Here is a 72089-nt window from a genome sequence, read left to right on the forward strand (position 1 = left end):
GATCATTTTAGAAATCAACTGCCATATACCAACAGGACTTTTTCCCCATGAAGCTTGACAAGCTAAACCTATTTATATAGAAAAGCAGACCAAGAAAGATGAAGATACTTTTGAAGACTCTAAATATTGGATACAGTGATAATTTATAGTATATTATAAAGTGTGATACTTGCACAATGATTTAAAGAAATAATAAACCAACAGAATAGAAAGAAGTGCCCAACACAGGCCCATGCATGTACTGAAATTTGATATATAGAAGATAGGACATTACAAACCAGAGGGAAAGAATATCCTGCATAGTAAATGGTACCTGATGATAGGTTTCCAATACAGAGGTGGGGATGACTAAATTCCTAAATGGAGATTTCTTCCATTTTCTTCCATTTCATTTAACTACCAAACAATGGAGAGAGAAGTAAAAAAGGTACAAGCCAATATTTTTAAACTGTAACACAGAAAATAGTTACATAAATCATGTTACTTCACTGTATTTTGCAACCATTTCATTATTATCTTAAAATAATCTAAGATTCAGTGGGGCTGACTGACCTTTTAAAAAATATATTAATTACTGCCTATGATTCAGCTCTTAACACATGTGCTAAATTTGTGATTGAGAAAGGGGATTTGTTTTCTTAAAAAACAGTTTTAACATGCCTTTGGCTTAACAAAAGCCAAACATAGGAATATATTTCAAAATCGCAGGATTATGAAGATTCGACAGGAGTATGAATGCAACAAAATTGGTCATAAATTGTTAAGTATTGAAGCAAAATAATGGGCATCTAGGGCTTTATTACACATGTATTTTTAAACTTTTCCATAACTCTTTTTTTTAAAGGAAAGAAAGAGTATTTGATAAAGCATCTCAAGAAAGTAAGCTATACAGAACTTGTGTGCTATGATTTTAATAAAATATACATGTATATGTGTGCATATATATAATATGGATATATAGGCATACTAAAATATATGTGCGTAGAAGTTATGCTATATATACACATACATATATACATAAGTAACATAACTTTGGGGAGTAGGCAAGTCTGCATTCTTATGCCTTTATGTTACAGGTAAGGATCCTAAACCTTCCTGGGTGGTTATCTTCTGTTTGCCCTCCAGATCCCCTCTCCACCCTTCTCTGGTGACCTGCAAGGGTGAGGCTTACAGGACCCCAGCCCCTCTAACTGGGTATGGGCTACGAAGAGCATTAGAGAGACATAGGGCTTCCCTGGTGGATCAGCTGCTAAAGAATCTGTCCACAATGCAGGAGACCTGGGTTCAATCCCTGGGTTAGAAAGATACCCTGGAGAAGGGAAAGGCTACCCACTCCAGTATTCCAGCCTGGAGAATTCAATGGACTGTATAGTCCATGGGATCGCAGAAAGTCAGACATCTCTGAGCAACTTTCACTTTCAGTGAGACATATGAGAGGGAGGTGGAAGGTAAAGTCACAAGATTTGTTACCCTGACTCTCTCCCCACCAGACAGCCTCGACGTGGGCTATAACCTTCCACTGAGGGTTACCATACCTCTCAAGAAGACCAGTTCTATAAGACCACTTTCTGCTGGGTTCCTGAAACTGATCTTTTCTCCTCTGGACATAGAATTTGCTTCAGCTCAGCTGCCACTATCCCCAGATTCCTGTACAATCCCTTGTATGGGGCTATTCTCACACCTTCATAACAGTTTTGTGCGCCATCTGTTTTCTTTAAGGACCCTAATTACCATACTCTTCATTAAACAATAGATGGCACACAGTTATGATGAATAGAGACGGGGAGATTTTATTCTCTACATGTGCAAGTATTTCCAATACTGCAGTTATATTCTAGGTGATTTCCAGGCTGAACACAGCATAGGTAGGAGTAAATTTTAAAAGTTGTAGAATTGGGGGTATCGACTAGATACTTACTGGTTCACAAACTGTTCCCTTTGCTAACAGACATGAAAGGAACTAGAGAACAGTCCTTTCTCTGAAAAGCCCAAATTGTGAGAGTAACTCAGCTCTTCTAACTTTCCCCATATTCAAACCTAGACTCAGTGCTATAACATTATTAGAGCACAAATATCACACTATAATTACCTGAGTACACGTATGTATCTCCTCCAGTAGGCTGTAAGCAATTCAAGGAAAAGAGTCTATTCATTCAACTTTATATCCTCACCATCTAGCATAGTGTCTGGCACATAACAGACATACAGTAAATGTTAATTGAATGAATAAATGTCTGCTTGAATAAATGAACGCCAGTGGGGCCAGTGTGTTCCATAGCAGGGCTCTAAACAGGGGCTCTTCTCACCTTCTAGTTGCCATCTGGCTTCCAAAAGCAGCAGCAAATCCAAATGTGACCTTCATACCATGGAATAAAGAATCTTTCTCATCTGAATCACTCCCATCTGCCTGGCTACAGTCCATGTAAGGTCTTGAGGCTGAGACACACCTTCATTCGTTAAAGGGGGATGGGGGAGCAGATGGCAAATGAAGGTACTAAAGCTCATTAATTCCTAATGGAGGCTTCCTCCTGGATGTAATTAGAACAAAAAGAAGGAAGAGCCAAAGGAGGAGTGTTTGGGAGATCAAGTGGGCAGCTGGAAGAGGTTTATGAAAGGTATAAACCCTCAGGGAGCTTTCCATTAGTGAGGATAATAATACCCACACTTCACAATGGCATAGTTTTCCATAACCAGCAAAACATGTCTGCATACATTATTTCATCACAGTCTCAGGAAAGGATTATGAGACATCAAGGAGAGTTTTATTTTTCCAATTGCATAGATTTAAAAACTGGTACTCAGAGAAGTTAGGCCACCTGCCCTGAGTAACATGGCTAGAAAGTGATAGAATAAGGATGGATTTAAAACATTCTGACGCTGAATTTGGTCTCCATCCATTCCATGGCTATAAATGGAAAGAGACCCCCAGACCAGTTCTGAAAAGCAAGTGACACTCCACCCAGTTCAGCTATTGCATACCATGGTCTTTTCTTCCATGCCCATTACCAATCACTTAAAGACATCCAATTGCCTTCTATTTATGATTGACAAGTGAAACACAGGAGTTCTTATGGGCCCACAGTTTTTATTTCTTGATGTCCCCATGGAAGACCAAGCCAAGAGAGAAAGGAACTCTTCCTATTAGACCTAGTTAACTGACTCCATTTATTCCCATTGTTCCCAACACAAAATAAAAGGTATTCAAATATACAGTTGAATAGAAATTAAGAATTACATATTGTACTTTGATCTTATGGAAAGTGTACAGCATAGGTCTGAGATATCAGCATTAAATGCAGAGACTTTATTATCAAGGGTTTGCTAATCATACTCAACATCAGTTTATCCAAAAAAGGATTACATTACTCGAAAACTGACTCTTTGCATTAAAGTAAACTTGCCCCTTGAAGTCTTTTTCTTCCTCTCTCAAAGGCACACAGCTGACAGTTCAAAAGCAAGCGGAAGCGGAAAAGAAAAAGGAAGATGTTCTATTTAACCAGCATCAATTGCTTATAGCTATCCTGTTCTCAATATCCTTTCCCCTCAAGGAAGCATTCAGCCAACATTTTTATTGGACTGATGCCCAGATAGCTCCATTAATTCACGCAACTACCTTTGTTGGAGCGCTCCAGGCATTATTACTCATGAATCCTACAGAGCACAAATATATCTCTAGAAAAACTGTCATTTGTATTACATATGACCTTAAAGCATCTTCATAAATTATACCTTCAAAGCAAACTAGAGAGCACTGCAATCTTTTGCTACGTTAGTCATCTTAATTTCACCAGACCTACTGTCTTTTATTTACATATACAATGTAATTAAATTGGTTTCAGTGAGCTAGGTCTTTTGGCTTCATCAATATCATAAGGTACTTTTGATGATGTATGATCTTTAAATCTGTAATGGTATTTTTCTACTCTGTGGGTTTCATTGGTTCATACTTGTCCTCTAATTATGCCGTCCTGTGATGTATTCTAGCTATGACGCGGACTTATAGGCTGTGGTTTACTTCTGATACTACATCTAGCATGTAACTGAACAAGAAAAATCATACTTTGACTTCATATACATTGGACCATTTAGCATGAAACCTGTCCATTTTCAAAGATATTTGGCAACAGAAATATAGTCAATTATTCTATTAGTTACCTTATCCTAAAGTGTCAGTAGACCACCATGGTAATAAGAAAATTCTTTCCCAAAATAAGTACCATTTTATTTCTAACTGATTATAAAATGAGCACTGTTTTTTACCCAAAATTTACATGAAATCTTTTAATAAATATTCTTGTTTCACATTAGGAGTTTAAATAAATAAAGCATTATTCACATAAAGGGAAGATGTACTTTGACCTACTACACTCTTTTTTTTTTTTAATTTTTAATTTTATTTTATTTTTAAACTTTACATAATTGTATTAGTTTTGCCAAATATCAAAATGAATCCGCCACAGGTATACATGTGTTCCCCATCCTAAACCCTCCTCCCTCCTCCCTCCCCATTCCATCCCTCTGGGTCATCCCAGTGCACCAGCCCCAAGCATCCAGTATCGTGCATCAAACCTGGACTGGCAACTCGTTTCATACATGATATTTTACATGTTTCAATGCCATTCTCCCAAATCTTCCCACCCTCTCCCTCTCTCACAGAGTCCATAAGACTGTTCTATACATCAGTGTCTCTTTTGCTGTCTCGTACACAGGGTTTTTGTTACCATCTTTCTAAATTCCATATATATGCATTAGTATACTGTATTGGTGTTTTTCTTTCTGGCTTACTTCACTCTGTATAATAGGCTCCAGTTTCATCCACCTCATTAGAACTGATTCAAATGTATTCTTTTTAATGGCTGAGTAATACTCCATTGTGTATATGTACCTTTGCTTTCTTATCCATTCATCTGCTGATGGACATCTAGGTTGCTTCCATGTCCTGGCTATTAGAAACAGTGCTGCGATGAACATTGGGGTACACGTGTCTCTTTCCCTTCTGGTTTCCTCAGTGTGTATGCCCAGCAGTGGGATTGCTGGATCATAAGGCAGGTCTATTTCCAGTTTTTTAAGGAATCTCCACACTGTTCTCCATAGTGGCTGTACTAGTTTGCATTCCCACCAACAGTGTAAGAGGGTTCCCTTTTCTCCACACCCTCTCCAGCATTTCTTACTTGTAGACTTTTGGATCGCAGCCATTCTGACTGGTGTGAAATGGTACCTCAAAGTGGTTTTGATTTGCATTTCTCTGATAATGAGTGATGTTGAGCACCTTTTCATGTGTTTGTTAGCCATCTGTATGTCTTCTTTGGAGAAATGTCTATTTAGTTCTTTGGCCCATTTTTTGATTGGGTCATTTATTTTTCTGAAGTTGAGCTGTAGGAGTTGCTTGTATATTCTCAAGATTAGTTGTTTGTCAGTTGCTTCATTTGCTATTATCTTCTCCCATTCTGAAGGCTGTCTTTTCACCTTGCTAATAGTTTCCTTTGATGTGCAGAAGCTTTTAAGGTTAATTAGGTCCCATTTGTTTATTTTTGCTTTTATTTCCAATATTCTGGGAGGTGGGTCATAGAGGATCCTGCTGTGATGTATGTCAGAGAGTGCTTTGCCTATGTTCTCCTCTAGGAGCTTTATAGTTTCTGGTCTTATGTTTAGATCTTTAATCCATTTTGAGTTTATTTTTGTGTATGGTGTTAGAAAGTGTTCTAGTTTCATTCTTTTACAAGTGGTTGACCAGATTTCCCAGCACCACTTGTTAAAGAGATTGTCTTTAATCCATTGTATATTCTTGCCTCCTTTGTCAAAGATAAGGTGTCCATATGTGCATGGATTTATCTCTGGGCTTTCTATTTTGTTCCATTGATCTATATTTCTGTCTTTGTGCCAGTACCATACTGTCTTGATAACTGTGGCTTTGTAGTAGAGCCTGAAGTCAGGTAGGTTGATTCCTCCAGTTCCATTCTTCTTTCTCAAGATCGCTTTGGCTATTCGAGGTTTTTTGTATTTCCATACAAATTGTGAAATTATTTGTTCTAGCTCTATGAAGAATGCTGTTGGTAGCTTGATAGGGATTGCATTGAATCTATAGATTGCTTTGGGTAGTATACTCATTTTCACTATATTGATTCTTCCAATCTATGAACATGGTATATTTTTCCATCTGTTAGTGTCCTCTTTGATTTCTTTCACCAGTGTTTTATAGTTTTCTATATATAGGTCTTTAGTTTCTTTAGGTAGATATATTCCTAAGTATTTTATTCTTTCCATTGCAATGGTGAATGGAATTGTTTCCTTAATTTCTCTTTCTGTTTTCTCATTATTAGTGTATAGGAATGCAAGGGATTTCTGTGTGTTGATTTTATATCCTGCAACTTTACTATAGTCATTGATTAGTTCTAGTAATTTTCTGGTGGAGTCTTTAGGGTTTTCTATGTAGAGGATCATGTCATCTGCAAACAGTGAGAGCTTTACTTCTTCTTTTCCAATTTGGATTCCTTTTATTTCTTTTTCTGCTCTGATTGCTGTGGCCAAAACTTCCAAAACTATTTTGAATAGTAATGGTGAAAGTGGGCACCCTTGTCTTGTTCCTGACTTTAGAGGAAATGCTTTCAATTTTTCACCATTGAGGATAATGTTTGCTGTGGGTTTGTCATATATAGCTTTTATGTTTTAATGTGTTGTTGGATTCTGATTGCTAGAATTTTGTTAAGGATTTTTGCATCTATGTTCATCAGTGATATTGGCCTGTAGTTTTCTTTTTTTGTGGGATCTTTGTCAGGTTTTGGTATTAGGGTGACGGTGGCCTCATAGAATGAGTTTGGAAGTTTACCATCCTCTGCAATTTTCTGGAAGAGTTTGAGCAGGATAGGTGTTAGCTCTTCTCTAAATTTTTGGTAGAATTCAGCTGTGAAACCGTCTGGACCTGGGCTTTTGTTTGCTGGAAGATTTTTGATTACAGTTTCAATTTCCATGCTTGTGATGGGTCTGTTAAGATTTTCTATTTCTTCCTGGTCGAGTTTTGGAAAGTTGTACTTTTCTAAGAATTTGTCCATTTCTTCCACGTTGTCCATTTTATTGGCATATAATTGTTGATAGTAGTCTCTTATGATCCTTTGTATTTCTGTGTTGTCTGTTGTGATCTCTCCATTTTCATTTCTAATTTTATTGATTTGATTTTTCTCCCTTTGTTTCTTGATGAGTCTGGCTAATGGTTTGTCAATTTTATTTATCCTTTCAAAAAAACAGCTTTTGGTTTTGTTGATTTTGGCTATGATCTCTTTTATTTCTTTTGCATTTATTTCTGCTCTAAGTTTTAAGATTTCTTTCCTTCTACTAACCCTGGGGTTCTTCATGTCTTCCTTTTCTAGTTGCTTTAGGTGTAGAGTTAGGTTATTTATTTGACTTTTTTCTTGTTTCTTGAGGTGTGCCTGTATTGCTATGAACTTTCCCCTTAGGACTGCTTTTACCGTGTCCCACAGGTTTTGGGTTGTTGTGTTTTCATTTTCATTCGTTTCTATGCAAATTTTGATTTCTTTTTTGATTTCTTCTGTGATTTGTTGGTTATTCAGCAGCGTGTTGTTCAGCCTCCATATGTTGGAATTTTTAATAGTTTTTCTCCTGTAATTGAGATCTAATCTTACTGCATTGTGGTCAGAAAAGATGCTTGGAATGATTTCTATTTTTTTGAATTTACCAAGGCTAGCTTTATGGCCCAGGATGTGATCTATCCTGGAGAAGGTTCCATGTGCACTTTAGAAAAAGGTGAAATTCATTGTTTTGGGATGAAATGTCCTATAGATATCAATTAGGTCTAACTGGTCTATTGTATCGTTTAAAGTTTGTGTTTCCTTGTTAATTTTCTGTTTAGTTGATCTATCCATAGGTGTGAGTGGGGTATTAAAGTCTCCCACTATTATTGTGTTATTGTTAATTTCTCCTTTCATACTTGTTAGCATTTGTCTTACATACTGCGGTGCTCCCGTGTTGGGTGCATATATATTTATAATTGTTATATCTTCTTCTTGGATTGATCTTTTGATCATTATGTAGTGACCATCTTTGTCTCTTTTCACAGTCTTTGTTTTAAAGTCTATTTTATCTGATATGAGTATTGCTACTCCTGCTTTTTTTTTGGTCCCTATTTGCATGGAAAATCTTTTTCCAGCCCTTCATTTTCAGTCTGTATGTGTCCCCTGTTTTGAGGTGGGTCTCTTGTAGACAACATATGTAGGGGTCTTGTTTTTGTATCCATTCAGCCAGTCTTTGTCTTTTGGTTGGGGCATTCAACCCATTTACGTTTAAGGTAATTACTGATAAGTATGATCCTGTTGCCATTTACTTTATTGTTTTGGGTTCGAATTTATACACCGTTTTTGTGTTTCCTGTCTAGAGAATATCCTTTAGTATTTGTTGGAGAGCTGGTTTGGTGGTGCTGAATTCTCTCAGCTTTTGCTTGTCTGAAAAGCTTTTGATTTCTCCTTCATACTTGAATGAGATCCTTGTTGGGTACAATAATCTGGGCTGTAGGTTATTTTCTTTCATCATTTTAAGTATGTCTTGCCATTCCCTCCTGGCTTGAAGAGTTTCTATTGAAAGATCAGCTGTTATCCTTATGGGTATTCCCTTGTGTGTTATTTGTTGTTTTTCCCTTGCTGCTTTTAATATTTGTTCTTTGTGTTTGATCTTTGTTAATTTGATTAATATGTGTCTTGGGGTGTTTCGCCTTGGGTTTATCCTGTTTGGGACTCTCTGGGTTTCTTGGACTTGGGTGATTATTTCCTTCCCCATTTTAGGGAAGTTTTCAACTATTATCTCCTCAAGTATTTTCTCATGGTCTTTCTTTTTGTCTTATTCTTCTGGGACCCCTATGATTTGAATGTTGTAGCGTTTAATATTATCCTGGAGGTCTCTGAGATTGCCCTCATTTCTTTTCATTCGTTTTTCTTTTATCCTCTCTGATTCATTTATTTCTAACGTTCTATCTTCTAATTCACTAATCCTATCTTCTGCCTCTGTTATTCTACTATTTGTTGCCTCCAGAGTGTTTTTAATTTCACTTATTGCATTATTCATTATATATTGACTCTTTTTTATTCTTCTAAGTCCTTGTTAAACCTTTCTTGCATCTTCTCAATCCTTGCCTCCAGGCTATTTATCTGTGATTCCATTTTAATTTCAAGATTTTGGATCAATTTCACTATCATTATTTGGAATTCTTTATCAGGTAGATTCCCTATCTCTTCCTCTTTTGTGTGGTTTGGTGGGCATTTATCCTGTTCCTTTATCTGCTGGCTATTCCTCTGTCTCTTCATCTTGTTTAAATTGCTGAGTTTGGGGTGTCCTTTCTGTATTCTGGCAGTTTGTGGAGTTCTCTTTATTGTGGCGTTTCCTCACTGTGTGTGGGTTTGTACAGGTGGCTTGTCACGGTTTCCTGGTTAGGGAAGCTTGTGTCGATGTTCTGGTGGATGGAGCTGTATTTCTTCTCTCTGGAGTGTAATGAAATGTCCAGTAATGAGTTATGAGATGTCTATGGTTTTGGGGTGACTTTGGGCAGCCTGTATCTTGAAGCTCAGGGCTGTGTTCCTTTGTTGCTGGAGAATTTGCTTGGTATGTCTTGCCCTGGAACTTGTTGGCCCTTGTGTGGTGCTTGGTTTCAGTGTCGGTATGGAGGCGTTTGATGAGCTCCTGTCAATTAATGTTCCTTGCAGTCAGGAGTTCCCTGGAGTCAGGGTTTGGACTTAAGCCTCCTACTTCCAGTTATCGGTCTTATTTTTACAGTAGTTTCAAAACTTCTCCTTCTATACAGCACCATTGATAAAACATCTACGTTAAAGATGAGAAGTTTCTCTGCTGTGAGGGTCACTCAGAGAGGTTCACAAGCGTTACATGGAGAAGAGAAGTGGGAGGAGGGAGTTAGAGGTGACCCAAATGAGATGAGGTGGAATCAATAGTGGAGAGAGTGGGCTAGCCAGTAGTCACTTCCTTATGTGCACTCCACAACTGGACCGCTCAGAGATGTTCACGGAGTTATACAGAGAAGAGAAGAAGGAGGCAGGAGACAGAGGTGGCCAGAAGGATAAAAGGGGGAATGAAAAGGAGGGAGACAGATCCAGCCAGTAATCAGTTCCCTAAGTGTTCTCCACCATCTGGAACACACAGAGATTCACAGAGTTGGGTAGAGTAGAGAGGGGTTAGGGAGGAGATACAGGAGACCTGGTGGAGAAAACGGAGAGTCCAAAGGGAGAGAGAGCAGTCAAGCCAGTAATCTCGTTCCCTAGTGAAAAATGGGTCCTGAAGATTGAGTTCTTAAAGGTACAAAATTGGTAACAAATACATAAAAGCAAAAATTAAAAATCTAGAGTAGAGTTTGGAATTTCAAAAATGTGATGTTAATGAAAAGAAGAAGGAAAAGAAAGAGAGAAAAAACGAACAAAGAAAAACAAACAAGGTTGCAAAAATTATAAAGAAACTACAGGTACAAAATTGATAACTAATACCAAAAAGCAAAAATAAAAAATCTAGAGTAGAGTTTGGAATTTCAAAAATACAATGTTTAAAAAAAAAAGAAGAAGAAAAATAAAGAGAGAAAACAAACAAACCAACAAAACAATGTCGCAAAAATTATAAAGAAGATAGAGGTACAAAATTGATATCAAATACCAAAAAGCATAAATTAAAATCTTGAGTAGAGTTTGGAATTGCAGATATACGATGTTATACAAAAGAAGAAGAGAAAGAAACAGAGGGGAAAAAAAAAGAAAAAAAAAGTCACAGAAATTATAAAAAAAAAAACTATAGGTACAAAATTGATAACATATACCAAAAGGCTAAAATTAAAAATCTAGAGTAGAGTTTGGAATTTCAAAAATACGATGTTAAAGAAAAGAAGAAGGAAAAGAAAGAGAGAAAAAATGAACAAAGAAAAACAAACAAGGTCGTGAAAATTATAAAGAAACTACAGGTACAAAATTGATAACTAATACCAAAAGCAAAAGTTAAAAATCTAGAGTTTGGAATTTCAAAAATACAATGTTAAAAAAAAGAAGAAGAAAAATAAAGAGAGAAAACAAACAAATCAACAAAAACAATGTCGCAAAAATTATAAAGAAGATACAGGTACAAAATTGATATCAAATACCAAAAAGCATAAATTAAAAATCTTGAGTAGAGTTTGGAATTGCAGATATACGATGTTATACAAAAGAAGAAGAGAAAGAAACAGAGGGGAAAAAAAGTCACCGAAATTATGAAAAAAACTATAGGTACAAAATTGATAACATATACCAAAAGGCTAAAATTAAAAATCTAGAGTAGAGTTTGGAATTTCAAAAATACAATGTTAAAGAAAAGAAGAAAAAGAAACAAAACAAAACAAAACACGGTCAAAAAATTATAAAATATATATATGAAGTTTGCTGAAGAAGAAAAAAAATAGGGTCTTTTTTTTTTTTTTTGCAAAGTAATAGTTATAAAAGTGAAAATTAAAGGACAATAGAGGACTTAAATTTTTTTTTAATTAAAAAAAAAGAAAAAAAAGAAAGAAAGATTGATCGTAAAAATAGTAAAAATATATCTAGGTCTTTCTCTGGTTTTGTTGTGAGTATTGTGGGTGCAGTTCATTTTTGGCTAGTTCCTTGGTCTGACTTATATTTCTCAAGATCTAGAGGGCCCTTCCTATGTAGTTCGTAGTAACCACAGGGTTTTAATCTATGGCCTGTAGCTTCCAAGGCATTTCCCTCTGTCATAGCTTCTTCTGTTTGCTGGTCTCTTCAGTGTCTGGTTCCCGCCCTGACACAAAGGGGACGGTGGAGGACACTATTTTTTTATTTTATTTAGGCTCACTTGTTCAGCCACGCTGTGGGGAGGGAGGGATGCTGCAAACAGATAACACTGGCGTGCGCTCGCAGTGCCTCAGCCACACTGGGTCTGCCCCCGCTCACGGCGCGTGTAGCCTCCCTGCCCACACTGCTCGGGCTCTAGGTTGTTCCGCCGGGAACAATCAGAGGCCGGCCCTGGGCTGAGCTCCCAGGTCCAAGCCGCTCAGGTTCAGGCACTCGGGTAGTCCTCAGAGGCGCAGACTCGGTTGGGCCTGCGTTTTGTGCTCTTCCCAGATCCGAGCAGCTCAGGTGATGCGTTTGGCGGGCGCCAATGCTGCGACTTATCACCTCCCCGCCACTCGGTTATCTGGGTGTAAAACCGGCGCACCTTCTCAGGCAGATGTTGACCATCCAGATCCCCAAGAAGTTTTAGTTAGCAAAGAAGCCTGCTTACAGTTTTATAGATAGTGTCTCTCTGGGGCTGCGATTGCCCCCTTACGGCTCTGGCTGCCTGTCACCGGAGGGGGAAGGTCTGCAGCCGGCTACCTCTGTTCAGTCCTTTGTTCTGTGCGCGGGCCTGGCGGTGTCTTAGGTTAGGGCTGGCTTTTCGCGTGGTAGATATCCCACAGTCTGGTTTGCTAGCCCAAATTATTTCGCTCAGATAGCGCTCAGGACATTCGGGCCAATTCTTACTCTAAGGGACACAGCCCGCGCCGCGCTTCCCTGCCCAGCCTCCGCTTGCTAATGCCGTGTGCAGGCGTCTGCGCTGCTTCTCCGCTGGGGGAGTTACCGTAGGGCTCACAATCTGCGATTTTTAATTGTTTATTTTTTTTTTTTCCTCCCTTTTATGTTGCCCTCTGTGCTTCCAAAGCTCGGCACAGATTCGGCAGTGAGAAGGTTTCCTGGTGTTTGGAAACTTCTCTCTTTTTAAGACTCCCTTCCCAGGACGGAGCTCCGTCCCTCCCTCTTTTGTCTCTTTTTTTGTCTTTTATATTTTTTCCTACCTCCTTTCGAAGAGTTGGGTTGCTTTTCTGGGTGCCTGATGTCCTCTGCCGGCATTCAGAAGTTGTTTTGTGGAATTTACTCGACTTTTAAATGCTCTTTTGATGAATTTGTGGGGGAGAAATTGTTCTCCCCGTCCTACTCCTCCGCCATCTTGGCTCCTCCCGTCTACACTATTTTCTAAAAGAAACTGGAATCACAGTTCATGTTAATATCCTGAAGATGATCTAGGACATACAAAAATTCAGTATTATCTGTGAACACTTTAGCAAAACTTTGTCTGCAGACAGAAAGCGATGATGTCATTCAGCTATTTACATATGGCCCAGATATTAAAAAGGAACTGTTTCCTGCTCTCTGTGAAGGAAAATTATGAATAAATATCACTGGGGTCATTATCAACTGCACACAAGGTAACAGGTAGCTTGCAACAAAGTAGTGTCAGAAAAAAAAAAAAATGGATGTGGAGCAAGAAAATCTGTCTTAAGGCATGATGGGGGGAAAATATTAACTAAGGATAAATATTTGTATTGCCTGGCAAAGTTCTCCAAGTTCCCAGATGAGGAAAGTTCCTTCACACAGATATGGATTTTTCCAGGACAGTTCTAGAACCTTTCAACCTCAGAATATATCTGGCTGTCCTCTTTTCAAAAGTTAAACTGGTGTGATCTTGGAGAAATGGGAGTTGAACCAACTCTTAGAGCTCTTCAGAGAACAGGAATTTCAGCTTCCTGACTTAACCATGTTGCTTCTATCTATTTTATATGGCCACATTTACCACACTTACAATGCAGCCCAAATCCACCTGTTCTTTTTTTTTAAGCAGCATTCACTCATTTATTCAATAATTATATATTGAGCACCTCTTACATTCCAGGTACAACTGTAGGAGCTGGGATTAAAAAAGAAACCAAATTCTTCCTTTTGTGGTCTTTATTATTCTAGCAATAAACTATTCAGTTCCAGTAACAGCCATATTTCTTGTATGACATTGGGTCAACTACTTTGATCAAAACTAGTTTTGTTAGAATTCCTTTAACAAAAAAAACTCAGCTACATGAAAACCAACATTAGGTTTATACTCACAATTTGACCACATTTGGGGCTGGTTCTTTTCTATTATTTGTCATCCTCGTGTTTCCTAGAGGTGTACCCTGAACTGAAGAGCTGTTTTCCCTCATTCTGGAAGGACACCCAGTTCAATCCTATATGCCTCTCTGAAGGAACACAGGTGGATGGAATGTGAAGAAAGAGGGTGCCTCGCCAGCTACAGGCCCATTCAACCTTGGGAAAAATGGGATTGTCCTCACACCAAGTTTCCCAGGAAGGATACAAGGAAAAGCTGTACTGTAATTACTACTCCAGCTAATGTGTAACAACTACTACGACTACTACCACTGTGCTTTGACCTCACAAACATTAGAATACTTACACAACTTAAGTACTTAGCAACTCCTTGAGGAACAGATGAGGAAACAGGCCAGAAAAAGATAAGTGACTTGTCTACAATTAAGAACTCTGGTAAAGGGTGGTGCTGGGATTCAAACTTGGGCCTGTCTGATTTCAGGGGTCCCTCTCTTATGAAAAACTTGTTTTGTTATTTATCTAATAAAACCACAGAAAGGAATTATCAAACTTTAACCATCACTATTTCACATCCTATAGAATGACATAACCCAAGATGAAAATACAGAGTTTAAACATCAGTCATGTATTTTCAGTTCCTTCTCTGAATCTTAGCTATGAATCTATGCTTATTTTGAACATTGTTTTGTATGCAATCTCATAAGAAGACCATCTATGTCTGTATCAATTAAAATATAAAAGAAACAAATATTGTGCAGATATCTGGTTCACTTACCTTGAACAAAGGAGCTTCCAGTGCTTCCACTTTTGAAGATGGGGAAAGATCAGACAGGAATGACGTTCACTTTAGTTTGGTCCAGGAAAAACAAAGATTCACAGTTCTGGAAATAAAGAAAGAATCAGACCTTGTCAGGACATTTGGTTCTAATTACTAGGGACAAAATATTTCTACAACGCAACTACATAAAAATAGTTGAGTCATTTGAGCTACAGAAGGTCAAAAACAATGATTACGATCAAGATATGATTATTATTGCATATACTTTTGATTCTTGGGAATGAGTCTTCCTTTCTCTTCTTATTAAAATTAAGATTTTATGGTTTATCAGTGTAAAGTTGATAAGTAAACAAGATAGTTTAATATTATGTTGATAATGAAGCATATTCTTTGTAAAACATAAATTCTCTGGAGTCTTAGTCTCTCAATTCCCCTTGCTCTATCCCAACAAAGCTTCCTCTGTCTAGTATCTAGCCATAGCTTTGCTCAATAAAGCAAAACAAAACACAAATCATCTAATGCTAGCCATTAGAATGAAGGCCTGGCTCAGAAGACAAAAAAATGCCATTTGACATAAAACAATAGCATGTCATGGTCTAAACTACTCATCTGGCATGTACCATAAATCCCCGAGCACCATTAGTTAGTTGTCTTTTCGGATAAACTCAATGAAAGCTTATTGAATAATTTTCCATGTGTAAGCACTGTGCTAGATATTAAGAGCAAGGAGGCAAATAGAAGATTTATCATTGAAGAAAGGGATATATGCAAACAATCCTGACATCAAGTGATAATTTCAGGGATAGACAGAAATATAGCATACTTTTGAAGAATAATGCTAACTTGATATGATATTTTTTCTGATTTATTATAAATCCTTGCAAGCCATAAATTTGTATTTTCCAGGATCTTTGCATTCATGAGCGTAAGGACAGAAATGCGATATATTCTAAAGTACATGTGTAACCTGATATCAGCTTCAGACACAGGTAGATCAGGCTTTATAAAGAGGACATAAGAATTTCTTTATCTACTCCTTGGCTCTGGTTTTCTTTATATTGGCTTCATTCTTCAAAGATCCTCTAATAGTGGGATTAAAGATAGCCCCAGAAATACTGCACCTGGTTAGTAATCTTGGGAGAAAGAGCTTCTCTTCCCCATAGTTTAAGTCAAAAGTCATGGAATTCATTCCTAGTAGACTGTTTTATGTTGTATGTCCATCACCATACAAGCCACTGGGGCCAGAGGGATGGGATACACTGACTGGCCAATCTGAGTCATGTGCCCCCTGCCGGAGCTCCTGAAAAACCCAAAGCACATGACTGAGAGCTGTAGGGGGAGGTTCACCTAAGGGAAACCTAAGTGTAGTTATCATACTAAAGGGAAACGTCTCCTGAGCAAGGCAAACACCATGCACCCACCACAAAAGGTACTCAGCAAATATTTGTTAATTGATGTATTGATTAGTAAGCCTGGGATAAGTGAGATGATGGTAAATACTATGTGTGAAAGGAAACAGAGCCTAGATAAACTGTGAAATGAAGCTACAGAGGTGGGCAGTATCCTGCAAGGCCTTTTGGAAATAAATCAGCAAAAAGGAGCCGATCTTGACTGTTTTGCACCCTTTGAGAATTAGCTGAGTCTGTAATCAAAAAACAATCCTGAGGGCTTGCTAAGGTGAGTGCTGCCTTCCGTGATATGAAAAACATGTCATAGGTTTCAGAAGGTGAGCATGGCTAACTATGATTGTCACAAAACAAGAAAAATAAATAGATATCTTAAATGAGTCCTTGAATCACAACAGATACAATTATGAAAACTAGACTATACGTTTACCAGACTTTCATGTTATTACTTTAAAAGACTTCCCTAAAAAGCCACAAGGAAAAGATATCTCTTATTTGAATCATGGAATGATCTGAAATGGCAACAAACCATTGCTTCAAAAGAAAATCAATTAGTCCTATAAAAACAGTGTCTATAAAAATGCACATAACTTTGATAATGCATTATATTTGCAAGGTAGAGGAACCTTTAAAAATGCATCAGTGACTTAAATGACTTTTCATTGTTATACTACCTTAAACAAATCTTACTTAATGCATTAAAAGCTTTGTGCAGTTCTTACTTTATCCAACCAGGAACTAGAACATGTTTCAAGAGGTCTTCAAGTCCAGCCACCTGCCTCCAAGAAAAACTACACATACAGTATCATAGACAATGGCCTCACATGTCCATGCTGGCATCTCATAATTCATGCCACTTGCCCAGGTCTTTGCAAAAGCCCATTTTTACATGGAAATAATTCATTTAGTATAATTAGAAAGCCATAAGTTTTCACGTATTCATTCAGAAACGATTTTTAGCTCCTATAAACACTGTGCTAGGAAATAGCATGCAAAAATGAATGAAATATGTCTCTTGCTCCTAAGGAACTTACAGGCTAAAGACACCAAGGTGAGCCAAAAATTACCATACAGTATGATGAGCACGGTGCAGAAGGAAATGGCAGCCCGCTCCACTATTCTTGCCTGGAGAATCCTGTGGACAGAGGAGCCTGGTGGGCTGCTGTCCATGGGGTTGCACAGAGTAGGACATGACTGAAGCAACTTAGCATGCATGCATGCATTGGAGAAGGAAATGACAACCCACTCCAGTATTCTTGCCTGGAGAATCCCAGGGACAGAGGAGCCTGGTGGGCTGCCGTCTATGGGTCACACAAAGTCGGACACGACGTAAGAGACTTAGCAGCAGCAGCACCATGATGAGCACGGAGACAGGGAGACACATGCAAGGTAAGAGGGGCTACAAGCCCTCTCTGTACCTGGTCACACTATTTAAAAAGTTGGAGGAAAAAGTTGGCCACTCTGAAATAATTCTGAGTATGTTATCTCCAAAGATTTATATGTTCCTAATTTCTCCATCATTTCCACACTAAGGAATTCCCTAACTGTCCCAAAACTAGAGTGTTTTATATGGAAAAACCGCTACAGGGCAATCATTATTAACAGCATTTACTAATATAATACCCAACCAGAGAAACCACTCTTGCCATGATAAGTTTTTCAAACTATGAGGAGCAGTAGGGCTGAAATGAATCTAGTCATGAGTGAAAACAAAATGATTGAATGAAAGCAGTTTGTTTAAAAATATACACTTGACATTTCCACTCCAGACACACAGATTAAGAGGCTGTCTATCAAGGTAAATCAATTTGAAAGTTGAGCCTGACTCTCTCCACCCTCAAGAAGTGATTTGCAGGTATCTGTGGCCTTTCTTTTTGGTTTGACTGTTATTTCATGTTTTACTGGTAATTCTTCTTATGGAACACTAAGAACATTTATTTGTTCTTCGGTCAGGTTTATTGAGGTATAATTTACAGTCAGTAAAATGCACCCTTTCTAGCATCCAGTTCTGAGTTTTGACAAATGTATATAGTCATGCAACCACCACCACAGCGAAGATAGAGAATAGTTCCAACATCCTGAAAATTTTTCCCTGCCCCTTGGAAGTCAGCTTCTACCCCTCGACAACCATGGTAAATAAATAGAAGCCCCTGTTTGGCAACTTTTAGCTATTCAAGTGCCACCTTTCATAATTGCACCTCTACCTGCACATCACTCATATCATTATTTATTTAACAATTATATGGCTTGCAGTTTTATTGAGAAATTTATTTTCAAATGGAAATTTATTCTTTACTATTTTAAATGAGAATCCCTTGCCATAAATAAAACTATGAACAATATCCAACAAATAAAACTCTATATGAGTAGAGGTACCTCCCCAGATCCTGAGTTCTTGAGTGTCCCTGGTGGGGCCAGTATACACACCTACGCATGCTTTTGGAAACACCAGTGATGGTAGCTATCCCATGCTCTAAATGCTTTCTCCTTGACTGTGTATTCTGTGTATCTTCAAAGAGTCAGATTAGAGCTCAAGTAAAGCATTAAAACCTATTTAAAATTACAAAATTAAAATCTATTTAAAATTTTAAAAACTATTAAAATTGCAACGTCTTTCTATCTACATCAGGCCTTGGATGCCTACTGCTTATTTGCCAAACAGGTTGCTGCTGCTGCTGCTAAGTCACTTCAGTCGTGTCCAATTCTGTGCCACCCCATAGATGGCAGCCCACCAGGCTCCGCCGTCCCTAGGATTCTCCAGGAAAGAACACTGGAGTAGGTTGCCATTTCCTTCTCCAATGCATGAAAGTGAAAAGTGAAAGTGAAGTCGCTCAGTCCCATTCGACTCTTAGCGACCCCATGGACTGCAGCCCATCAGGCTCCTCCGTCCATGGAATTTTCCAGGCTGGAAAATCTGGAGTGGGGTGCCATTGCCTTCTCTGCCAAACAGGTTACCAAGGCTGATTTTTATGGAAATACAGACCAGATGGACCTTCTTCCTCATCTCTTCAAAATGGTCCTTTCTGAGCAAGACCAAGGCCAGTGTGATTCAGCAACACCTATTTTTGTTACAGTTGACATATGGTATCTCCTTACTCTAGATGAAAAAATGGAATAGAACCTTGGCCCCCAAAACACTTAAACAATTTATTCACCAATTCTTATCTTCGTGTGAGTATTATCTTATATACCTGGTGATTGCTATAGGAATCTATGTAGATAATCACATTTTTAAGGGAAATACACTATTGAAATTTCTTCTAACCCATGGTCACTATGCTCCTTGACAACAATCGTTGACCTTCATGATATTAACCATCTCTTCTGTTTGAAAGGGACTAAAATGTTTGTTCTGCTTCCTGTTTAATAGAGCCATAAGAAGGATTAATGAGGGAAAACCTCTAGAATACTCCAAGCACTTTCCAAAAAGGCAGCAGTAAAACAGCAGGTGCCTCTTGTGAACACACATTTGTCTTCTTCCTGTAAACTCATCCTGAAGGACATCAGGCTTCCAGCTTATATTTAATTGGCTGATTATGTTGTCACTCTTGAGCTCCTTGCCAAGTTACAGGGAAGAGTTTTCTTGGAAACCGTAGCTCCCCAACTTTCTCCAGCTATGCAGTTTAATTACATCTAGCAAAATGACAACAGAGCTCCTAATTAGCCTGGAGATTAATTACTGCTGAATCAGTCCAAACACCACAGCTACCAAATTCAACACAGGTGCTTAGATGAAGGGAAAGAGTTTTCTCAATACCCAACAGAAGGTGGACATGGAAGGTGTGCTTTATGACTCTCTTCCTGCAAGCTTAAACACACAACCTGTGCAAAATACCTTGTGTCTTTAGAGCCAGGATACCCTGAAGTATTTGAAAAAGAACTAGACTCAAAAACATTTCAAATACTGATATCACATATTCTGAAATATGCATACTTTCTTGCTATACAAATTTATGCAAACTAGAGCTCCATTTCCCCTTCTCATTTTACTGAGGAGTCTAAAAATCCTACATAATTCATCTACTTCTTCAAAACTATAAATGAAAAAGTGATATAGAGAAAATAAAAAGCAAGCAAAAAATTGTGCTGTATCTCGTGTTCATCTTGTGACTTCTAAGAGTGTCTATAAGCCTGGAGGGTGGATACTACAATACCAGGGTGATAAATGCATTGTCATATCAAAGTCTTGAAAGCCAACCACCACACAGTGGAAACTCCTATTTTCAATCGGAGAATGCCTGAAAGAGGAAAAGGCTAGATTAGCTAGGTAGAGAAAGGAAGGAGGTGATTCCATGTACAAATGCTATCCATTTCTTACTTCTCTTTATGTACAAGTCACTTGAGGTATGTTTAAATATATATACATCTAGAATCCAACAAACATGAATTAAACCCCCAAGTCATTCTATATCTGGCCAGAGTTGAGACCAGCTGGTCTGGAGTAACCAAAAGGTTGCCCAGAGGGTGTAACTGTATAAGACTTAGGAAAGTGACAAAACCAGAAAATGGAGAAGTAGACCAGAAAGAATGAAGCTACAAATCAGAATTCCAAAAGCTCAGGGACTTCCCTAGGGGTACAGTGGCTAAGACTCTGAGCTCCCAATGCAGGAGGCCCAGGTTTGATCCCTGCTCAGGGAACTAGATCCCACAGGCCAAAACTAAGACCCTGTGCAGCCAAATAAAAAATTTTTAAGTTAGAAAAAAAAATTCCAGAATCTCATATTCAAAAGAAATTCAAGGCATGTGGAAATAGACTCATGCTTGATTCTTAAACCATGTAAGAAACAAGCAAACTATCCCCTAATTAGAAGTTGATGTGATAGTGCTGAAGAAGCACTTTTCATGCATTGGTAGGAGGCAAGTCTTTGTTGGTTTGAATTCCTGTTTGCTTCTTTGTGTGTTCAGAGGAGTTGTGGGATTTTGTTGGGAATTTAAAAAAAATAAATAATCCTGACATTGACTAAAAAGAAAAACTACTCAAACAACCCAAAGGGAAATCCATGGGAGGGAAGGAGGAAATGAAGTCTGAAAAAGACTTTGTGGAAAGATTCAAGTAAGAGAAATGTACACAAATGCATAGGCCTGATGCGTGGGCCTCACTTACACGGGGACTGGGCAAAGCTGCTGCAAAGCCATTTGCTTGCACAGGACTGGAGGAGAGAGTACATGGCTGCCAGGAGAGGAATGTTGTCAGAGCGACTTCAGAATGAGCTCAGCCACGCTCTCCAGCACTGGGAGGCCCGACCACTGTGCAAGCAGCCGCCCCACCATCTGTACAGGGTAGCTCCTCGGTGCTGGGCCAACCCAAGCTGGGCCACAAGGCCACCTCCTGGGACAGCTTCTGTGTGTGGACACATGCCCACATCCACACGTGGTAGGAAATGGCACTGAGAGAGAGGTGTCCCCGTCATTCTCAGCTTCTGAAGTGGCACTGCTCAGGGTGAAGTGACTTGAAATCCAAAGATATATGTTCAAGACTCAAGCCTACATTTTACTTCCTGGATGACCGCCGGCAAATCATTTGATTTCTGTGAGCCACAGTGTCATCATTTTGTAAATGGACATAACATAGAATTTTAGAGTTCATCCAGTTTAAAGGTTATCATTTCACAGCTGAAGAAATTAAGAACCAGAGAATATAAAGTGAATGCCCACCTTCAGCCAGCTAATGGATGGGTAAGCAGAATTCACGCTCAAATTTTCCAGCTTGAGTTTCCTTTCTTCCCTAACCATTGGAATCTTCTGCCTCAGTACTTCCCCTGACTTGCAGGATGGTTTAAGAAAGGAGGTTAGCAGGGTAAGAGCTTCTGGTTCGTGATGGTGAACTGAAACCACATCTCACTCCCAATGCCTCCCCAAAAGCCCACAGAACTTATGGAAAAGATTTTTTAAAGGAGAAAGAGGAATAAACGGATGGGAAGGGAGGAAAGGGCACCAGCAATGAACTCTGAATAAATCCTAGGAGATTGCAACCACACTGGGATCAGATTGGTGGAGAAAAGTTTTTTAAAGTAATAAACCAGTTGCAGTTAAAAAAAGAGTGCCTTCATCAGTGAAAATATTATTTCCCTCTCCAGGGTATCTTCCCAACTCAGGTATCCTAACTGGGTCTCCCACATCATAGGCAGATTCTTTACTGTCCGAGCCACCACGGAAGCCCTTAAAAAGAATATATAACTTTAAACCTAATATTAATGCATTAAATATATTTATAAATATGCAATATTAAATATATGTTAATTCATACATATGATAGACTACTACTGTGCAGCATTTGGCATTCATAGAAGTAGGGAAGACCTTCACATACTGACATGGAAAGGTGGTAATGTAATTTCACATGAACAAGAGAGGCATCAAAATGATACAAATAACACAAACCTATGAGTGCATGCTTTTCACTTTCATGCATTGGAGAAGGAAATGGCAACCCACTCCAGTGTTCTTGCCTGGAGAATCTCAGGGACGGGGGAGCCTGGTGGGCTGCCGTCTATGGGGTCGCACAGAGTCGGACACGACTGAAGTGACTTAGCGTAGCATGAGTGCATGTCACATGTTCCTACAGTAAAAATAGAAAATGCCTAAGTGCTTGTCATGTAAATGCCTACCAGATTGTGATAAGCACCATTTTGTACATAAGGAAAATGAGAAACAGAGAGGTTAAGTAATTTGCTCAAGGTCACAAAGCAACAGTTGAGTAAATGAAGGGGCTGGGACACAAATCAAGGTCATGTGGCTCCTGAGGTGACGTACTTCCCAGCAGCTCTCAGCCTGCAGAATTGCAGAGAGGGCTCTAAAAAGAGCTCTGGATTGAGTTAGGGAGGTAAGGAGTGAAGACTCCCCATTTTACTTTCACATTTCCCTATCGTTTAATAGTCTTCAATAAGAATGTGTTTTTCACTTTAAAACTGGCTCTTTTTTGAGTTACAGTTTTATGAATTGTAGCACATGCATGGGTTCATGTAACCACCAGCACAATCAGGATACAGAACAGTTTCATTACACCCAAAACCTCCCCATTGCTCTCCCCGCCTCAAACCCCTGGCAACCACTGACCTACTCTCCATTACTCTACAGCTGACCCCACAGCAGTTACAGTTTGAACTACACAGGTTCAGATTATACATGCGGTCCACTTACAGATGAATTATTTTATAGTAAATACTGGAGCACTACACAAGTTTGCTTGAATCTGCAGATGCAAAACCACGGGTGAGAAGGGCTGACTATAGTTATATTCTGATTTCAACTGGGAGGGGGTGGTTGGCACCCCTAATCCCATATTGTTCAAGGGTTAACTGTAGTTCTGACTCCTTGAGAACATCATGCTGTATGTAGCCTTCTGATGTTGGCTTCTTTCATTCTACAGAGTGCCTTTGCAATTGCACAATTAATTACATGCATCAAAAATATGTTCCTTTATATTACTGAGTAGTATTCTATTCCATGAATGCAGCAGTTAAAGCACATTTAGGCTGTTTCTAGTTTGGGGCGATTATGAATACAGCTACTGTAAACATTTGTGTAGAGTTTTTGTATGAACACAAATTTTCATTCCTCTTGGGCAAACACCTAGGAGTACACTTGCTGAGTCTTGTAAGTGTGTATCCTTCATAGAAAAATGCCAGGCCATTTTCTAGAGTTGCTAGACAATTCCCCATTTTCATCAATAATGGATTACAGTCCCTATTGCTCTACATTCTCATCAGCATTTGGTACTTTCAATATTTTAATTTTAGCCATTCTGATAGGTGTGCAGTAAGAATATATTACTTAAACTTTTTAAAAATGGAACAGAATTGAACGGCATAAGTATAAAACAGATTATCTCCTAAGCTGTTGGTAGGTAGAAACACAAATAAGAACTGTTTGGGGACATTCCTTTCATCCATTAAATATTTCTTGAGCACCTAATATATATGTCCACTAGGCTTTTCATACACATGTTTCAAAGGCTTAGGAATTCTCAAGTACTTTATGATTTTATTTTGTCATCACTATCTATTTACTTATAATACCCATAGTCTGTGTCATATAACACTAAAATGTAGCTTTTAAAAAGCAGTAGAGCTCAAAAAAGATAACATATTAAACTATTGTTTACATTAATAATTTGTAATTTTGGAAGACACTGTACTCTACAGATACACAAAAGGAAGTTCAGCTATACAATTTTACCTGTTTTTTCCACCCTGAATCTCTTTGTTTTGTCAAAACAGGTAGAAGAGTTAGTTTATTTCCTGCCAAGGCCCTGTGAGTGCTTGACAATGAGAAATTAATTAGAGAAGATATAAGCGCCAATTGATTTTCTGCTTGCCAACTGTGGACACTCTGCAGATTATTTATGGAAGCCAGAAAGAAAATAGGAAAAAAGACAAAGATGTGTGCCTGGGTCAGAAAGCAGCAAGGGGCTGCCCAGGAATTCAGTTACAGTAATCCCTGCTGGCTCAGGACTTCCCTGCAACTTTGCCACATCCTTCTTGCCAAACCTAGGGCACCTGGGCCAAAGTACTCCAAGTGTAATGCTTTAGCATCTCAAAGACCTCTTTCTCCTGGTTTGTATAGACTGTCAACAGCATCTTCAATGGTAGAGAGAGAATAGATGCAAGAAAGTCAGTTTGAAATATAAAAATACATTACTACAAAGAGGCCAAACAACATGGCCCTGGACTGAAGGAAAATCAGGAAAAGAAATTATTCTCAGAAATTACTTTTAGCCAAGGAAAGTATTATATTCAGGGAAAAACCTGCATTTCTCCCCAGGGTAGTCTCATGTTGGTTCCTGACCCCAAATCTCCTGTGTGTGCTTAGTCGCTCAGTCATGTCCAACTCTTGGACACTATAGCCCTCCAGGTTTCTCTGTCCATGGGGATTCTCCAGGCAAGAATACTAGAGTGGGTTGCCATGCCCTCCTCCAGGGGATCTTCCCAACCCAAGGATCAAACCCAGGTCTCCCACATTGTGGTCCAGGAAGCCCCAACTTTCCTAAACCAGGTTAAATTTAACTAATTGGCTAGAAATGCTTTTCATAATTCTTTTGTGTAGGGTCCTAATCATGGAGACCTAGAATTTTAAGTTGGTTGAATATGTGATTCAAATTTTAGTTCAGATTCCACAGATGGGACCCCGAGCCATGGAGGAGCAAGAGGACAGCAGTGTCAGAGCAGAGCCATGACCAGAAGGAAAGTTTTCAGATACCAAGTCTAGAACACAGGTTAAACTTACTTTACATAATTGTTCTGCCTCTTCAAGGAGAGCTATTCATATGCATTGCTTTTGGATATTACTGTTATCGCCTACCAAAAATGGTGTTCATATTGACATTCCTCGCAGAAATGCCCCTCAAGAAAGGAAAAGGGGAAACAGAGGAGGAAAATCTTCAGAAAGAAACTGTTGCAAAGTAATGAGAATAACTTTTTCATTAAAGCTGGTTTTAAGCACAAATAGCTCATTCTTAATGAGATTCAGTTGATCCTAAATATTGTACAACTTTACCTCATCATAATCGTATTCTAGTCTTCCTGTCATTCCGATCAAGATGCATGATACAGCTTCAAATTAAGTTCAATTCCTCAATTTTTAAGGACTGTGAAATTCAACCCCAATACTTCAACTATCACTATCCAAGAACTACTAGTGTGGACTTGGCCTTCAAAGAGAACAAGAATAAAAGGGACCCAAGAAAATGGATGAGATTTCTGGAAGCAAAGATAAGTAATGGATTTTCCATTTCCAGGGAGTTCATTTCTCAGGTATATAAAAATACATTTAAGTTATGCCTACTCAAAATTCTATCTAACTTTTATGTTCTTAGGAGCCTGGTAGGCTCCAGTCCATGAGGTCGCTAAGAGTTGGACATGACTGAGTGACTTCACTTTCACTTTTCACTTTCATGCATTGGAGAAGGAAATGGCAACTCACTCCAGTGTTCTTGCCTGGAGAATCCCAGGGACGGGGGAGCCTGGTGGGCTGCCGTCTATGGGGTCGCATAGAGTCAGACACGACTGAAGCAACTTAGCAGCAGCAGCAGCATGTGGTAAAAAAAACTTGCCTGCCAATGCAGGAGACGTAAGAGACCCAATCCCTGGGTCGGGAAGATCCTCTGGAGCAGGAAATGGTAAACTACTCCAGTATTCTTGCCTGGAGAATCCCATGGACCGAGCAGCCTGGTGGGCTACAGTCCATTGGGTTGCAAAAAGTCAGACGTGACTGAAGCAACTTAGAACAGACAGACCCATATTTAAGGTCTAGAGCACCTAATATATCTGATGATGTGATCTGTCCTAGCAGAGTGATTGCCAATGCTGGTTAATCATCCTGGTTTATCTATCTCTGCTTAAACTACCTGAATGGATACTTTTATTTCAAGACTTAACAAATAATTATTAAGCCCTAACTATGTGTCAGGTGCTCTTTTTAGCAAATAACATGTACTAATTCATTTAAATCTCAAACAAACCTATGAGATGAGCATTACTGTTATCCTCACTTTACAGCTGAAGAAACGGAGGCAATTGAGGCTAAGATACTGTGATCCAAGTCACAGTGTATAAAAGCTGGAAAATAAGCCCATGCTTAAAAGAAGCAAAACCCATTAATGAACAAATTATGTAGAGTTTGAGAGTTAATTTAAGTATATGTGGGAATAGATAAGGATATATAGTAAATTATTAAGAATTAACATCAATGACCATGGTCTAGGTTTATTGTTAACTCCACCTCACTATATAAGCTATTAGCGACAAGTGATAAGAATCAGATCTTTATCCTGGACTACACACATCTCGCTGAGCGTCTTGCCAGTTATATTACCTGATGCTGAGTGTCTCTTCTGTTTCCGGTAGCTCCACACCTCACACTCTTCCATACTGCCCTTGCTTGGATCACCCAGTGCCTTTTTTTCATAACAAGTAAACATACTGCCAAGAGCCTTAACTCCTTTCCTACTATTATGCCATTTCTTCCTTAAAGCAGAGAGCTTTCTTGGCTTAACTATAAAAATTTCATGTCTACAACACAAATGAACATATCTATGAGACAGAAACAGAGAGATAGACAGAGGAGGTGGGTGAGGGAGGAAAGGATTGGGAGTTTGGAATTAGCAGATGCAAACTATTATTTATTAAACAACAAGTTCCTATTGTATAGCATGGGGAACGCTACCCAATCTCCTGGGACAAACAATAATGGAAGATTTTTTTTAATGAATGTATGTACATGTATAACTGATTCATTTTGCTGTACAGCAAAAGTTAACACATTATCAACTATACTTCAATAAAATTTTTAAAAATAAAAGTTTCCTGTGACTGTCTACTGCTCCAGCTATTTGTTGCTCTCTTCACCAGCACTGAATGCGTAATTCCTTCCACTGGCATGCCCTCTTTAAATGCCTTCTTAGAACCTGTTAATATCCCCTGGGTTGTATAGGTCTCCCTGGCTTTGACAGCACCCAGTTCAAGGACTGTGCATAGACTAGAGCTTCTTAAACCCAAATGTTCATATGAATCAGCTGCTGATATTAAAATACAGATTCCATCTTAGTATCTCTGGGGTAAAGCCTCAGATGCTACATTTCTAACAAGCTTCTAGGTGATACTTACCCTGTTTCAAAGACCACAATACAATCAGCAAGAACCTCACAGACTCGTCACCTTTTCCTTACCAGTTTCTTTTATCCCACCATTCAGTTCAGTTCAGTCACTAAGTCGTGTCCGACTCTTTGCGACCCCATGGACTGCAGCATGCCAGGCTTCCCTGTCCTTCACCATCTCCTGGAGCTTGCTCAAACTCATGTCCATTGAGTCGGTGATGCCATCCAACTATCTCATCCTCTGTTGACCCCTTTTCCTCCGACCTTCAATCTTTCCCAGCATCAGGGTCTTTTCAAATGAGTCAGTTCTTCACATCAGGTGGCCAAATTATTGGAGTTTCAGCTACAGCATCAGTCCTTCCAATGAATATTCAGGACTGATTTCCTTTAGGATGGACTGGTTGGACCTCCTTGCAGTCCAAGGGACTCTCAAGAGTCTTCTCCAACACCACAGTTCAAAGGCATCAGTGCTTCGGTGCTCAGCTCTCTTTATAGTCCAACTCTCACATCCATACATGACTACTGGAAAAACCATAGCTTTGACTAGACGGACCTTTGCAACTACCTAGTCACACAGCCTTTGGCATAAGCCCTCTTGGACCTTTAACCCCACCGTACAGCCTCTAAGCAGACAACCCACAAACTGCAGAACAATTATACCAAAGAAGTTCTTGCACTGTTAAGAAAGTTCTAGGACCCACAACAAATTTCCCAACCTGGGGATCTAGCAAAGGGACTGAGAACTCTCAGAGAATTTGACTTTGGAGGCCTGTGGGACTTAATTACAGAATTTACACAGACCTGGGGAAACAGTCTCTTGGAGGACACAAACAAAACCTTGTGCACACCAGGACCCAGGAAAAAGGAGTAGTGACCCCACAAGAGACTGGCCCAGACTTGCCTGTGAGTGTCCAGGAGTCTCCAGTGGAGGTGTGAGTCGGCGGCGGCCTATTGCAGGGTCGGGGCACTGAATGCAGCAGTGAGTGCATGGGACCTTTGGAAGGAAGTCACTATTATCTTCATTACCTCCACCATAGTTTGGTCTCAGGTCAAACAACAGAGAGGGAACAGGGCCCTGCCCATCAACAGAATCCCACCATTAATGGCCCGGTATCTTCCTTCCATCTCCTGTCTGAGCTGCAGCACCTGGGTTACACATAACAAGTGTCTGAGGTTTTTTCCTCCTGTTTCTATGGTCACTAAACATGTATGTTTCTCAGTTCTCCCAAGAATATAATTGACCAAATAATCTAGAGATTTTCTCATTCAGGGCAACTGAAAGAATGAGAAAAACATCACCAGCAGTACCCTTAAAATTTTAATTCATAAATAGATAGGCTGCAAAGCTGCCCTCTTCTTAGCTCATATTTATTCTCCTCTAGCAGCTGGAAGTCTAACTTATGAGGAAATGGAAAATAGATGAGAGGAGGGCTTTGCCCAAGAGAGCTTTCATCAGTAAAGTACCAAAGTAATTACTGCACCTGACAAATTCCTACTCCTTGTTTTAGCCCAGTTTTAATAAAAGAAAGATTCAACAATGGTTTATATTACCTGGCATTGCCTTTAATTTCATCAAGCTCCAGCATGAAGACTTGCCACATTTACACTAAACTTCTTTTTACTCCTGAAGTTCATTTGTGAAGGCAGCTGCTGGGGCTTTAATCATCTTTTCTTCAATCTTTCATTTCTAACACACTGTGAGTGATAATGGCTCTCCCAGGCCCCCCTGCAAACTAGGCAAATTCTCCTTCATGTCACTCCCAGGTAGTCAGTGGTACAGAAAGCATCTACTAATTAAGAACTGAAAGGCCATTTCAAATGCTCTGGCTATAAAGACTTACCATTTCACATTCACAGTGGGCCCCGTGCAAAGGTAAGGTCCTCCGACCTGCTGGACCAGGCAGTATTTCTCCTAACTTAGAACAGCAGGCAAACTCTTGGCATTTCAGAGGTTCTGCAGAAATCTAGGGTAATGAAATGCTGCTCATGTTTGAGAGCACAAAGCCCTTAGAATAACCTTGTCAGTATTAAGTAGATCACAGGAGTTCAAATCTCAATCACTGAGGCCCCAATGTCTCAAGGAGTACTTAGAAAAACCTCGACAATGTTTTATGCCTCCAGGGTCATTCTTTTCACACTGATGCTACTTAAAAAGTTTATTTCCTATGATTTTCTCTAAAAACCTGTACACTGCAAGCTGTTGCATGATTTGAAGAGTGTTTAAAATTCCATCTGGCTCAGACTGTAAAGCGTCTGTCTACAATGAGAGAGACCTGGGTTCGATCGCTAGGTCGGGAAGATCCCCTGGAGAAGGAAATGGCAATCCACTTCAGTACTATTGCCTGGAAAATCCCATGGACAGAGGAGCCTGGTAGGCTACAGTCCATGGGGTCGCAAAGAGCCAGACACGACTGAGCGACTTCACTTTTTCACTTTAAAATTCCATCTAGAAAAGTTACTGTTCAAGATGGCAACACAGGAAGATCCCAAACTGACCTCCTCCCATAGACACACTGAGTTTAGAGCCACATACGGACAAGTTTTTCTCTTAAGAAAACCTAAGGTTAGGCTAAGTGGCAAACAAGAAACCACATGGAAACAGACATACAGTCTTAATATAAACCCCGCTCCCCGCACAGCATACCACAACCAGAAGAAAACTCAAAACCCAGAATTTCTCCCCAAGAGGAAAAACTTTGAGCCCCACATTGGACACCTTACCTTTCAGTACCTGCACCTGAGAGATGAGCCCCCAAAAGCTCCAACTTTGAAAGCAAACAGGGCTCACATCCTGGGACCCACAGGACTATAGCATCCTGAGAGCATGCTTTTAAAGGGCACATGTGCTCAGCTCTACCCACTCCAGGACCCAGCTAGGAGGCAGCCAATCAAGCCCTGAATTAACTGAAGGAGACTCACCAGCTGATAAGAGTGTTGTCCTGAGGGGCGGGCATCTAATTAACACCCACCTCTAGGAGCCTGCTGGAACTCTACAGCGAGGGAGGTGGGGGAGGGGGCCATTTTCACACTCTCCCTTTGCTCTGGAGCACCAGCATCATCAAGGGAGCTTTTACCTGCGTCTGGTGCCCAGATCTCTGTGACTGCCACCAGGGGCAGTGGGTACCTCTTGACTACCTGGCTCTGGAGGCAAACCGAGCTTGCATTCCTGGTCCTGTGGGGCTGTAATAATCAGTATTACCCAGAAAAGAGCTCATACCCTAATTTTTGCAGCTGCTACCAGAGGACACATCTATAACACCAGCCTCTGGCAGCCAGTGGGGCTTTCACCTGTAGGTCTCACAAGACTGTAACCAAAGGAGAAAGAGTTCTTAAGTAGCTACCACTCCTCAGGGCACAGCAAGAGGTAGCAGACCCAGAAGCCTGTCTCTGGGAAGAAGTGCTTAGTCATTCAGTCATGTCTGACTCTTTGCAACCCCGTGGACTGTAGCCCTCCAGGCTCCTCTGTCCATAGGGATTCTCCAAACAAGAATACTGGAATGGGTTGCCATGCCATCCTCCAGGGGAATCTTCCCAACCATGGAACCCAGATTTGCTGCATTGCAGGTGGATTCTTTACCATCTGAGCCACAAAGGAAGCCCAAGAATACTGGAATGGGTAGCTTATCCCTTCTTCAGGGGATTTTCCCAACCCAGGAATCAAACTAGAGTCTCCTGCATTGCAGGTAGATTCTTTACCAGCTGAGCTACCAGGGAAGTCCCCTGGGAAGAAGGCCTATTAGCTTATCATCATGGATGTGGCCTGAGGGGCAGGCTTCTAATTAAACACACATCCAGGGGCTGACTGTAACCCTACGACTGTAACCTTGGAGGACAGGCACTACCTCCAGGCTTTCCTGCTACTGTGCTCCAGGGAGCCAGTGTCTCCTGGAGGGGAGCTTTCCACTTGGCCCCAGCCTTGGCTTTTGCATCCAGTGCCCCCAGGTTTGCAGTTGTTGCCTAGGGGATGCTCTTTGATCACCTGGCTCTGGTGGACAGGGGACGGTGTGCTTGCATTCATGGATCCTAATTGTGACAAAGCAAAGAGCCAGTTCTTGGAAGGCAGCCAACCCGGGGACTGTGCGGACAGCAGACTGACGCCACCCTGCCCCCACCCACCAGTCTCAGGTTTCTTGGCTTGTTCTGGAGCTCTGGCCTGAGGGGCAGGTGTGAGATCCCCCACACATCTAGCAGACTCTGGAGCGGCTCTCAAGCAATGCAGGCTGTGGGTACCATCTTGGCAATCTCCTTCTGCCTGTTCCAGCTCCCCAGTATCTCCCAGAAGGATCTTATACAGTTGTTTGGAGCTCCAATTGTTGTGACTGCCAGATCACCTGGCTAGCAGAGTACACACTTATGATCCCAAAAAAAAAAAAAAAAGTATGTATTTTCATATTTTAAAAAGCCACTGCCTGAGGGGTCTGGCTTCTAAACAGTCTGAATCTAGATGCTGAGATCTTCCCCCTAGAAACACTGACAGGTCTTGCCGCATCCTCAATTACGGAGAGTTACTAAAATTATAATAGGCTGCTTGGATAAGCACAAAGGTTTGAGAGACAACAAAGCATTGGGGCAGGGTTGAACAACAAGGTTCATCTCCTACACGAGGCCACTCCTTCAGGGCTGGGAGAAGTGGTTGTTTCATCGACTGTATAGAAGCCAACACGGAGTGTCGCGCAAAATGAGGAAACAAATGCAAGAACAAGGTAAAATCTCAGGGGGGCAAAAAAACCTTAATGAAATGGAGTTAATAGGAAAAGAGCAACAGGATAAGCATCTCCAAATAAGGGGTGAAGATGACAGGGCCAGCTGACAAGAACCATCTTTCTTGACAATTTCCTCATCATCCCCATCTGGAATGTGGGTAGTCAGTATCCTGGGATAGAACTGATCCTGGGACAATGAAAAGCCCTGATCAGACTTCTACTTCTTTGAGATTAGCTTGAGGCATCATCTGGTCTGCTTTCCTGGGAGCTCTCTGGTTTTCACAAAGGAGAGCCAAGTGTATTGTAGAGGGAGTGGACGGGAATTTTATAATGATAAGAGTCAATCCAACAAAAGGACATAACATATGTAAATATATATGCAGTCAACATAGAAGCACTTAAATATATAAAGCAAGCACTAACAGATCTAAATGGAGAAACAAACAGCAATATGATGGTAGGGTATTTTAAAATCCCACTTACATCAATAGATAGATGATCCACATGGAAAATCAATAAGGAAACATCAGCCTCAAATGACACATGAGATCAAATGAGATTAACATACAGAACACTCCATCCAAAAGCAACAGAATACACATCCTTCTCAAGTACACATGAAGCATTTTCTAGGATAGGTAATATGTTAGGTCAAAAAACAAGTCTTAATAAATTTAAGAGGGCTAAATTCATATCAAGGATCTTTTCCAGCACAATGGTATGAAACTAGGAATTAATTACCTGAAGAAAGCTGGAAAAAATATGTGGAGATTAAACCACATAGCACTAAAAAACCATGGGTCAAAGAAGAAATAAAGAGAAAAATGTGAAAATACCTTCAGACATCAAAAATGGAAATATACCAAAATCTGGGGGATGTTGCAAATGCAGTTCTAAGAGGGAATTTCATAGCAATAAATATCTACTTCAAGAAACAAGTCTCAAATAAACAACCAAACTTTGCTCCTCAAGGGAGCAGAAAAAGAACAAAGGAAAGTCAAAGTTAGTAGAAGGAAGGAAATAACAAAGGTTACAGTAGAAATACAGATCAAAATGACAGTACAGAAGTTCAAACTTAGAGCTGGTTCTTTGAAAAGATAAATGAAATTGACAAGTCTTTAGCTAGACTTAACCAAGAAAAAGAGGACTCAAATAATATCAGAAATAAAAAGGAAATATTACAAATGATACAGCATAAATATGAAGGATCATAAGAGGCTGCTATGAAAAATTATACATCAACAAACTGAACAACCTAGGAGAAATGGATAAATTCACAGAAATATACAACCTACCAAGACAGAATCATGATTAAATAGAAAATGTGAATAGACCAGTTACTAGTAAGAAGATTGAATCAGTAATCTAGAAGGACATCAACATCGTTAATCATCAGTTCAGTTCAGTTCAGTCGCTCAGTCATGTCCCACTCTTTGCAACCGCGTGAATTGCAGCACGCCAGGCCTCCCTGTCCATCACCAACTCCCGGAGGTCACTCAGACTCATGTCCATCGAGTCAGTGATACCATCCAGCCATCTCATCCTCTGTCGTCCCCTTCTCCTCCTGCCCCCAATCCCTCCCAGCATCAGAGTCTTTTCCAATGAGTCAACTCTTCACATGAGGTGGCCAAAGTACTGGAGTTTCAGCTTTAGCATCATTCCTTCCAAAGAAATCCCAGGGCCTATCTCCTTCAGAATGGACTGGTTGGATCTCCATGCAGTCCAAGGCACTCTCAAGAGTCTTCTCCAACACCACAGTTCAAAAACATCAATTCTTTGGTGCTCAGCTTTCTTCACAGTCCAACTCTCACATCCATACAAGACCACTGGAAAAACCATAGCAGAATGTGGTCCACTGGAGAAGAGAATGGCAAACCACTTCAGTATTCTTGCCTTGAGAACCCCATGAACAGTATGAAAAGGCAAAATGATAGGATACTGAAAGAGGAACTCCCCAGGTCAGTAGGTGCCCAATATGCTACTGGAGATCAGTGGAGAAATAACTCCAGAAAGAATGAAGGGATGGAGCCAAAGCAAAAACAATACCCAGTTGTGGATGTGACTGGTGATAGAAGCAAGGTCCGATGCTGTAAAGAGCAATATTGCATAGGAACATAGAATGTCAAGTCCATGAATCAAGGCAAATTGGAAGTGGTCAAACAGGAGATGGCCAGAGTGAACGTCGACATTCTAGGAATCAGTGAACTAAAATGGACTGGAATGGGTGAATTTAACTTAGATGACCATTATATCTACTACTGCGGGCAGGAATCCCTCAGAAGAAATGGAATAGCCATCGTGGTCAACAAAAGAGTTCGAAATGCAGTACTTGGATGCAATCTCAAAAACGACAGAATGATCTCTGTTCGTTTTCGAGGCAAACCATTCAATATCACAGTAATCCAAGTCTATGCCCCAACCAGTAACGCTGAAGAAGCTGAAGTTGAATGGCTCTATGAAGACCTACAAGACCTTTTAGAACTAACACCCAAAAAAGATGTCCTTTTCATTATAGGGGACTGGAATGCAAAAGTAAGAAGTCAAGAAACACCTGGAGTAACAGGCAAATTTGGCCTTGAAATACGGAATGAAGCAGGGCACAGACTAATAGAGTTTTGCCAAGAAAATGCACTGATCATAGCAAACACCCTCATTAATCATCAGGGAAATGCAAATCAAAGCTACAACAAGACATCACTGCAAACCTATTAGAATGGCTACTATCAACAAGACAAGAAATAGCAAACACTGGTGAAGATGTGGAGGAAAGGGAACCCTTGTGATTGTTGGTGGGAAAATAAATTGGGGCAATCATGATGAAAAACAGTTGAGAGGTTCCTTAGAAATTTAAAAATATAACTACCATATGTTATGCTATGCTATGCTACATCACTTCAGTCGTGTCCAACTCTGTGTGACCCCATAGACGGCAGCCCACCAGGCTCCCCTGTCCCTGGGATTCTCCAGGCAAGAACACTGGAGTGGGTTGCCATTTCCTTCTCCAATGCATGAAGGTGAAAAATGAAAGTGAAGTCGCTCAGTCATGTCCGACTCTTAGCAACCCCATGGACTGCAGCGCACCAGGCTCCTCCATCCATGGGATTTTCCAGGCAAGAGTACTGGAGTGGGGTGCCATTGCCTTAATTCCACTTCTGGGTATTTGTCTAAATAAAACACTAACTCAAAAATATATTTTCACCTCCATATTCATTGCAGCATTATTTAACAATAGCCAAGACATGGAAACAACTGAAGTGTCTATCAATGGATGAATGAATAAAGAAGTTATTGGGTGTGTACACTTATATGCTTGGAATGCAACACTGTGACAGAAATAACTGAGCAATACACTCCATGCCTTGACCCCTGCACAAGACCTATAGCGTCCTTCACCCCAAGCGGCTGAATCCATGGAATATGATTGGAATTCATTTATAATCTACCTAAAACAATCTAGAAGTTTTGTTTTTTTTTTTAATGTATACAGCAAAGGGTAATGCCTAACTACTTTAATTCTACCACATGAACTTGCAGAGTGGTACAGAAATTTACTGTATGACTATTTCCACTTTGTGCCAGTATATAAATTCTTCATCTCTCCATTGATAGCTCATCATGAGATTACATGATCACTTAACACATCAGTTCTTCAAAGGGGGCAATTTCAATTACATGGAAGCCTCCCAACATTGTCATTAACAAGGAAACATAGTAGGAGGCAAAATCCCAGGCTAGATGTTCATAGGAAGAACTAATGATTACCTCCAAAGTCCACATTTCCTTAATTATAGCATCACGTTCAGTAAAGTTAAAGCTTTGTCAGCCATCTCTGTGTTTATGGGGGAAAGGAATTTGTATCATTCAAAATTGACATGTTGTACAAGGGAAGGTTACCATCAAAGCGGAATGAAATAGATTGCACTGCAGTCTTCCTTTTTAGAACAACACATTCTCCCAAAAGGGAGAAAATAAACAGAAGGGTAAATCATCTCTGTTGTTACATTATTTCTAAATTCTGCACTCTTTTGACACCCAAAAAAGAATGCACTCCACAGAGTGTATACTCAAACATGAAGCAGCTTGATTGCTAGTCCTGACAACTGCATAAATTAATGACAACTCTCCATCAAGAAAAGATCCAATTTGATGATGTTTCAAAACAATGTCTAAATTTTTTGCAGTACCCAGATAAGATGTAACAAATCATTTCAGTTAGTGTTTCTTGGGCTAGATGTGACAAGCTATGACCTAAATGAAAGAAATATTCTTGTTTTCTGTGATTATTTCTCCTCTGAAGGATAAACTAAATCTAAATCTAGATCTTTTACAAGATACATTATTAAGCTGGACTCAATACTGCCCTATAAAATGGAGAAGGTTGACTCATGGGGTTAGAAAGTAGTGAAGAGGTGGAAGTGCTCAGTTGCTCTGTCGTGGCTGACTCTTTGCAACCCCATGGACGTAGCCCACCAGGTTCCTCTATTCATGGAATTTCCCAGGCAAAGAATACCGGAGTGGGTTGCCGTTTCCTTCTCCAGGGAGAAGTAAATGAGAAAGAGAAAGGAAGTACATCCTACTGACAGTGATGGGAGAGAAGAAATTATGCAATCTCTCCATGTTAGTACCAGGTGACCCAGTCACTCAGCTGACCTATATTTCCTTTCCAGGTTTGTGAAGGGAGTGAGGAAGGAGAGAAATATTTGCCAGGGAAAGGATTCTAGCTAACATAGTGTTAGGTAGTACAGTTCAACAGAAAATGATATCAGCCTCAATCTGAGGAGTCTTGATACCTATCCCAGCTTCACTACTAATTTTGTCCGTGGCTTTGGAAATGCCCCAGTGCCTCCAGTTCTCCATTTTATCATCTGCAAAATGGATCATCTCTAAACTATTGCTCTCCAGAAAATGTACATAGTAGCACAAATGATTTATAGAGAATGCTATGCAAAGAATATTATTCGAGCTAAGTGATGCTCACCAAGAGAAAACTGTGTCCACCTCTCTATTTGCATTTATGATTTGATCATATATTTTTAATAATAAGGTCATTAGTTAAATTGGCCAAGAGGCAAATGAGTTACTCTAAATGTTCCTAATAAACTTGTATTAGAATCAATTTTTCAGGAGGGAAAAATCAAACAAGTTTTTCAATCCATCTCAATTTCTCTTTCTAGAGTCCCAGGCTTTCCACCATCTTCCTAGTTACAACAAGCCACTGTCACACCTTGAGTGTGAACCAGCCAGTATGGCTCATGCTAGTTTCTCTACCCTCTTCATAACAGCCCTTTACAAAATATCTTTGGAGGGGAGACCTCATTCCCCACCTCCACATAATCCTAGAATGTGCCTCTTACGTCTGACTTTCCCCTCTCCCCAGAGTCTTTCCCAGCTTCTCCTGCAGAATCAGCCTTCCTCGGGATGTCACCCCCCCTCCCTCAGCACACACCAAACTATCCCCTTTGCTGCTCATCCCCAGAATGACAGAGTCCATCCCATATCCTCCCTACAGAACTGTCTTTGGAGTCCACTGGTATTGATGGAGGCCTCTGCAGACATTCCATGGGGTTGCAAAGAGTCAGACACGACTGAGCAACTTCACTTTCACTTTTCTGCAGAGTTAGTCTCAAAGAAAGAGTGTATTCTTTGTGGGTGGAAGGGTGCAACGAGCTCAGCTCAGCTCTCTACAGCAGTGTTGCTGGGTTGGGGGCAGTGAGTCGTCTAACTGCAAATACAGCTGTTCTCCATTATAAGTCATCACGTTCTGGAGGATGTGGGCCTGTGGATCTGAAGCCTGACCTCTCTACCTACACCCAACCTAGGAAGCAGTTCCTAAGACTGCTTTTACAAAGCCAACTTTAACCCAACGTCCAGAGTATTCCCCCACCACATTATCCTGAAAGCGCTCTTGCTGCTTTCCAGGGTCACTTTCACCTACAGAAATTCGTATTAACTCCTGGAGACAACACAGATGTGGACTGGTACACAGTTCACTCCAGCTCTCCTATCACCAAATTTCTGCTTCTGTCATGGGGAAAGGAGCTTCAGTGCTTCCACCAATGAATCATGTGTGTGTTTCATAAGGAAGCAGATGACTCAAGTTACGTGAATATATAAATTAATTCCCCCCAAAGACCTAAAATGGAAAAAAATCTATGAATTCTCACAATACATGGTGAATGGAGAGTCCCAGTGGGTTCAGCAAGGATGGGAATGGGAATCTGGGGACCCTACGTCCATGGTATCTCCTTATGCCCTGCCTGCCTGAGCTCAGAAAAGACTTTCTCTCACTAATCTTTCATCTTCCCCATCACCAAAATGATGAGTCAGATTTGCTGTCCCTCAGTTCCCTGCCAACCCAGACACTCAAGGATTTCTATCATACTCTTTTCTTCCATAAACAGTGAAAGCAACTGCTTCATTTTACCTTACCAGCTCACTTTTTGTAGTCAGATTTCCAATGGTAGCCCAGAATTATTTCTATATACACTAAGTTCGGAAACAAAGAAAACACTTACTTTTTTTCCTCATTATAAAAAATTCCACAATAAAATAATATGGAAATGTAACTTAGAAAGAGATAGTAACCCATTATCTTACTTCTCTTGGAAAATAAGTTGGTTACCGCTTCTTTCACAATTTTATAAGACAAACGTGCATTATTCTTACTATTATTATTTTAATAAAAGCAGACTTACATTAAATAGACTTATTACAAAATTGTCTTTGTGTTTAGAAATCCTTTCTTGTCAGCAAGTATAAATCTCTCTCTTTCTTTCTTATCAACTGCCTTAGATTCCTCTGTGGGTCTGTACCGCAGTATGGGCATCCTTTTAATAAATTTTTTTGTCTGATTTCCTAATCACAAATTTCCTAAACACATAGTATCTTTATACATGTAAATGACTATTATAGAATAATTAAACCAAGACTGGAGCTTACCAACTCCTTTTAGGTTGTGTTTTGGTTTATTAATAAACCAACATGTCAGCCTCCATCATTTAGTCAAATATGGCACAATACACTGTCCTGGAAGGCAAATAAGAGGTACCCAGAATGTAAGTTATTATATATGATAAAACTTAATTAGCCATTTGCCTCAAAATGATTATATCTCTTTTAAAATGTCTGCCTCCTTTGTTTGCTATAAATATTCATTTAGATACATAAAATATACTAAGCAGCATTTTGTCTGCATCCCATCAAGCAAATTCACTGAGGCATGAGGGCTATATAAGCAGTGGAGCAGAAGACCATGCTATTACATGGATAAATGCTCTGGAGTTACTGAAGCAAGACAAAAACAATCACGGGAACATGGATTTGGAATATGCTGAAGCAACCATGTTTGGGGGGATGGGGGGAAAAAGGAGAGTTGCTCATAAATAAGAAAATACAGATGTCATGATATTCCATAAAATTGAGTGTGTTTAGTCTGATTCAGACAGATTGTTACTGTTATGCTATCTGCCTATCAGATATTTTAAGTTCATCAAGAAGCCATGGTCAGTTAACAGACCTACATAATGGAATGTTTTATAAGATGATTTTCTTTTAATCACCCAGAGGTCTAATAGGGTGGTTGGCCTGCTTCCCTAATAAAATTTAAATAGCTTTGCCTCAGGTCAAAGTGAAGTCGGCCATCCTACAAGGAGTTCATCTGTGACATCCATAATAGCTGCCCAGTCTCAAGGGACCATTTGAGGTTACTGCTTCTGTCGGAAAATAGTCACACACACACACACACACACACATGCAATGCAAGCAGCAGTTTCCTAGCCAAAATGAATTTCAATCCATAGTCTATGTCTTTGTTTTTAAGGGCTGAGTAAGCAGACTAACCTCATTCTATATCTTCCTGGCCCAGCACCGTTCCTGACTTCCTCCTCACCAAATGCAGAGTTCCGAGATTCCCTGTGGAAGGTACCACAGCCAGAGGCTAGCAGTACAGCACCTCTCTGCAGGCCCCATTCTCATCCCTTGGGCTATAGCCTTGACTCTCTAGTGGTTCTGTGGCCTCCCCCCCATTTTCTGTCCCCTTGCTTCATCCATGCCTCTATTGTACTTTCTGCTTGACTTTTAGTGGTGTCTTCAGCCTTGGGCCCATTCTCTAATGCTGAGCCCAGATCCCAGGGCCTAAGGCCCTTAAATGGGAGGAGATTGAACCTACGCAGTTGATAGGCCTTTAACTGGTAATTACACATGGCACACATGTGCAAGGGTGCACACACACACACACACACACACACACATACACATGTTAATAAATGTATCTAACCATGTATGGGTAAACCTGCCCAGTTACTTTTACAAGTAAAGCTCAAAAGGCTTCCCAGGACTTGATTTCTCTCCCTACATGTCTTTAGGTCCATTTTCTCTTTGTGGGTAACCTTACTGTGCACACATGGTAATAAGGTGAGATGACCATGACAGCCCTAGTCCTTCAAGATCAAGCCCAGGAAAAAAACACCTCTGCCTCATCCTTGAATTCTCAGACATACATTTGATTGTATTTTACTGGCTTTCAGTCTGTCTCGTGACATTCCCTGAACCTAATGTTTTCTGGCCAGAAAATCGTAAACAGGTGCCTTCCAAACGCACCTGAAGCACAGGTTAAGGACTGGAGAGAACCTCCAGAGATTCTGAAGATTTACTGCTGGAAGAAGAGAGAATGAATGTTGGGGTGAATGATCAAGTACCTGGATGTTAAGATAACCAAACCAATTGCTTCGTATTTTTGTGCCAATTATATAAATTAAGAAGCAGTTCAATCAAGAGTTTCGGATGACTCACAGGCTCAGATACTAAAACACCTTAGCAATCACGTACCTCCTGGCTGTTTAAAATGTGCTTCCTGGACCAGCAACAATAGCATCACCAGTTTTAGAGTTGCAGCATCTCAGACCCCCTGGCCCTGCTGAATCAGAATCTGCAGTTTAACAAGATCTGCAGTATATACAGTAAGGTTGAAAATGAATAATCCAAATTTAACTCTCAGTTTACAGATATGGAACCTGGGATGAGGCAGATGAAGATCCTTGCCCAAAGTCATACATCCAGTAAGTGGGATATTAGAATCCAGGTCTCTTGTCATATGTGGGAGGCTTTACTCCAAATTGACGCTACTTTGCACTGTCAATTTTTCAACCAATCACAATTATATTTTCAATGATGTATTTGTTATTAAAACATACAAATCAGGAAAGAAGTCAGCATAGCATAACGGTTCAGAAGTACAACTCTGAAATCAAAGAGGTCTGGATTCAAATCTCAGCTCCAGCATTTATTACCTCAGAAATTTTGGAAAGTTATTTGACTGCTGTAAAATGTGGCTTCTCAACTACCTACCTTACAGAATTATTGTAGGAATTGAAAAAGGTGTGTATATATATATATATATATATATATATACACACACACATATATATGTTAAAAACTTAATCAGTATGTTGAGCATGTGGAGCTTAAAAATATTATTTTTATCATTTTTCATAGAATAACCTTTTCCATCCATTTATTCTTTTCATCTCTGTCTTCACAGGTATCAGCAATACAAACATGGATAAAAATGAGTGCCTGCCATCAAGAAGACTACATTCTATCAGAGGAGGTAGAGTAGCAACAAACTAGGTTGTGACAAATGCTAAACCATCAGCACGCACAAAGCGCCACCAAACCACAGAGAAGAAGCAATTAATTTTGCCTAGCAAAGAAGAACAGGCTCCTCAGGGAAAAACCATATAGCTTGCACCTGAAGAGGGCCTGAAAGTGCATCAAGGTATTCAATTACAGTGAGTTTTTGAGGAATTAACATATATGTAGTGTTGAGGGTTGAGGGCATTAAAAAACTAATAAGATAACATCCCCAACAGCATCATAAGATCATCAAGTGCAGAGCTATAAGCGACTGCTGTTGGAGGCTGTGAGGCTCAGCCAATTATCCCCCCACACCCTTGCCATTATATGGGGCCATGAAATTAGTTGTAACAAAGAAGGGGTAGACATAATGTGTATCTGATCCAGAGCAGAGCATGGAGAGAGGGCCCAAGAACACACATTCCGTCTGGTGCAGTTACAAGATGGTAAGTAAGAGCTTTGTTCATTGGAAGGACTGATGCTGAAGCTGAAGCGCCAATACTTTGGCCACCTGTTGCTAAAAGCCAACTCACTGGAAAAGAAAACCCTGATGCTGGAAAAGACTGAAGACAAAAGGAAAAGAAGGCGGCAGAGGATGAGATGGTTGGATAGCTTCACTGACTCAACGGACATGAGTTTGAGCAAACTCCAGGAGATAGTGAAGGACAGGGAAGCCTGGCGTGCTGCAGTCCATGGGGTCGCAAAGAATCGGACACGACTTAGCGACTGAACAACAAGAACTTTGTGATGGCTTCACAATAGAGTTTCCCGCTGCCCAAGTTAGTCATGCTGTGTGGGCTAGAAATACACTTTGGTGGAGTAAATCGCTCTGACTTGGGGGTTGCTTATTATCATAGCATAACCCAGAACACTTGACTCACTCACGTGGGATGATAATATTCATGAAGGTGACTCCAAGGAAACTATGACTTCAGAAGGGGTAGAGGGAGGGAATTGGCTTCATATCAAGTGTGTTTTGGGGGGTGGGTGGGGGGGCCGGAGGAAGTTTCTTACTAAAGCTATCAAAATGTGTTACTAAGCAAAACCTGCTAATCATATTTCCCTGCTCAAACAATAGTATTTTTCAGAATTTCATCTTGAAATTCTCCTCAGGATGCTCCCTCTCTCATGACTAGTGAAACCACCATATGTCATCGGGTCATAGTGCATGTCAGTGTTACAAAAACAGTTATGAATCGCTTTAAACAAAGCAAATCCATCTGTCCATCTTTCCACGATACTTCAAAGCCGCCCAACCATCTAAAGTCAAACTTCTCTGGATTAAATAGGCTACAAGGCTAAAGCCCAGCAAGTGTCTCTTTTAACCTCTAGCAGATTTTCACAGCCCAGTGGCAAACTCCTCCCAAACATTTCTAATGGGAGGCTGACAGACTTCTAACTAAAGCAGTTCCAATGTGCCACTATAATAACCTACTTCTTTTGATTGCATTTATTTTTAATGATTATTTTCCCTGCGTGCCAATCCAACCTGTGCTTCCAGCCCAGAAAGAGGGGGGAGGGGAGGAAGCCAGGACCGAGAACGTTGTCTTGGGCTGCACTGCCACCTAGAGGTACTGCGGAAGAACAGCCTCATTGCTCTTCAAAGAGCAGTGGCCGCTGTTGAAATAACGTGGGACCTTCCTCCCTCTGCATAGGGTTGGGTATAATACCTGAAATGAGCCCCTCAGTTTCGCTTAAACAAAATATAATAAAACAATCATAAAATATATAATAATTTTTTACTTAACACACCCAAGGTGGTCCTAAAGAGGGAGATCCTTTAAGAAATGGTTCTGAGGAGCTCTTAGAAAAGAACAGTTTTCAGTATTACAACAGTTAGATTTGATTTGCAGCTTGAACTGCATAGATGGAAAAATCATTTGGAAACGGATTGTTGCCAAAGTCTGAATAGGTCTATCTGGTCAGAACTACACTTCGACTGAAAACTGAAATGTATTCAAAAGTTTATTCAGCCTCAAATCAGAAGCCAAGGACTATCATGGAGATAGAAAAAAGAACAAGGCTGATGATGTCTTGATTACTGAAGTTCTGCAAGTGACAGAATTTAACAGGTGCATTCCTAATTGTCATTATTTCAAGGGCAAAGTCAAAAGTTTGTTGTTGACAAGGTCTTTGACGTTCTCCTTAGGCAACGTCAGCGTGTACACAAACGCAAGCTATTTTAAATAAACCTGAAGAACTTGTATTTCAGGAGGATGTTATTCCAAATGATTAGTACAATGAACACACAAGTTCAGGGAAAAGATAATTTGGGCAGGCTTCGGGAGAGGTAATGATTTAGTCCACATTACTAATGGCACTTGCAATGAAAGAGGGGCAAAAACCTGAGATGAATCATTCAAGGGCTTGGGGATTTTCAGCTGCAATCTTTCTGTGACATTTTAAGCCAGGAATGATGGGCTGTTCTTTGAATTTAATGAGCACACACACATTCAGGAACACATCCCAGGACCACAGACTGTGTGGCTCCCTTCGTTTGCATCGCTTCTCTGCGATCAAAAAACTTGGGGTTTTGAAGTTGAAAAGACAAGAAAGCAAAGAAACAGAAAAGGGGAGAAAAAAGTTATTTTGCAATGTAAAAAGCCTATTACCCTTACTAGTACAAAATTCAAAATTAGGCAAATTATCAGTTCCACTCACTGGAACAGGGTTATTTTAGGAAAGTCAAAACAGCACAGTTAAAATAACTGTTTACATTTTTGAGTACTTACAATGGTCCTGGTGCTATCTTAGGGCTTTACTCATTTAGTCCTCAAATTACCATGTGGGGTGGATACTATCACATCCCCATTTTACAAATGAGGACAGTGAAATCCAGAGAAGTAAAATAAAGATCAAAACCCAGGCAGTTATTCTGACTCCAGAGTATGCATTCTTAAAAACCATGCTATTAAGCTATCTCATTAAAGAACATTTTCAATAGGACAATGCAAGAAACTATTGCTTTTTCCTGTGGGATTTTTCAGGACGGTGCCTCTTGATGACTTGATGAAAGTCATTGCCTTCCTGGACCATTCCCGCTGCCACTCTGTAGGTTTCCTTTCCTGCTCAATGCCCATTCAGGTCAGATCACCTCACTAATAGAAGAGGCCATAACCCTGTTAGTGTTCAGGGCCTAGTGGCTTTCCCTCTTGGACCCTGCTCTGGTTGGAGCTGAGCCAGCCCATTCTTCAGTCACCCCATGAGGAATTTCCTTTTCCCACCCAGAGTCCACATGTGCCCTCCCCTCCCAGGCCTTGGGTGAAGGTGACTTTTCTGAAGTCAATCTGAGGTAGGTGTTCAATAAACAGTTGAATAGGATCGATGGAGGTATTTCCGAAGCTTAATCAAGCTGGAGGCGTTTTTCAATATTGATGGGGTTCCTGGCAGCTCTTCTAACCTCACCCAAGATCCCTGATGGCTAAAGGTAGAAAGTGGTCGATGGTCTACAGACATTCTTTGCTTTCCCTAAGAGGCCCTCTGAAAAAACTGGAACACTGAAAAGCCTCAATAATAAGGATTTTTATTGGTTCAGGAAAAAAAAAAAATTAGCCAAGAGAAATAAAACTCGCCTGCAAATGTCATTAAAATGAACACTTCTTTGTTATAGATCCTTTCCAGTGAGCATGAAAGGAAGGTCATTTAATTGTAACCCCCAGAAACTGCCTCTGTTAATGTAACATGTTCAATTGGTTTAATTATTCAGTCTTATGCTATCAGAATGTGATAAAACCTAAATTATCCAAGCAGTTGGGGAAAAGGAAAAGTAGAGGGAAATGAAATTCCCAGGCACGTCTCTAATATTAATTCCACTGAACCATAGCTTGTTTCTCAGGTTCAGAAGTATTGAATGAATGAATGAACAAATGAACCAACAAATCAACCTTTGAAGAAACAAGTGAATGAAGAAACCAAGATGGCCCGGGCTAATCAAAGGTAAAATGTCACCACAAAGAGCTCCAGTAATACATCTACACAATGGACAACCACATAGACCATTCCTTCCCTGTGCCTCGGCAGGGTCTGTGGCCAGGAGACACATGTTGTCTAGTGACCTGGCTGGCCTGGCCAGGAGTCAGCTAGCTCCAGAAGGCTGAGTCCCGCAGAGCCAGAGAACATGCAAGAGAGAGAGCACCAGAGATGGAAGCCAGAGGAGCCTGTCTGAAATGGGTTTTCAGGACAAAGGAGGCTGGTGGTGGGTATTGGGAGTCAGGAGAGAGCCAAGGTGAGGATCCAAGAGGCCAGTGAGTCAAAGGAGACTGGTCCAAGCACATTAAACTAGATGAGTGGAATCGCTATTAGTGCCAGCACTGAAACCACAAGAATTTTATTTGTTTGGCTGGCCTATTTGCTTTGTGTTTATTTTTTCTAAATAGGAATTACATGTACATTAAGCAAATCTCCAAAAAGATTCCAAAGGGTATACTAAATGGTAATCTCTATCTCACCCTTGGCTTTCAGCTCCCCAGTTCTCCTCCCCTGAATTTCTTCTGGGTCCTTCCATAGGTAGCCTGTACATATATAAGCATAAATGTATTTACATCATATGTATCACAAATCATATCATATTATACTTATCAGTTCTTTATCTTTCTTTTACATTTACAAGTACATCTTAGAAATTGTTCCATAAGTATATGGAGAGCTGGTTCATCTTGATGGCTGAGTAATATTCCTTTGCACAGACCAAAATTAATCCTGTTAAAATGTCTATTTAGCTCCTCTGTAAACTTTGCTATAACAGATAATGCTGCAGTGATGGACATGTTGGGTGCATGTGAATATATCTGTAAAAGTGAAAACGGGTTAATAAAGTTCATTTTAAATTTTGATAGGTATTGCCAAATTATTCTCCAAAGAGGTGATACCAATTAATATTCCAAACCATACTCTGGCATCCAAGACACCTGGGTTTGGAGTCTGATGTTGATGGACAGGGTTTGATGGAACATCTACTACATGCAGACACACTTGTCCCTCACAACAAGCAGAAACTTGCTCTTCCACAGTGCTATTGTTTATCAGAGAAAAGCTGGTTAAATGGTTTTTCTAAAGCTACATGACAAACCTAGGTATGTCAATCTGCTACTCACAAGCTGTGCGACCTTGGGTAAATGATAACTTACCCAAGAGAGGTCTCAGGTTTCCCAAAGAATTTGTCAAAAAGCTGGAGTCATTATCTTCTAGTCTTGCAGTTCCCAGTCTGCAGTACCTTGTAATATGGGAAAAATTCAGATGTCCCATAGGGAAAAGAAAAGTAAAAGTCCTGGCTCATGAACATGCATTAACATAACCGGCACAAAACCAGAGTCACTATGGGTCCCCTCCTCTCTTATGACCAGCTCAACTCTTCATATGAAACAAGAGCTAGGGAAATGGTCCCAACTTAACTCAAGCCAACCCAGTAGGAATTTACCATGTACAAGAGGAGCTGGGAAGGGGTGACGCTGGAGCCATGTGGATCCTCAGAAGCTGGTGGCCTCTGCACCACGTTTCCCCCTTGAATCCCAGCTAGAAGTATTTTCAGACAGAATTTTCTTACCCTCTACTCTCCAATTTCTTCATCTTGGCGAAGAACCTCCAAACAACTCCAAATACTACTGTTGTTCTTTCAGTGGTTGAAAATTCTGGCCTCAGTTCTCGTTGAGGCTGACCTCAGTGACAGCCTGACTCCCAAGACTCACTAACATCTCCTCTCCCGACAGTGTTGCCTGTGATCACTTCCTGCATGGAAAGCGTAACACACAGATGTCACCATGGATGTCACCTGTCCTTAACTGCTGTTCTGAAAAGTGGATAAACCTGTGAATGGGATGGGAACATCACTAAGGTTCCTAACAATACTGCCGGACTCTGAGTGCCTGAAAGTAAAAAAAAAACTGTTCTCTGCATCTCTTTGGTCCTCTCTTCCCCACCATGCACGCTTCTCAAAGCTTCTAGCTCTAGCAGGGATTCTGGAAATGTCTGAGGACTGTGTTTGTTTCCAAGGGTAACTGAAACAAATGACCACAAACTATGTGATTTAAAACAACGCATGTGTATGCTCTCTTGATTCTGGAGGTCAGAAGTCCAAAATCAAAGAGTTGACAGGTCCAGGCCCTCTATAAAGGCTCTCGGGGTAAATCTGGTCTATGCCTGCCTCTTAGTTTTTGATGTTGCTGGCTATCCTTATGGTCCCTTGACATTGCAGCTGCATTGCTCTCATCTGAGTCCATCATCGCATGCTGTCCTCCCTGCCTGCCAGTCTGCCTTCTCTTCTGATGCGCATGCAGGTCACATGGGACTAGGAGTCACCCTAGTCAGGTATGACCTCATCTTAGTTTGAGTATATCTGCAGGGACCTTATTTCCAAGTAAAGTCACATTCACCAATACTAAAAGTTAGAATTTCCACATATCTTCTGGAGGGGATACAATTCATTGATTTAATGGAAAGTGCAAGTACATGAGCAAGTTCATACTTCGCAGAAAGAAGAAAGGAAGGAGGAAGGAAAAGAAAGGAAAAAACTGAATTTTTCATAAGATACACATGATAAGAAAGTATCATAATTTATGTATCTAAGTATCACATCAGGAGGAAAAAAGGCCATTTTAACTTGGTTTTCTGAATTTATGTCCTGCAGAGTCATTATGCGATTTGTAGTCCTTTATGTAACTGAGGACACATGAACAGCTCTTTTCCTCTTAGTTAATTTCTTCTTTTGCCTACTAGCTTGCTTATTTAAAAAAAAAAAAAAAAAAAAATTACCTGACAGTGAGCTTTGCATTAAATACTCAGTATTTTAAGTTAAGGTCTTAAGGGGGAAAAAATTACTTCTAAGTTTAACAGGGGCGTCCTTGGAAGCTCAGTTGGTAAAGAATCTGCCTGCAATGTAGGAGACCCCAGTTCAATTCCTGAGTCAGGAAGAACCACTGAAAAGCGGATAAGCTACTCACTCCAGTATTCTTGGGCTTCCCTGGTGGCTCAGCTGGTAAAGAATCCACCTGCAATGCTGGAGACCTGGGTTCAATCCCTGGGTTGGGAAGAGCCCCTGGAGAAGGGAAAGGCTACCCACTCCAGTATTCTGGCCTGGAGAATTCCATGGACTATATAGTCCATGGGGTCACAAAGAGTTGGACATGACTGAACGACTTTCACACACACACACACGCACACACACACGCTTAACAGAGGAGTCACTAATGATAGGGCCATATGATTCTAGTTGTCCTTCTTTCCTTCTGGACCTGAAACAAAGCCCCCATATGTCTTGTGCCTTTACCTCCACACTCAAGAGAAATAGAAGGAAGGGAGGGAGGGAAGGATGGAAAAGTCAGCCCCACTCTCAGCTCCCAGTCCTGCAAAGGAGGAATAAGTGTGTTGGCTTGAAGACAGGAACCCTGGGCTCTCCATCTGGCTCTGAAACCACACCAGACCATCACAAGCTGTCCAGTTACCTCACAAATTAAATACAAAGTGCTTAGGATGGATAATCTCTAAAATCCCTCTCAGCAGGGCATTCGTTCTATCCTGGGTGTCCACTCACTGAATTAGGTCCATGGAGAGTTGAGTGTTTCTTCTGCTTACCATCCAGTTGAGAAATCATGAACTGGTTCTTAGAAGAACTTGAGAGCTTCCAATACTCAAGAGGGAGAGAGAAAAACCCTATGGAAACCAGTCATTCTAAAACAAAAACAGCAAGGGACCTGGCCTGCCACAGGGCAAATGCCATTGAGATGACTCAGAATGTGAATCTGAGCAAAGGTCACATTACAGTCTTTTCCCTCCTTCCAAGGAGTCAAAACAACAGAAAGCTGTTTCCTATCATTTTTAAGACATATATATATATATATATATATATACACTTAATAATAATTACGTAGTGAAATATTTTCTTCTCCAAAATCATCTGGACTCAGTAAATCCAGTATTCTTTAACACACACATTGTCTGAGTCAGCGTGCTGTAGTGGAAAGACTCAAACAGGCCTAGGTTAAATCCTATCACTGCCCTCAGGCCCTCAGTCAACTGAGCTAAATCACTCACCTTGGTTAAGCGTGTTTCCTCTTCTGTTAAAACAGGAGTTCTTGAAAGGATACCATGAGAAGATTTGTAGAAAGTTTGTGAGACACAGTATTTAGGAAATACTCGGTTTAAAAATAAAATAAAATTTAAAAAAAAAAAAAGGAAATACTCGTTTTTCTGACTAAAATAAGAAATATATGTCCTCTCCATACCTTGCCCAATCTAAGTGAGCCACAGTCTGGTTGATGCTCTGCAGTACCCTCTGGTATCAGCTCCCTTGCGCGTCTGCACAAGGCCAGCTGAACACGAACACGCTGTGATGTGTATTTTCAGTTGTTCATCTGTGTACTTGCCCAGTGCTCCCTCTGAAATCCCATCGAGTCTACAATCTCCAGAGTTATAAACTCCTCAAAGGACCATATCCATTTACAGCCATTTGAACAGCCTCTAAAATGATAAGAGGCGCAGAGTTCACATTAACCCAGTGGCTAGTGGAGAAGCCCACGGGAACACACATTCTCTCAGGCACTACACAGCTGGGATTTATCAATGGCTCCATTTTCTCCAGCGCAGAGGAGATGGCCTCTTCTGTGATCTCGTCAACTAAATGACGTGTTCCTCAGGAATAGGGAGCATACTTGTGTTTTCTTTCTGCCCAGCCTTTCAGAGAGCATTTCCTCTAATCGATGCTATGTACGTGTCTAGTTGGCCAACTCTAGGTCAGGTTGTGTTCATTTAGCTGAACTTTATGTTTGAAATGATAAATGCTCATTTCCTATTTTCAAAAAGCATCTATGAATTTTTAAAAATCACTTCACATGTAAGTATTAAAATAGGTTTCAAAATGTTTGGTTCTGTGCTTCTATTTAGGTTCTCAAAATTAGAAGATGAAAAGGCAAACTACAGAAGAGTGTAAAAGCATTCTTCCTTTATAACATTTAAATCACTTAATAACTTACAAAGAAAAAAAAAATAAAGGTACAAAATTATTGTGTTGTGGCAGTAGTGAGACTAATAGCCCACCAAAGTACCAGTCCACCAACTGTAATATGTTGTTACCTTATTGGCAAAAGGATCTTTGTGGGTGTGATTAATGGTCTTGAGATGCAAAGGGCATTCTGGATTATTCAGGTCATCTCAAGAAAATCACAAGGATCCTCAGAAGAGAAGGAGCAAGGGAGGAAAGTCAGAACAAGAAAGAGATATGAAGGCAGAAAAGGAAGTTGAATGATGTCACTGCTGGAGGGCAGGGGGAGTGATGTCATGCCAGGAGCCACAGAATGTGGGCAGCCTCTAAGGAGCTAGAAACAAGGAACAGATCCTCTCTGCAATCTCCACAAGAAATTCCATCCTGTTGACATTGTGATTTTAGTCCATGAGACCCACTTTGTACTTGTGGCCTCCAAAACTGTAAGATCACTTCATGCTGTTTTCAGTCATAGGGTTTGTGATAATTTGTCAGATCAAGAAGAAAAACAAGACGAAATACATATAACATACTAATTATTGGGGGGGGGGGGGGGCGTTGATACCAAAATTAAGAGGTGTTACTTGTAAACAAACTAGAAAGGTTAATGGATTAATTGTATTTACATTTTTTTAGTATTAGCAGAAAATAATCTTATCCATAGGCCTTGGGTAACTCATAGGAAGTGAGAAGGCTTAAGAACCAGTGCAGATTACAAGCAGATATCAAGCAAGGGGAGCTCAGTCCTGGGGAGTACAGTCACGGCCATGCCCAGAGGGTCCAGGGTCCAGCCAAGACACAGCCACTGTAGCACCCCCTCTACCATCACTGTGGGGTGAGTGATTTAATAACTACCTTTAAGTCTGTATCACTCCTTTAGAGATAGGTACTAAGTCGAGGTTGTACACATAAGCCTGGGTTTTAGGAGATGCAGAGAGGAATGTTTGTTCCTTTAAATTTCTCTCAGGATCTGTGGAGTTCTGCTTCCCACTAACATCCATGGTGTGGGATTCCAGCTAAAGAGGAAGGGTACTCAGATGCTGGTAGTATAGAAAGTGACAAATGGCTGTCAGAGAGTCTGATAACGTGAATTATCTAGCACAGTACTTAATTAAGAAACTTAAAATTCTATTGTGAAGACCCATTTGTCTGTAGTAAGGAAAAACAGAGGCAGATGAGTAAAAAACTTTTGAATGAAATTCAAGTATCTAAATTAGAGAATATTTGAAAATTGTGTTCCATGTAATACTAATCCACCTCTTCCATCCCTCCCTTCCTCTTTATTTCCTCCCTTTCTTCCTTTCTTTCTTCCTCCCTCCTTCTGGATACATCAGTTGAAAGTCCAATGAGCTACTCTCTGGAAATAAGGCTTACTAGAGATGCGCAATCTGGGAGGATCTAGTGAGAGTGGGTACAGAATGTCTGTGGCAGTATAGGAAGGGAGAGGGTACAGCGCTCTCTTTCCCTCCCTCTCTCCTTCCTTGCTTCCCTTCCTCCCTCCCTCCTTCTCGCTTTTGTTTTATAGTCCATGCAGTCTCCCACCAAGAGGCAGAAACAGAATAATCCTATGAGGCAGAATGAACAGCTAATCTAAACAGCAGGTCATGAAGGGAAGGAAGCAGGACTCCATCAGCATGTGGAGGCAAGGACAGGAGAACACAGCTGAGCTAGAACTGGTGTCAGGCTCTCCCCACATTCTGTCCTCAGATAAAAAGATGGTGTAATGGCACTTGATGATGACAGCTTTCTCTTTTTTTAAGTGGACTTTTGTGGGGGGTTTTTCCCTTCAGTATTATTGAGATATAATTGACATGCATTGTTTAGGCTTGCAGTGTACCGCATAATGACTTGACTTACATACATCATGAAAGTCGTATCACAAATTTAGTGAACGTCCATCATTTCATTTAGACAAAAAAATTTAAAAAACAGAAAAAAGTTTTTCTTGTGATGAAAACTCCTACATCTTCTCTCTTAACTTTCATGTATAGGATTCAGCAGTGTTAGCTATATTTAGATTACAGCTTTCTTAAGTCACACGGCTCCAATTTGGACCAGTATCCTTTTGCACCTGGCAAAGTCTCCCATCATGGGATCTCCCTTCAGTATCTTTCTCAGAATATTCCTGTGCTGAATCTCTTATGTCCTGTATTCTGTGTCACTTACTCTTCCTTTGTTGGAACAAGTTCTCCAAGAACTTCTTTTAAAAGCATGTATAGTGTATGAAGGAGTTTTCTGAGATTGTGAATGTCTTGAAAATGTCATCATTAATGACATTTTACTGACAGTTTGGCTAGGTATGGAATTAAAGGTTAGAAATTATTTTCTTTCAGAAATCTGAAAGCATTGTTTCACTGCCTTGTGCTTCTGGTGTCTGCATTGAAATGTGCACAGCCATTCTAATTCTTGTTTCCTAATTTTATTTCTTCTTTTCTCTGGGAAAGTGCAGAGACCCTAGGCATAGGGTCCTAAGAACCTGGTACTCTATCTTCATTCTTTCTGATTTCTAGATAGGCTGTTTCAGTCTGGCAACATGTTTTTTGGTTCTGAAAGTTTGTCTTGAGTATTTACGTCATCCTGATTTCTCTGCTGTTGCCTTCTGGAATAGCTATTTTTGAATGTTGTCCTTCCTTTCTCTCCTGGTTTCTCTTTGTGCTTTTCTTTCTGAAAGACTCCTCGAATCTGTATTCCAAACTCTGGTGTAGATTGTTTACTTTTTAAAACGTTTACTGTCATATTTCTAAGAGCTTATTTTTGCTCTATGAATGTTCTTCATTGATAGTACCTTGTTCTTGTTTCATGGCTGCAATAGTCTTGTCTCTCTCTAAATATATTAATGATAGCTTTTTTTCTCTGCATAAGCTCTGTTCCCCCCACCCACCCCAGGTTGATATTTTTCTGTTTATTTGCTCTCAATTTTACATGTTAGAGCCTTTCCATAAAAATCCAGTGACCCTTCAATTGTTCAGAGGAGCTAAAATCCTGATTGAAAGCTCCAAGTAATGGGAGCAACTTGCCAACTTTGAACTTTACTGTAGGGTGAAGAGGACAGGGCCTATGTCTTAGAAAGGGGTCTTTCCTCTTAGCTGACCAGTATTACAGGGAAAAGTCTTTCAGTCTCTGAAAGATAAAGGCATCAGTGTCCTGAAAACTGAGTGCGTATTTTCAGCTTTTAGCACTGAGCACTCAGATAGTGTCACTTAACTCTCTTGCTTTTTGAATAGTACCAACACAGTCAACAGTGCCCGGCCTAGCCCCTAATCTAGCATCCCTCCCTTTCACTCCAGAAAATACATCTCCAGACTTTGGTCACAGCATTGGAGAAGGAAATGGCAACCCACTCCAGTGTTCTTGCCTGGAGAATCCCAGGGACGGGGGAGCCTGGTGGGCTGCCGTCTATGGGGTCACACAGTCGGACACGACTGAAGCGACTTAGCAGCAGCAGCAGCGGCAGTAGTGGCACAGCATGGGAGAATATTTAAGAACAGAACTGCTTCTCAAACTGCTTCCCCTGCCCACCTTCCCTTTTAAACCCCATGCTTCCACCAACTCCTGAGCTTTGGGAGAAATCTGCAGTGTAAATCTAGATTACTCTCAGCTTTCCCCTACTACTGGCTTCAGATTCAGCTTTCTTGGGCTGTTAGCTCATTTCCAAACTTTCATCTGCTCTCCAGTTTCATAACTTTGTTGCTATTGTCTTCTGTCTTTGCAGATTTGTACCTTTAAAAAAAATATCCATTTGACTCTAGTTTCAATGGAGTTTTACAGAGAAGAAAAATGATATACCATCTCACCCCAGAAAACATTCAATATTTCTGACTCTTAACCCAGTTATCTTCAATCTTTAAACCTTCCTTACTTCCTCAGCCCATGTTCATGACTGTAAGAGGGATGATTAAATCAGGTTAGTTTCAGAGCTCAAGTTTTAAGGCAGGAGTAGACTATACAACACATTCCTGCAAGGGCCAACACATTTTATCCTTAAACTTCAGCACACTTGATGGTCAAGAACTACTGGCCACATGCATCTTTTCCTTCTGTGAGATTTAGCTTGCTAACATATAAGACAGCATATATGGTGTGAGCACCAGGCTCCCCTTGCTTGGAGCCTCAAGGAGTATCTATGTATTAGCAGTAAGCAGTAAATCAGAGGTGCAGGACAGAGCAGGGAACCAAGCCCTCCTTCCCACAGCAGGCTTCCAGACTGAAGCAGCCCTGAATGAGAGCTTATAAAAAAACTAACATCTCTAAATCAAATTTGAAGTTTTGATTACTACATGGGAATTATCATCTGAATATACTACATTTGCAGCTTCTCACTCAGGGTTGGGGTTCTTATAATACTTGCGGTCATGGTTTCATTGGGTCTATGGATAAAAATCCCTATTTCTGTCTCAGATGGGAAAAAAATTACATGTTTTCGATCAATGCCCACCAGAATGTAATCTGCTTGAGAATCTGTCTTACTGCTACACTTCCCCAGTGTCTAGAATCATATCCAGGATATGGTCGAGCTCAATAAACACAAGTGAATTAGTGAAACAGTTAGGAGGGAGATCACCAAGGGCCTGAGAGATCATGCTTAAAAGTTTTGGGGTTTTATCTGAGACAAAATATCTATTTCTGGAATAACCAATCAAGAAGAGATGATATTTCTGGGAAATTAATGGACATGGAACAGACTGGTTCCAAATAGGAAAAGGAGTACGTCAAGGCTGTATATTGTCACCCTGCCTATTTAACTTATACACAGAGTACATCATGAGAAATGCTGGGCTGGAAGAAGCACAAGCTGGAATCAAGATTGCTGGGAGAAATATCAATAACCTCAGATATGCAGATGACACCACCCTTATGGCAGAAAGTGAAGAGGAACTAAAAAGCCTCTTGATGAAAGTGAAAGAGGACAGTGAAAAATTTGGCTTAAAGCTCAACATTCAGAAAACTAAGATCATGGCATCTGGTCCCATCACTTCATGGGAAATAGATGGGGAAACAGTGGAAACAGTGTCGGACTATTTTGGGGGGCTCCAAAATCACTGTAGATGGTGATTGCAGCCATGAAATTAAAAGACACTTACTCCTTGGAAGAAAAGTTATGACCAACCTAGATAGCATATTGAAAAGCAGAGACATTACTTTGCCAACAAAGGTTCGTCTAGTCAAAGCTATGGTTTTTCCAGTGGTCATGTATGGATGTGAGAGTTGGACTGTGAAGAAAGCTGAGCACCAAAGAATTGATGCTTTTGAACTGTGGTGTTGGAGAAGACTCTTGAGAGTCCCTTGGACTGCAAGGAGATCCAATCAGTCCATCCTAAAGGAGATCAGTCCTGGGAGTTCATTGGAAGAACTGATGCTAAAGCTGAAACTCTGATACTTTGGCCACCTCATACAAAGAGTTGACTCATTGGAAAAGACTCTGATGCTGGGAGGAATTGGGGGCAGGAGGAGAAGGGGACAACAGAGGATGAGATGGCTGGATGGCATCACTGACTCGATGCACATGAGTTTGGGTGAACTCCGGGAGTTGGTGATGGACAGGGAGGCCTGGCATGCTGTGATTCATGGGGTCACAAAGAGTCGGACACAACTGAGTGACTGAACTGAACTGAACTGAAAGAACATTAATTTTACTCCTAAAACCACACTGGAACTACTCATAAGACTCCCCGTGAAGAGATCTTTATCCAGCTCCTGAGTTGTATCCTGTTGCACAGCAATGGGATAATGTGCCAGAAAACTGGGGTTGAAAGGTTTTTAGAAAGCCAAAATCCTAAGAACAGCATAGGACTCTATGAAAATATATTTCAAATGCCATGGAACATGGTTTATGCACTGCCACCCTGCAAGGTCAAAAATTAGAGGGTCTTACAACTAAATTTCCACTCTCTGAAAATATTTAAGAAACATAAATTCACAAATGAACCTGATACACAGATGCAGAAAAAAAAATTTAATGAGTAATTATTCCTAGAATTTTGCACATGAAAATTTATCTTGCCCTGCAATTTTGAGTTGAAGCATTTGTGCCTATTTTCCATTTTCAGCTATGAAGACATATCTTAACATCTAGATCTGGATAGAAGAGATGTTGTTTTTACTTTAAGGCTTGCAAAACAATATGCTTTGCTAGGGATGTATTCTCATTTTGTGGTGTTTTGGGTATATCCACTGGAGATCCCTGTTGACAGGCTACATCCTATTATTAACATAAAGGTTAACTTCCATGTAGTTAGAAATCACCACCACCATTTACTGTCATTTAGATTCAAAATCTTGGTCAGAAGTCTTGTATATTCTTAATCCCTTCAACTACTTCATCTAATCAGCCCTTAATAACTAGAAATCCCATACTTATAAGTACTCCATTCACAACTCCATGGGCCTCATTTTTCTTTGTGATTTCCTTCTCTTTTAATCCACTCTACACAATATCCTATCCTATATGATACACTAACTTTGTGTCCATCGAAACACCAAGAATATATGTGAGAGGTTAATGAACTTATGTCACAAATGAATCCTCTCCAATGCCCCATCCCCCAGGTAACATGGTAAATTTCAGGAGTTGTCATGTACTTATGGTAGTACCCAGGGTCCTGAACAAGATAAATGCAATCAATGGTGCTTCAAATTTTTCTTTTTTAATTGACTGATCAAAGTGCCAGGTACTGTTCCAAGCCCTTTTCATACATTAACTCATTTAGTCATCATAACAGCTCTTTGAGAAAGCTATTGTCATCACCCCTATTTTACCAATGAAGAAGCTGGGATACACAGAGGTTATGCCCCTTGCTCATAGTTACCTACCAGTAAGTACGTGGGGCCAAGTTCAAACCATGCAGGCTGGCTGCAGAGTTCATACCCATGGCCACTACATATGCTGTCTCTTATTTATACTGTCCTTGTCCACTGTGTATGAGTGTCTCTGTGTATGTGCCTGCAAAAACTCTGCAAATCCTGCCTTAAACAGTTAATTTTTGAAGGACTGCGTAAAGCAGAGGGGAAGCAGCAGCAAGCAGGGATAAAGCTCAGGGCATATGTCTAGCTAAACAAATATAAGAACAGTAAGGATGTTGACCCGTTGGAAAGGGTGCTACACAAAGATAGCAGGCGGCATCATCCTGGTTTGTGGTCAAGAGGGTAAACTTCCTGAAGGAAGTGATGTTTATGCTAAAGCAAAAGGGGACTTCCCTAGTGTTCCAGTGGCTAAGAATCTGTGCTCCCAATGCAGAGGGCTCAGGTTCAATCCCTGATCAGGGAACTAGATCTCACATGCTGCGACTAAGAGCTCACAGGCTGCAGCCAAGACCTGGCTCAGCCAAATAAAAAAATAAACTTTAAAAAAAAATACTAAAACAAAAGGATGAATAAAAGCTATCTGGAGGACAGGGGGCAGGCAGTGGAGTGGGGGGAGGTGGGTCAGAGAAAGGAACTAACCCCTGAGATCATGAGGATGACCAGAGCACATCCTGAAAATTTTCTATGACAGCCTCACTATTCCTAACCATCACACTCCAAGCTGGACAACTGGCTGAGATGACAGGGCTATGCCACAGCACTGCAGACCATACATTCATCCTCTTCTCACCCAGGCCAGAAAACAACAGTATTTTAAGGCACTGTTTACTGAAGGCACATCCTAGAACTAAAACTGCTTCAGGGATGCCTGCGGCCATGCTGAAAGGGAACACCCAGAAGGCCCAAGTAAGCATGCTGTACTGAATTTATAATGCAGAAAACATTTGTAGTTCCTTGGACATTTGCATTGCTATAAAAATTATACTTTATGGGATAATTATTAATGGTTTGAAGAGACATAAACAGTACAAACGAAATATAGCTGATACTATGAAAATGTAAACCATGTAAATCAAAATCATAAAACAATTATTCAATACTCAGAGGCCTACTTAATATATACATATGAAATTTCTTACACACATATGCAATAAAAGCCCACAAAAACCATCACTCTAAAGTCATTCACTATACAAATATGAAGATAAATCTTTATCTTTAACCTCAGTTTTATCTTCAGCAAGAGGGTTGTGCGGTTTGGCTTTATGCAAATCACATTTAGTATTAAATAATCAAATGTCACATATGTCATATAAAGCAGCAAGTGGAAAAAAATAAATTATGAAAATGTATGAGGCTAAAAGTTAATAGTGAAAAATGTCTCCATATTCAATGTTCTTTTCCATGATGAAACTAAAATATTATCCAATGTATCAGGATACATAAAAGAGTGTAGCATAATTGTGATTTTAAAAGCTCTCAAAGGAAAAATTGAGCCAAGATGAGTTACTTGCACAGAACTATGCAAATGTATTGAATTAAGTCTAAGTTAAAAACATTAGATACTTTTGTTTTTACCAAAAACATTATTTAAACTTGTGAACACCTTCATGAAATCAAATGTTGGTAATAATCTTGATTTCCATTGTGAGGCAACAGAAAGAGCTTTTGTTTAAACAAGATTGCTAACTGGAACTTTAAGTCTCTAATTTGGATTTTGTTGCAAAAATATTTACCCAGGTTCAAATAGCTAAAGATGATGGCTTTGTCTATCAGAGGTACCGTTGTAATCTAATCAGTTTGGGTAAGCTGGTGGTAAAACCCAGAAGCAAAGAACAAGATGATTCTTCTATATCAAAGGTACATTCTTATATATAAATTGTAAGACAAATATTGATACTTTGCTACATGGAACTGTTTTAATTCAACAAAAAGGGATGTTCTTAGATTACTTAGTACAATAAGTAAGAACTATTATTTCTTTTTTCTCAGCAAGCTACTTGGCCTGGCCCTATGAACCAATCTAAATTCAAGTCTCTGTCTGGGAATAACTTGATTGGTTCAGGTCACTGAAAACCAAAACCTGAATCCCAGGCCTCAGTGAGCCAGCCTGGGGTCAGGTGTTGACTCCTTCAGCTCTTAAAGACATTTTGGTGGGGAAGTCTGGGAGGCAACATAGCTTCCAGTGAGCAGGACCCACCAGGCTGTGTGCAAGAGTAAGTCATCAGTCACCTCAGACAAAAGACTCCGACTTGCCTGTCCCTTAACCACAATACCCCTTCAAAAGAGATGACTTTCCAAAACCACACAGAACATTTTATTCACTGATCATTATTTAAGAAAGAGAATGCAGGGAGAGTTAGGAAATTTGCATTATATTGGAGATTATGCTTCTAAACCATGGAGAGACTCAAGCATGCATACTTTCATTTGGCAAGATGTTAAATCATTCTAAGTACTAGTGTATTTTTTTTCAGTCAGTTCAGTTCAGTTGCTCAGTCGTGTCCAACTCTTTGCGACCCCATGGACTGCAGCATGCCAGGCCTCCCTGTCCATCACCAACTCCAAGAGTTTACTCAAACTCATATCCATTGAGTCAGTGATGCCATCCAACTACCTCATCCTCTGTCATCCCCTTCTCCTCTTGCCTTCAATCTTTCCCAGCATCAGGGTCTTTTCCAGTGAGTCAGCTCTTCACATCAGGTGGCCAAAGTATTGGAGTTTCAGCTTCAGCACCAGTCCTTCCAATGAATGTTCAGGACTGATTTCCCTTAGGATGGACTGGTTGGATCTCCCTGCAGTCCAAGGGACGCTCAAGAGTCTTCTCCAACACCACAGTTCAAAAGCATCAATTCTTCTGTGCTCAGCTTTCTTTATAGTCCAACTCTCATATCCATATATGACCACTGGAAAAACCACAGTCTTGACTAGATGGAGCTTTGTTGGCAAAGCAAGTCTCTGCTTTTTTTTTTTTTAACATTATTTTAATTTTAATGAAAAAGTTAAACCAGGGATCTCCAAATTTTGGAATCCCAGTATTAATCAACTACAAATAAGTATTAGCCCCTATCACCAATGACTGAGATGTTTCTTTCTAATGAATTGACCATTACATTTCCAAGATCTGAAATGGCCAACAGACCATAGAAAGAGACTTCTTTAGGCTCCTGTTTGAAACCAACAGCTTCAGCAAACTGCTGGCCTTGATTCAGGGCCAATGTCTCTGCTTTTTAATATGCTGTCTAGGTTGGTCATAACTTTTCTCCCAAGGAGTAAGTGTCTTTTAATTTCATGGCTGCAGTCACCATCTGCAGTGATTTTGGAGCCCAAAAAAATAAAATCTGCCACTCTTTCCATTGTTTCTCCATCTATTTGCCATGAAATGATCGGACCAGATGCCATGATCTTTGTTTTCTGAATGCTGAGCTTTAAGCCAACTGTTTCACTCTCCACTTTCACTTTCATCAAGAGGCTCTTTAGTTCTTCTTCACTTTCTGCCATAAGGGTGGTGTCATCTGCATATCTGAGGTTATTGATGTTTCTCCCGGCAATCTTGATTTCAGCTTGTGCTTCTTCCAGCCAAGTGTTTCTCATGATGTACTCTGCATATCAGTTAAATAAGCAGGGTGACAATATACAGCCTTTTCCTATTTGGAACCAGTCTGTGGTTCCATGTCCAGTTCTAACTGTTGCTTCCTGACCTGCATACAGATTTCTCAAGAGGCAAGTCAGATGGTCTGGTATTCCCATCTCTTTCAGAATTTTCCACAGTTTATTGCGATCTACACAGCTTTGGCATTAGTGAGATATAATTCACATACCATAATATTCACCATTTCAAATACACAATTTAGTGGGTTTTAGTATATTCACAAAGTTGTACAATATTACCACAGTACAATTCCAGAACATTTTCATCATCCCCCAAAGAAACTATACCCATTAGTAGTCACTCTGTTTCTCCTTCACCAGCCCCTGGCAGTCACTTTGCTGGTGTGTGCTTTTTAAGTGAAATGGGACAACTTTTCTGCACATTATGCTTTCAGTAGTGTGTTTCTTTATATGTTCATCAGAACTTTTAACACAGAATTCAAACCATGAACTTTATAAGTATTCTGAGATTTAAAAATACCCTCTTCTATACACAAACTTTTTCTCTTTCAAAAATATTTTCATTCTTTATACATAAAAAATAGATTTTTCTGTCTCCACTGAAGTTTAAAACATTACTATTTTTCCTCTAAATTAAATTCTGTTCTTGTTTAAAAAGTGAGAAGAATAAATGCTCCAATATTTAAAAAGCATGAAGGACAAGAGTCCTTATTAACTGTGGCCATCATGCTCTCCTTCCCACAGCTATGAGCTGAGAGGGTCCAGGTCTGAAAGGCCATGCTGCCTACTTACAGAGGAGGAAAACGGATCTATGTGTGCTGGTGACCACAAGACTAGTTAACAGTGCAGCTAGGCTGGTAACCCCCATTTCCTAGTTTTCCAGTATTAAATGTTGGAAGTAAATGTTATAGGTTATCTACAAAGTCAGCAATCTTCTATAGCTTTGATCTGAGCATATGATTTTTTTTTAACCACTTTAAAAATATTTACATGCCATCTGGTAAGATTTTGTAATGACAAGACAGGTATATTTAACCAGAGGGTCCAAATCATTCATTGAAACACAGCAAAAAAACAAAACAAAACAAAAAAAGAGCCAAGGTTCTGAAGGGACCCCAGAGCACTGCTCAGATTCCACACATGGTAACTCTCCACATGACAGTGTCCACAGGATGCACCACTCTACATAAGAAGCAAACAAGCCACATACATTCAGTTCTCTGAGAATGAAGGCTTCACAGGCCAAGGATGTTGGGATTTAAACACTGCAACGATTCTTATCTGGGTTGACTTTTTGGAACTGGTCCCACTCAGATTGGTAATTGTCATCCTCATTTTCATCATTTTTTTTTTTTTTTTTTTTTAATTCTCTGGAGAGAGAAAAAGAGAGAGAAAGATTGCTGCTGCTGCTGCTGCTAAGTCACTTCAGTCGTGTCCGACTCTGTGTGACCCCACAGACGGCAGCCCACCAGGCTCCCCCGTCCCTGGGATTCTCCAGGCAAGAACACTGGAGTGGGTTGCCATTTCCTTCTCCAATGCATGAAAGTGAAAAGTGAAAGTGAAGTCGATCAGTCGTGTCCGACCCTCAGCAACCCCATGGACTGCAGCCTTCCAGGCTCCTCCATCCATGGGATTTTCCAGGCAGGAGTACTGGAGTGGGGTGCCATTGCCTTGTCCAAGAGAGAGATTACTGAGGTATAAAACTGAACCATAAACAGAGAAATAAAATAGCACTGCTGAGCACTTACTATGTGCTGCCCAGATAGCTTTCTAAATACTTTGTAGGTCCTGACTTATTCCTTGCAACAACTATGCAATTTTGTTGTGACCCACATTATATGTGAGGAAATGAAAGAAAAAAAAGTGAAGAAATTTCCCTTGGGTCACAAAGCTGGAGAAGTGGCAGGGCTGGGATTCCAACCATGCAGGTTGGCTCCAGTGCCTGCATTCTGAGCACCAGACCACACACTCATGCATGCATGCACACACACACACCCAAATGCACTCATACATGTGTACATGCTCACGTGCACACACAGGCTACTCCTGCCCTCTCTGGTGGTTTCACATGATTTATATATAGTCTGCCACACACAGCTCACTCCTTAGGACTCTGGAACATGGCTCCCATTCCCAGCTAATGCTTATGATAAAAGTCATTGCTTTATTACCATTTATGATCATGGAGATAACAGATGGTTAAAATTCAGGGGGAAAGGTCTTCCTCTTGCCTCTTCCTAAATTTCTTGCAGAATTAACTTCTAGAGGCAATATTGGACCAAAAATATCCACAATCTTAAGAAAAAGAAGTCTGCTACCCCTGGGGATGCGTGGGAAATACACCCTCAGACAAGCTGAACCACAGTCTCTGGGTGAGGAGAATGTGACAGCTCGTCCCCAAGAGTTCCACCTCCCTGCAGTGTCTGGCACTTCCCACCAAGTGGTGAAGCTTGTGCCCCTCCCGCATGGCCAGTACTTACCTTCTCTGTGACTGCTCAGACCAGTAGAAAAGCGAGGAAAGGCTGTGCTGACACTTTCAAGCCAGGCATTAGCAAGGTCTAGAGACCTCCCTGGTGACCCAGTGGCCAAGACTCTGTGCTCCCAATGCAGGGGGCCTAGGTTTGATCCCTGGTCAGGGAACTAGAGCCTGCATACCACAACTAAGACCTGGCGTAGCCAAATAAATAAATAAATGTTTTTTAAAAAGAGGTCTGGCTACTCTGAGCTGCGATAAAAGCAGCCCAGGGATCTTCACTGGAGAGAAGCCAGCAGAGAGGTCCCGAGGGCTGAGATGCACAGGGAGGAGTATCCTGGCAGCAGACAGGCAAACCGCGTCTAAGTCCATGTTCATCTGACTGCAAACACATGAGGGAGAGGAACTGTGGACACTCCAGTGAGATCCAGTCAACTCCAATAATTATAAAAACTAAAAAGTGGTGTTCTAGGCAACTACAGTGTGGGCGGTTTGTTACAGAGCAGTAGATGCTGATTCCCAGGACACTATTGAAGAGGAATAGACTGTAATCCACAAATGTCATTAAAATGTTTCAGCAGCCACATCCAAAATGTAAAGAGAAATAGGTGAAATTAATTTTATTAATATATTTTAACTCAGTATTCCAAAGATATTATCATTTCAGCATGTTATCAATAAAAATATCAATGAGGTATTTTACAATGTTTATACCATCTTCAAAAGCCAGTATTTATTTAATACATTCAGCACATCTCAGCTTGGATCAGCCACACGTCAGGCAGCCAACAGCTGCTAAACTGGTCAGCATAGCCCAAGAAGGAGCTGATATGTGCTAATCTTTGAAAACCACTGCCCTATGAGTAGGGGGAAAAGGAAAAACTTGTTCTTGCTCTTTAGAGTTCATAAACACTATGCTACTATTTTCACATATTCCTTATTTAATACATGCAATGCACATCAACAAAATCCTGATGGGTAACAGATGAGCATCAGTCTACTTACTTCACAGATGAGGAAACAAAGACTCAGGAAAAGAAGGGAGTTGAACCTTCTTCACAGTTCAACCCATAAACCATATCAGACTCAGTTCAGAATTTTAACCTCCAGAACTGTATGATAATACATTTTTATTGTTTAAACCACTAGGCCAATGGGGATTTGTTACAGTGACAACAGAAAATTCACCCAACTTTCAAATGCAAAATAGCAACCATTTGGTCATTCAACAAATGTCTGATTTATGCCAAGCTCTGGGACCCTCAACCAGTGAGCTTTGAAAGAGAGAGAGAGACAGCTGTCTTCTAAATAAATCATTAGCAGGTGCCTGAAAGAGAGTTGCTAACACACAAGCACAGCTTTTGCAGGAACACAAAGAGTGCACGACAGCCATGCTGGGGTGACGGGAAGGCAGGCTTTGTGGAGATGGAGTTTCATGGAGACTTTGACAGTGGAGCAACCTCTTGATGGGATAGGAATTCACCTCCATTTAATGAGGGAGATCCTAGGTGTAGGAAACAGCACGCACGAGGCAAAGAGGCATAAAAGAACGTGGCCATGACAGGAAGCAAAGTTTGCTGTGTCTATAGATTATCAGTCATTTGGGAAGCAAGATAAGAGATTCAAACAAAGGTAGGTGATGCTGGGCTCTGAGGGACGATTTGCCACTTGCTAGGGAACTTGCACTCTCTGCTGTAGGTAGAACACCAATGTCGGGGTGCGAGAAAAAAAGTATGAACTGGATTCTCACTTATAAAGATTACCCTGATTACAGGGTAAAGAATGAACTAACGTTGGAGAAACTCTGAGGCAGAAACTTAGGTGCCTCCTGAACTAACTGGGGTAGGAAATTCTCAGGCCTAAAGAAGAACGGAGAGAGAGAAAAAACATGGACAGATTCAAGAAAGATTACAGAGAGGTCACTAAGTCAATAGGGACCCAGAGCCCACTAAAGGTAGGTGATGGAGAAAGCCAGGAAGGAGTCAAGACTGATTCTGGGTGACTATTTTTTAGTGATAATGCTGGTAGTTCCTAAGAAAGGGAATGTAGAATGAGGAATAATTTTAGAGAAAAATTAACACATTAGATTTTAGATATGTTGGGGGCAGTCATGCCTATGGAATTTCCATCTGTTGGTGGGTGGGAATGTGGTCATGGAATTTTTTTAAAAGATGGAGATTAAAATACAGAAAAATACAGAAATTGGAAGTCATTAACTAGACAAAGTTCTAGAAACCATGAGGGTAGAAAACAGTCAGAGAGAGAGAGAGAGAAAAGAGGAAGAGAGAACAGAATCTTCAGATTACCAACATTAAAGACAAGCCAGAGGTTCAGAGTAGCAAAAAGTCCCAATTTTGCCACTTAGTATTAGGTTGCTGCAAAAGTAATTGTGGTTTTTCAATGTTGAACTTTGCTGTTTTGATATTGGAATACATTCTTAAATGCAGCTCTGTTATACATCATTTTAATGTGCATTTCTCGCTTTATGTTTTTTACTAACGACTTGTTACTCGCTGTTTATTTTATATTTATTTTAGACTATAGAAATTATGTTAGACAAAAAGCAAATTCGAGTGATTTTCTTATTCAAGTTCAAAATGTGCCATAAAGCAGTGGAGACAACTTGCAACATTAACAATGCATTTTCCAGGAACTGCTAACTAACATACAGTGCAGTGGTGGTTCAAGAAGTTTTGCAAAGGAGTGGAGAGCCTCGAAGATGAGGAGCCCAGTGGCTGGCCGTCGAAGCTGACAACAAATTAAGATCATCTAAGCTGATCCTCCTACAATTGCACACGAAGTTGCCAAAGAACTCAATGTCAACCATTCTACAGTTGTCTGGCACCAGAAGCAAATTGGAAACGTGAAAAAGCTCGATAATTGGGTGCCTCATAAGCTGACCGAAAATTTTAAAAAATTGTTTTGAAGTGTCATCTTCTCTTATTCTATGCAACAACAACAACAAAAAAACCATTTCTCAATTGGATTGTGACGTGCAACAAAAAGTGGATTTTATAATGACAACCGGTGACAACCAGCTCAGCGGTTGGACCAAGAAGAAACTCCAAAGCACTTCCCAAGCCAAATTTGCACCCAGAAAAGGTCAAGGTCACTGTTTAGTACTCTGCTGCCTGTCTGATCGACAACAGCTTTCTGAATCCTGGCGAAACCACTACATATGAGAAATATGCTCAGTAAATTGATAAGATGCACTGAAAACTGAAATGCCTGCACCCAGCATTGGTCAACAGAATGGGCCCAATTCTTCCCCATGACAACATTCAACCGCATGTCACACAACCAACACTTCAAAAATTGAACGAATTGGGCTACAAAGTTTTACCTCATTCACCATATTCACCTGACCTCTCACTAACCAACTACCACTTCTTCAAGCATCTCAACAACTTTTTGCAGGAAAAACACTTCCACAACCAGCAGGAAGCAGAAAATGCCTTCCAAGAGTTCAGTGAATCCTGAAGCAGGGATTTTTACACTACAGGAATGCGTGTGTGTTCAGTCACTCGGTTGTGTCCTGACTCTTAGTGACCCCATGGACTGTAGCCCACCAGACTTCTCTGTCCATGGGATTTTCCAGGCAAGAATACTGGAGTATTCTTCCTCCTCCAGGGGATCTTTCCGACCCAGGGATCGAACCTGCATCTCTTGTGCCCCTTCTTTGTCAGGTGGATTCTTTACCATTGCACCACCTGGGAAACCCAAACTACAGGAATAAATAAACATTTCTCATTGGCAAAAAATGTGTTGATTGTAATGGTTCCTATTTTGATTAATAAAGGTGTGTTTGAGCCTAATTATAATGATTTAAAATTCACGGTCCAGAAGTAACCACAGTTACTTTTGTACAAACCTAACAGCCATGTCAGTTTGAGCAAGCTGATTAAGCAGTCTAATTTCCCATTTTCTTATGTACAATGCGTTTAATAATCACAGCATCCTCACAAGACAACTCACATCTCTCCCTTAGGCCTCTATCAGCTACATATCATATGACTGGTCATATAGTTTCTTTTTTCTCTAATGTTAAATTTACATGGCCTATCTTATATACCCCGATGTACAGGGCTTTCATGCCACATACTCATAACAATGGAGACATTACTGAACCTGAATGCAAACATTAAGAGAGAAAAGTACCCACCTGGCCTTCAGTTTCTTTAATCCACCAAAAAATGCGAGCACATTCCATTTTAAGAAAATCAGGAAGACACAATTCTTAACATCTAAAGCAGGTTAAGGCTGGGAAAATTAAATTACCTCACCAAAAAATACCATATGCTTAACAATTGCATTTTAAAAGACTCACTCTTACGGACAGATTTACACCCAGTGGGGTCAACAATGGAGCTCCACTGATACCTCGCCCAGATTTTTTTTCTTTTTTTCAAATTTCAGGTCATTGATCAATTTAATGCCTGTTGAACTTGAATTTACTGCAAAATGTTGAACGTTTGTGGCTCCAGTGACAGCAAATGTACTTACAGTGGTTAGGAGGAACGTCCTATTAGCCATACAGGAAACTGCATTTCAAGGAGACACTTTCCCTGGGATTGAGAGGTTTCCCAGGAAAAAGCAGTGTTCAGGTTGTTAAGCAAACATGTATGACTTTCCTTCCAAAATGAATTCTGTTTCAGACACTGCAAATCTTCAACTCTTTTAGTTCAAGTTCTTTATGACATGACATGGTAGGAAGTATCTTATGAGATCTAAATCAAGAATTTAACATGTTTTCCATTATACATAAAGTTCTAAAGGCTGTAAAACTTTTAAATGGTAAAGTTACCTGTGGAAACTATATTGTTTTCATTTAAGATTTGGGTACTTTGCAAGTAAATCTGATGCCACAATAATAAAGCAAATTAAAGTCTTTACATGACTATTTTTAATTTTCATATTTAACACATTGTTAACATAACTTAGAGGCCTCAAGTCAGGCCATAATACCATAACAACAATTTTTAAAACTCCTGGATAAATGGTTCACAGGAAGTGCTTATGTTACCAAAACACTTCTGCATAAGGTGTTTTAGGTAAAGAAATGTAAGCCTGGGTGGAAGCTACACTGTAAACAGCGTGGCTGCCGAGCTAACCCAATTCACCCACAGGAGCAGGTGAGGGAAGGGCATAGACAGCCTCCAGCTCTCCTATCTGTATAATACAATAAAGAGGATTGATCCTGCACTCTGGGTATGACAATGGCAATCTGGAGTCATTTAACTGTAATATGATTCCACAAGACAACTCAGTGTTAAATAGTGATTATGTTATTTAGTGGAGTCCAGGCTGTTAAACATACAGAAGCATACACCATCAGAACTAGAAAGGGCCTTAGGCACCGTCTTCTTCAGCCCCTTCCCTCACTGTACAGATTCAGTTCAGTTCAGTTTAGTTCAGTCGCTCAGTCGTGTCCAACTCTTTGTGACCCCATGAATTGCAGCACGCCAGGCCTCCCTGTCCATCACCAACTCCTGGAGTTCACTCAAACTCATGTCCATTGAGTTAGTGATGCCATCCAGCCATCTCATCCTCTGTCATCCCCTTTTCCTCCTGCCCCCAATCCCTCCAAGCATCAGTCTTTTCCAGTGAGTCAACTCTTCGCATGAGGTGGCCAAAGTTTAGAGATACCGAAGGAATGATGCTAAAGCTGAAACTCCAGTACTTTGGCCACCTCATGCGAAGAGTTGACTCATTGGAAAAGACTCTGATGCTGGGAGGGATTGGGGGCAGGAGGAGAAGGGGACGACAGAGGATGAGATGGCTGGATGGCATCACTGACTCAATGGACGTGAGTCTGGGTGAACTCCAGAAGTTGGTGATGGACAGGGAGGCCTGGCGTGCTGCAATTCATGGGGTCGCAGAGTCGGACACAACTGAGCGACTGAACTGAACTGAACTGAAAAAAGACTAAGAGACTTAGTCAAAATTGCACAGGTGTTCAGGGTAGACTTAAGACTGGACTTTGAACCTCCTGACACCACACTCCTCCAACGTGCTGGGCAGAAGCCAAGAGCCACACAGAGGGCCTGACCTGCAGCATCCTTTCCTGCTCAGTAGGGGCAGCAATTCAGCAACCCCAGCTTGAGGCCAAGGTAGCACTGAGCCCCTTATTCTACTAAAGTTAAGATTCTTATGAAACCAGAATCTCAGAAATAATCAGGGGAAGAACTACATGCCTAAAGTTACGTTTTTGCTTTGTCAGCAACTAAAGATCATTATGCACAGATGTGAGAGTTGGACCATAAATAAGGCTGAGTGACAGTCAATCCTAAAGGAAATCAATCCTGAATATTTGATGGAAGGACTGATTCTCAAGTTCCAATACTTTGGCCACCTGATAGGAAGAGCTGACTCACTGGAAAAGACCCTGATGCTGGGAAAGATTGACGGCAGGAGAAGGGGCTGGAAGAGGATGAGATGGTTAGATAGTACCACTGACTCAATGGACATGAATTTGAGCAAACTCTGGGAGACAGTGAAGGACAGAGGAGCCCGGAATGCTGCAGTCCATGAGGTCACAAAGAGTCAGACACAACTTAGCAACTGAACAAAAACAAAAAGATCATTAGCCTAGATTTTGTTAATGCACACTTTTTTTATATTTAATTCTTTCAGACCAGCAAAGACTCATCTTTTCATTTGTGACAGAAAACTGTACAGAAGAAATAAATCCAACATAAAACACTGTTATTAAAAAAAACAACAACACTGTTCTTTCATAAGAATACTGCAAGGATTAAAGTACAGTTAAATCCAAATTCCTCAGTGATGCAATTTTCATTCTAATCCATATCCTAAAATGTTATTTATTATTAACACCATTGCCTTAGCTTAATAATTACCTGAGTAATAATTTAAACAAAGTGCTTCCAACTGGCATGATATACAATTTGCTTTATTGAGTTTTTCCCCCCTTTACCTTGGAAAATGTCATAATAGACAGTTATATTCATAATAGTCTCTTGTGTTTAAAATCTAGCTCCTGGAATTGATTCATACACGCCAACTATTAGCTTTGTGATGACATTTGCAGAAATGTCAACGATTTCTCAGATGCACCTGCTTTGTTTGGCAGCAAAGGTATTATATTTTGCCAGAGTCCACAGTGAACAAGCAGCACTACCAGTTTTTATAAAAACTACATTTAATTGTTTCTCCAACTACTACTGAAAGACTAGACAGTGTTTTCTGGTGCAGACTCATGTTAGGGTCAAGAATCTTGGCACATGCAACAGCTAAGTGAAAATTCTATCTTGCATCCAGTTTTCTAAATATAAGGCAAAACTTTACCAAACTCCCATTATATTCAAACTATCTTTTAGGCTGTTTTACAAAATAATGCCCCACAGATCTATAAATACACACACACACACACCATTAAGTGAAGGCTTTGATTAGGTTTCCTGGAATGTTAGCTTTTAAAACTAATAAAAGAAAATAAAAATATTCTCCTGTTGAGTTTGGTAAAACAAATACTTAAGAAATCGGATTCAATTTTTTACTTTAAAAAAAAAAAAAAAAAGATTTGAGCCTAGTTATTCCAGGAACAACTCCTGACTAGATTTTTATTTGTATCCAAAAAAAAAAAAAGACCCTACAGTACAAAATTTCGTGATTTAAGCTTCTTACTTCCGAGAGTCACCCAGGCTACCAAGTGTTCTCTACCAATAATTTGAGAGAGAGAAAAATGATAGCTTAAGGTAAGCACTCAGGAATTAAATGTCCTTCAAAAGTACATCTTCTCGTGGCCAGAAGCTAACACACTTCCCCCTTCACCCTATCATCCCTATCATCGTTTCCTATCAAGATTCAGCAGCCTATGTTGCTGCTGTCTGGTCCACCATATTTAAACCTCCCCCAGGGGTTATGCACATGATCATCCATCATACTACTCTCCTGCTTCAAACCCTTTAATGCTTCCCCCATCCACTCAAGTAATGTTGAAATGCTTACCTAGCTGATAAGGCCTCTCTTGTATGTGGCCCCAGGCAACCTTCCAGTTTTATCTGCCACCTCTCCCCCTCACTCACAAGGCTCAAGTTACCCTGGCTGTCCCCCTATCTTCCCAGTGCTCCAAATTCCCTGCCACCTCAGGACCTTTGTACCTGCTGTCCCCTCTAGCTAGGTTTTTAAGGTTCTCTATGGATTTGGGGGCTCATGGGTAGAGGTTTCATAGTAGTCTCTCCCTGGTTCTTACCTG

At 40.4% G+C, this 72089-nt stretch overlaps 4 long non-coding RNA genes and 1 other non-coding gene across 5 annotated transcripts; 1 reads left to right on the forward strand and 4 right to left on the reverse strand.

Annotated features, from left to right (window-relative positions):
* Positions 1 to 3141: 3141 nt before the first annotated feature.
* LOC123332861 lies at positions 3142 to 12864 on the reverse strand. Its single transcript, XR_006549977.2, has 2 exons — positions 12818 to 12864; positions 3142 to 3440 (listed from the first exon to the last, which is right to left on the reverse strand). It is a non-coding gene; the product is annotated as an uncharacterized LOC123332861 (long non-coding RNA).
* A 79-nt stretch (positions 12865 to 12943) lies between these two features.
* On the reverse strand, positions 12944 to 50872 carry LOC123332860. Its single transcript, XR_006549976.2, has 7 exons — positions 50231 to 50872; positions 50040 to 50079; positions 47557 to 47738; positions 47141 to 47226; positions 46463 to 46525; positions 14677 to 14782; positions 12944 to 13005 (listed from the first exon to the last, which is right to left on the reverse strand). It is a non-coding gene; the product is annotated as an uncharacterized LOC123332860 (long non-coding RNA).
* Positions 28574 to 30620, reverse strand: LOC123332859. The gene is made up of 3 exons (XR_006549975.2): positions 30400 to 30620; positions 29520 to 29642; positions 28574 to 28672 (listed from the first exon to the last, which is right to left on the reverse strand). It is a non-coding gene; the product is annotated as an uncharacterized LOC123332859 (long non-coding RNA).
* LOC123332858 lies at positions 41072 to 42086 on the forward strand. Its single transcript, XR_006549974.2, has 2 exons — positions 41072 to 41437; positions 41920 to 42086. It is a non-coding gene; the product is annotated as an uncharacterized LOC123332858 (long non-coding RNA).
* Positions 50873 to 60868: 9996 nt separating the features above from the next.
* Positions 60869 to 61004, reverse strand: LOC112584124. The gene has a single exon (XR_003108470.3). It is a non-coding gene; the product is annotated as a small nucleolar RNA SNORA2/SNORA34 family (small nucleolar RNA).
* Positions 61005 to 72089: the final 11085 nt, after the last annotated feature.

The sequence above is a fragment of the Bubalus bubalis genome, chromosome 3, assembly GCF_019923935.1.
Source record: "Bubalus bubalis isolate 160015118507 breed Murrah chromosome 3, NDDB_SH_1, whole genome shotgun sequence".
NCBI lineage: Eukaryota > Metazoa > Chordata > Mammalia > Artiodactyla > Bovidae > Bubalus > Bubalus bubalis.